This window comes from Ailuropoda melanoleuca, chromosome 14 (genome assembly GCF_002007445.2).
Source record: "Ailuropoda melanoleuca isolate Jingjing chromosome 14, ASM200744v2, whole genome shotgun sequence".
In the NCBI taxonomy this organism is placed as follows: Eukaryota; Metazoa; Chordata; class Mammalia; order Carnivora; family Ursidae; genus Ailuropoda; species Ailuropoda melanoleuca.
Window position 1 is genome coordinate 32,914,215 of NC_048231.1, and position 72,089 is coordinate 32,986,303.

The following is a 72,089-nucleotide window of genomic DNA, read 5'->3' on the forward strand; positions in this document are numbered from 1 at the left end:
ATCACGGATAATTAGGGAAAGGCAAATCGAAACTACGGGATGCCACCTCTTACCCCTGAGCATAGATATGACAGAAAACCAGCAAACTGAAAACAAGTGTCGGTGAGGATGTCGAGAACCTGGAACCCTTCTCCACTGCCGACCAGCACGTCAAATGGTGCAGGATGCTGGAAAGCAGGATGGCGGCTCCCCAAAAAATCAGATACAATTCCCGTCTGACCCAGCAACTCTACTTCTGGGTATGGACGCTGAAGGATTGAAAGCAGGGATTCAAGCAGGTGTGTGCACACCGATGTTCAAAGCAATGCTCTTCGCAACCGCCAGAAGGTGGAAGCACCCCGGCATCCACAGGCAGATGGACGGGCAAACAAAATGCGGTGTATATACACGCTGGAGTACTGCTCAGGCTAGGAAAGGAAGGAAATTCTGACAGCTGCTTCAGTATAGATGGACCCTGAGGCCCTCATGCTGAGTGAAATTAGTCCGATGTCAAAGGACAGATGCTGTCTGATTCTACTTGCATCAGGGAGCTAGAGTAGTGGAATTCACCGAGACCAAAAGCAGGATGGCGGCTGCCAGGAGCTCGGGGAGAGAGGCAAGGGAAGTCAGTGTTTCGCGGACACAAGGTTTCAGTTTGGGATGAAGAAAAAGTTCTGGGGATGGGCGGTGGTGTTGGTTGCACAACAATGTGGACGTGTTTAATGGTACTAAACTGTACGCTGAAAAATGGCCAAAACGTTAAGTTTTATGTATAACTGACCACAAAACCAAGAAAGAGAAAGAAAAAGATCGAAGGGTTCTCCACACATTGCCTTGCAAGCCGCTTAAACAGCAACCTCCTGGCCTGCCCATCCACCGTGAGCGCACGCCCTTGCTCCCAGTGTCTTCGCATGGACCACGAGTCTGCTTGCAGCCCGGCCGGTTGTGAACCCGCATCTACCATCCCATCTAAAGCACGCCTTATGTTATGCTTATGGAGCTGCAAAAAGAAAACAATTTCACTTCCATCTGGATTCTTTCCACACACATCATGATCTACACGCTGCTCTGCTTGGCCCGGATATTCTATCGCTGGCCGGGGAGGGCAGGGGCGCGGTGGCAGGAAGGCACTGGGGCACTGACGCTCGGCCTGCACTATCCGGTGACTTCTGGGCCGTAACACCAGCACGCACAAGCCTGTGGTGCTGGGCCAAATTCCTCAGGATTAAAATGCACAGACTTTTTCTCCTTCAGTTTAGAGAAAATGTTGGAAGGAAGGAAAAGGAAGGGATTAATTTGGACTCATAACAGAAGAAAACTAAAAATTTTTTTCTCCTTCTAAGAGACTTATACTTACCATCTTGTTCCTACAACCAAGTCATTTCTACTAGTCCTTAGTTTACAGAGTTACAAAAAGATTAGGTCAAATCTTGAAAGACAGAATTCTTACTTAACCAACATTAGGAGTATATCCTAAAAACCTGGAAGCTCAACATTCTGTCCATTTGATTTTAGAATAACCAAATTCACTTAAGGAATGTGTCAAATGTATCGTGTATAATCCAGGACCTGGAACACATCAGTCAATGTGGCAGAATTTCAGAAAAACACAATGGTATTATTTAAATCTTGAAAATAAAAAGGAACTGTTACTACACAACTCTACCAGTAAATGTGAAGCAGAACTCGGTCAGCACAACTTTTATCGTATTAAAATAGACATTTTCGTAGGACCATGGAACTCGAACACTTGAAAGGTCATGTCTGCTATAACCATTTCAGCGTTATCACCCGCTTAACGGAACCAAAATGAGAAAAGAAAAAGATAGAAGGACACAAAATGAACAGACCATAACTTTATTGGAGCTTGACTCTGCTACAATTATTACAAAACAAACAACTAAAGGTAATTGGGGCCCGTAAGGTGCGGGCGGCACGTTCCCGCAGCACAATTACTGTATGAATGGTTACAGTACGTTCCTTAGAACAGCTGCAGCATGTGATGGTAAGTAGGTTACTGTCAATCAAATTATGTTAGTTTTTCTTGATTTTAGTCATTTTCCTTCACTCTATTTACAGCAGAAAAGCCAGAAGTTTACTTGCTGCTCACCTTCGCGTTTTTGCTAGGTAACCTGCTGATGCAGTGAATTCTGAGTGCATCTATAAAATTTAAATTGTCTGTGGTTGATGTCCAAATAAAAATGGACCAGGAGAAAAAAAAACCACTTAAAGATTGAAATATATTTACAAGTTAGTTTTGAAAGACCATTTTCACTGCTAGTGGAAAACAACAATGCAAGTCTCAATGCAAGTTGCTGCAAGATCGCTCCTGGCCGCTCCGACAACTGGTAAAATCGCTTTAATATGCTTGGTCTTAAACGTATCTTAAAAGCTTTTCATGTACAATAGAAAATAAAGAAATTTATTTGGAAATAATTAAATTCCTGAAAAAGTAATCAGTGGTTGAAAAAATATACCTAGAGAAATGCAATTCAACTGACCCTATAGGCACCGACCGCCAGGAATGCGAGCAGGGCGAGGGCTCAGACGGAATCCCGGCTGCGGCTTCAGTAAAGATATCCAGGTCTCAGTTTGGTGGCTTAGATCTCGTGTGACACAAGGATTAAACAGCCTAAGAGAGGAAGATGGGGCGTCTGCCACTGGCCAGGCCCTCAGCCTGCACTGTGCTAGGGCTGGGTATCGGGGACTCCCCGCACCCCAGTCTCCGGCGGACTGGGAACGACCTGGAAGGGCGCGGTGCTGGGTGAGGGGCCGTCTTTATGAGCCGCAGAGCAGCGTCGGGCCTCTCGGCAGTTAAGGAAGGCAGTCTGAATCGTTCTGAGGGCAAGCTATTATGAAGAACGTTAAAATATTAGTATTTTAAGAGATCATTACAGGAGTGTTAGAGGTCATTCTAAATTTAATCACTTCACATGACGTAAAAGAAAGAAAAAAGTAACAAAACATATTTAAAAAAAAAACATAATTAAGAGTTCGGTTAACAAATCTTTGTCATACTTTCACAAACAGTAAAAATGCCACAGACAAAAATGACCTATTTAAGTTGTGCAAGTATATGACACATTGCAGGCATTATAATTATCTTTTTCAAATCCGGTAAATCAAAACAGCAGCGAGGCCAAACCACATTTTTTTTTTCTCTCTGTTAAGCATATTTTCCTTGAAATGAGGTAAAGCATGGTACAAGTGCAATGCTTATCTGTGCTACACGAACAGAACAGAGGGGGAACAAAGCTATCACACAACGCAGCGCAGTTAGAACTGCTGAAAGTATATTATCAAAGAAATCAAAACTCTTTATAATGAAGGTTCACGCCAAGTAACCTCCACACAATCATCGTAAGGAACTCTCTAGTTGCTCCTTCAAGACACACTTCCCCAGTCCTTCACACACGTGCCCACGGGCACCACCACACCTCCCACCAGCAGGGCCTCGTATTACATTCGGTCTCACGTTGTAATCACAGGAACAAAAGGATGACACACACAGGGGCGGAAAGGGCGGGCCACACAGAGTGATTTTCTTCCTTAGTTAATGGATGCAAAACATTTCAACAAGCTAAACTGGGGGAACTCTACAGCATTTAAAAATCAGCAGCACGAAGCGTTCATAACCATCTCGTATGTCTCGCTCAGAGTTATTTTTATTTTTTAACTTAGTAACCAGGGGATCACAGAATGTGTCCAAGTGTGAGTCACGAATTAAAATGAGCTATCTTTCTCCAACAACAAAAAAATGAAATAGCTAAAGTTTGCCGTTGATAAAACATTTTGAATGGTAGCAGGAAATTTGAACCCCTGAGAATGTATGACCTAATCATATCCAAGTCTGAACTTTTTCGTATTAACAAAAAATACTCTTCTTAAGGTTACAAAATATATTGAGGCATTTTTCTCCCAACGGGAATTGTAACTGTGAAACAATCTGGTTTTGGTGCCAGGAGGCAAGAGAATCCCTTAACACTGGGATTAGTGCATCAGACACAATGCAAAGCCCTAAGCTCCTGGCATCAGGTAGTTTATAAATTAAGAAGAGATTTGCAACCTATCTTGATCACAAATCACCCTCACAAGTAAAATTCACATCCAGCCTTACTTGTTAATTGTACACGTTTACAGTTAATATAATTCAAGAATCGCTTGGTTTTAACTTGCTAGGAGATCTTACGTTGAGGTTTTTAAAACAAAAAACAAAAAACCCCAATAGAAATCTAAGGTTTCCAATCAGAAATAAATATTTTAAAAATGAGTCTACCCAAATTAATTTGCTCAAAAACTCATTTAATAATTTAGATCGCAATTTAAATGTAAGATTGGAGACAACAAATAACGTTGGAGAAGCTTAACATCCCCTTCACTCAGGTCTCCTTAGAAAGCGGAGCTGACAGTTTTCTCTGTGCACACGTGCAGAGGTGTTTCTCTGGGGGTGGGTGGTGCAGATAAAGCAAGAAGTACAGTATTCAACTGTAACTGAAAACAAAAAATGCAGCATTACATGAAGCATCGAGTTCAGAATGATGTGCTGGAAAACATTAGACACCTCTGCTCGGCTTTCTTAAACTTCAAGCATAATTAATGGGGCAAATTGCAGCAAACCTCTACTGGTATGTTGGTGGGAGTGCAAGACCGACCCACAGCTTTTAAAAAGGTAAATTAAGAGGTATTATAGTTACAGTGCAAAAAAAAAAAAATTAAAATTTCAAGCATAATACATAAACATAGCACCAAACAGGGGGGAAAACGCATGCAAAAGAAAAGAAGAACTGAGGTATTTAAGTGAAGAGTGCCTACAAGTCTAATTAAAGAAACTTCGGCAAATGCCTAAAAAGGTCTTTTTTTTTTTTTTCTTTTTCGAAGACGGAAATCATGAGCTTGTTTTCCTAAATTAAAGACCTAAATCACAGATGTATCAAAATGACGGCAGTTTGTCGTGAACGTTACGCTTCCGCAGCACTAACAGCGCAGCTTTGGTAGGTGAAGAATGCACGCAACACTGTGACAAGTACAGTAAGACATTAAAGTGAGAAGACTAAGGGTAAAGGTGCTCTGTTTTGCTTCTTTAAATAAGTAACCAATCAATTATAAAATCTGCAGCATATTTTAGGTGTGATATGTCTAGAGTTTATCTTGTTAGAGCAACAGTCTACAGGGCGAAACTGTTTGCCACAAACAATTTCTATCAGTGGAACTACCTGGCAGGAGGTTTTTAGTAAAATTGGGTATTTAGCCAAAGATCATTTTTATTACGGTGCTTAAAAAAAATCCATAGACTACATATATAATATTCTGGTTTTCAAAATGCCTCCAGGACACATATGACAGAAACTCTAATATAATCCTGTAATAAGTTAAGTCACAACTACACTAGTGAGTTGCAAATATCACACTGTCTCAATATCTAAATGCATAATAAAAGGAAGGGAATGTAGAACAGTTTGTTCCAAAAAGATCAGAAATTAAAGAACATCTATGAGGGTTTTAATTTTAAGGCAAGAACCTTTTGTATGCAAGACTACGTGGCATGAGAAAACGAAAATTTGATTCACCAACATGCCAGCCTATGTTCATTAAAAACCTGTCCCTTACTACTATATTAAGTGCAATGGCGACCAGGAGACATCCTTTTACGCAACAGGATGTGGAAAGAAAAGACGGCATGGGCACGCTTCTCCTCTCGCAAACCACACCGTTGTCCTGGGTGCCCCGGCCACGGCAGGACCGGTGCCAGCGCCCACGCTGAGGGGGGGAGGGCGCTCCCCAGAATCTAGGGGCTGTCTCAGCTGTAAGCTCCTTGGCCTCCTAACGCTAAGCAAAGCTGATGGAAATGAAACTAAAAAACAAAAACAAAACCCCAAAACAAAACAAAACAAAATAACTCTCAATAATTCTCTTGAACACTTGCTAAATGTCATCATTAAAGCACTCTCGTGATTTAAACAAAGCAGAAGTGAGGAAAGAAGACAAGATTGTGTTTGCGCAAAAAACTAAAACTACAATTAGTTCCAAAATTTTTATACATATGTTAAATGTTTTATTCTGTAATCTATCTTGTTATCAAACAAACTTTAAATTCTGCCTTCGATTCATTCCACTCCCTATGGACTTTAAATCACCTTCTCGTTTTAAATAGTTTTCCCCATAATTCTGCTTTTTGTTTTTTTTTTCGTTGTAAAAAGGGGTTTCAGCTGTTGGGAACCTGAGGTTGATTGGCTTTGAGGCTGCGCAGGGCTCTTCTTGCTGCTGCGGACTTGGCAATCCTGTAGCTCCGGCCGACGCCTTTGAACTTCCCCTTCCCCACCACTTCCACCGTGACTCTGACCTTGCCGTCGTACGTCCTCTCAGCCGGGCTATAAAAAAGCCAAACAGCTTGAATCAGAAGTCAGAACTATTTATTATTATTGTCAATCAGCACGGAGCACGCGCTCTGAGGAGGAGGGGCCGGGTCCGAGCTGAAGGCACACAAAGGAAACGTGCGTGACACAGCGGCGGGGCCGAGGCTCTTCTTAAACTCAGCGTTACTTTATCAAAGCGAAAGGGAAAGTCAATCCGACTACAAACGGAGAGTGCAGAGTGCATGCCCCAGTGTAAATATTTCTCAGAATCATTAGTTTATGGCATCTTTGACAATTCTTGCCCCTCTTGTTTTTAAGGAACTTAATTTTTTCCATGCACGGCTTTGCTTACCTAAATTTGGCAGTTTCTGGTTCCATTTCGAGCAATTCTCGCACAGGGGAACGGGGCACGTTTGCAGAGAACTTTTCTGCAATCAAAATGAAAGGGTAATGTGAATAACACCCTTATCGTTGTTTTTAATTATGACTGTGTTTCTTTCAAAGGGAACGGACAGTACCTATTAGCGGCCGCATCATAGGGTAGTACACCTGCCACACCATCTCCAGGGACATCCCGCTGTCCATGTAAATGGCACCAGCAAGCGACTCAAAAATGTCCCCCATTGCCTTTGGAACTTCGATGTCCTCCTCCTTCTCTTCATCCTCTTCAGACCTCCTAAGCTATTTACACAGAGAAGAGTGATTTGTAAGCAACAAGGCCATCTTTAAAGGCACTCCACAGCAGTGAGTTTCTTTTCTTGGATGGGACTTTCATTATACCCTTTAACGAGGGTAACAAGACCAGCCATTTATGGCAATCACCTACTACGTCGTAATAGGTTCTCCACAAACATCTAAAAAAATTTTTTTTCCAACTTCTCAAGGGATTAAAAAAAAAAAAAATCCCTTCCCCAGTCGGTATTATTCTATACTCAGCAAAGGGGAAAAAAAGAGTACTTCTAAATGAAAAAAACAAAACACAAAATTAGAAATAGTTAATAAATGTTCGAAAAAAATTCCAAATCCACTTGTAATCAAAGAACTGCATCTTAAAACAGTTCCACCCCCTGGCGGTTTGGCAAGGATTAGGCCGAATACCAGTTAATGCGGCTGTGACAGGCGTGTACACGCTGCTTTGGCAAGTGTAACTGCCACGTTCTGCCAGGGAAATTCTACTCGACGACAGATGCCTCCAAGTTCCCTTTTTATTAAACAACTTTATACACATTGACTATAAGAGAGTACCTGACACACAGGAGGTATTCAAACTAATGTAATGAAAAACTTAGATATGTATCAAATGCCTTTTAAAAGTTCCTAATTCTCTGATGCAACAATCCCATCTCTAGGAATTTATCTTAAGGAGATACTGGATATATTTACCATACCCATGCTTATTAAAAGCCCTAAGTAAAAACAATGTAAATATCTAGCCACAAAGGACTGTTAAAACACATTCCATTACAGGTATACATTGACAACGTGCAGCCACTGAAAGTCAAAAGGCCAACTGATACACAGAAAGCTGGCCTCAAAACAGTAGGTGAAAAACACACATTACGGTATATTCTGCATAATAAAATTCCATTTTATGTGTTATGTATGCTCATGTTTCTCTACGTTAGCAATAAAACACCACAGAATGTTCATTTTGGTTATTTCTAAGGTAGCATATTTGCAGAACTTTAATTTTCTTTTTGCTTATTTGTATTTTCTAAAACAAACACAAATTACCTGTGAAAGAGGAAAAAAAAAGAGAAGGGGGCATTTGGATTTTTTTTAAACATTTCTAAATGGATCGTTCAGCCGCACAGAGCTCTATATCAAACACGTGTAGTGTGGCTACTGGGAAAAAGATACTTCTTGTTTGTACATCACAGTTTTAAAGTAGAGAGGAATTTTAAAACTTAATAAATTTAATTCTCTCCTTTCACAGATGAAGAAACTGAGGCCCAGAGAGGTGGAGAGACTTGCTTAAGATTCACCAGTAAGTTAGAAAAGCCAGACCACTGACATTTCCAATCAGTTTTTATAACTTCTGTTTATATAAACAAAGGAAGGAAAAGAATGAACAAAAATTAACAGAACCAGCATGTCCCACTGTTATCAAAAGAGAACTTAAATCTAATTTTAACTAATTCCTCAAATTCTACCAGAAATCCTACGAGGACATAGGAGATGGCTCTAGTTCCTAGTCCCACTGCTAGCTGTGCTCTGACGCCGACCTCCGACATCTCGGAGGAGTGCGCACCGGGGAGCGGATTCTCTTTCGGCACCTGTTCTGTACTGTTTACAGGGTGGGACACTTCGCCTCGCAGCTATGCCTCAAACGTCTCTCACAGAAAGTCAAGGAAATGCACTAGTCCCCAGCCATGGTTTGGTGTAATTTTTAAAAAAGGGAAGGTACAAATTAAACAAAGAGCAATTAAAACGGCCGCGAGATTTAAGAACAAATTCCCTGACTCCTTAGAAGACATCTACACAAGTAAGGGAAACAAGGGAATCCAAACGGGGAGAACGGGACCGAGGGTGCTCTCCGGGGTACACAGGTATGCAGACGGATGGCAGAGAAGGACGAGAGGTCTTGAGTGGAAAGATCTAAGTGAAATTCTCCGCTACAAAACTTCCAAATAGCTCACAAACACATTAAAATTAGCTCCATCACCAAAGAACCTCTGGCTGAACTTATGACAGAAGCCTCTCAAATTCCAATGGTTAAAATTTTAGAAAGTTGGTTTTTAAATGAGATTTTATTTTCAAGTAGAAGGAGAAAATACATTTGTGAGGCTTACCTGAGATCATATCAGCGAACGTTTTCTGAGCCATTTTAACAGAAAGAAAGGCAGAACAAACCGCAGGGAGCCCTCACTAAGGTTCAAGCGCCCCTGGGGGCAGGGGCAGGCAGGACTTCTCTGGCCGCAGATCAGGATCAGGAGTCGTGGGGGAAGAGAAAAGAGCCCACAGCCCCTGGCCCCCACTGGCCCCGGGAAGGGCCGCATGCACCCTCGGGGGGCAGTCAAGTTTTTAAAGGGCCCGACCTGGAGAGCACGACGGTCCCTCCGCCCCCGCCCAGAGGAAAAGCGGCAGGACCTCCGTGCACCGGCCGTGGTCTCCTGCAGCACTCACCTCGGAGTCCATGCCCTGCATCTCGTTCTTCTCCAGCTGGAACTGCACGAAGTCGTCGATGACGTGGAAGAGCTCGGGGGAGACGGCTTTGAAGTACTTGTGGTAGTCGTACTTGACCGCCAGCGACGCGAAGATGGTGTTGTTGACCAGCGCGGACCGCAGGTCGGTCAGGACACCCGGGGAGTGCTGCCGCGGGTCTTCGTAAAGGTGCTTGGTTATGAGGTAGTCCAAAATCGCATCTCCCAGGAACTCCAGGCGCTGGTAACAATCTGCGGGCGGCCCAGAGCGCAGGCGTCAGCTCCCGCAAAACCCGCTCCCCCCACACAGCAGCCCACCGTGGGGTCCGGCCCCAGACCCACTGCCGAGAATGGTGCTGGGCTTCGTTTTCGTGTATATTCTTCAATGACAAACCATGTGACATGTCACACTTACTAAAGCCTCTGCAAATTCAATTTGAATGGCAAATTAAGCCTATTTCTTATGTATAAATTGGGGTCATAAAAGCCTTTGGTGGCTCAAAGGCTACTGCTCCTGCAGACCAGACACTGGCCAGGGGGTCTCATCAGGTCAGACCCTTCCCTCCAGCACAGTGCTGGCCAGGTAGGCGCTGGGCACCGCCGAAGCCACAGCCTCGCTCACATGCCGGCGGTCAGGGGCCAGACGCTGCACACGCACCCCGCCCTCTGCCCCCCAACAGCCCATGCACCCCATGCTCTGGCCCCGCACACCCCATATACCCCATATTCTGGCCTCACGCTCTGCCCCTGGCACACCTTGCCCTCTGCCCCAGTATACCCCTATGCACCCCACGCTCTGGCCCCACGCACCCCATGCACTCCAGGCTCTGGCCCTACACTCTGCCCCCGCCGCAGCCCAGTGCACCCCGCGCTCTGCCCTCACGCACGGCCCCCACGCTCTGCCGCTGCCTCTGCGTGTCGCCTCGCCTCGCCCCTGCTAGGGAGTGTGCGCTGGGGCCACCCTGGGTCACCACTCCTGGGTCACAGCTGCCAACCGCCCAGTAAGTACGAGAAAACTCTCTTCTCCCCCTGAGTGAGAACTGTTGAACTGGATACAAACAAGGGCCTGAGAAAGGAGGTTGTGGCCGTGTGCAAAGACCTGAGCCAGCACCGGTCAGCTGCGCACGGGGGAGAAGGCGCCCGTGCGGGCCAGCACCCCATCTCCTCACAGTGCCGAGCAGGGCCCATTCAGGCCAGGAGGCTGGCTCAGGGACGGCCCAAGTGGTGCGTCCCAGACACCCAGAGCTCCGAGGCAGGGGCCTCACTCGGCAGAGAGCAGGAACCATGCCTCGCGGCTTCTCCGCAAAGACAAACAGCGCTCCGTGCTGCCAGCCCTTCCAGTCCAGAGCCAGATCAGTTTTCACTTTTTGGTTTTACACTCTTCTGATCATCTTAACCTTTCTCGTTTTTCTTATACAAACTTTAAACTCTGCTTTGGTATTCTAGACTCCAGCACTTATTCCTCTGATAGAGAAAAAAGTACACAGGCTTTTCACAAGCTGAAGCTGATTCCAGTTCCAGGCGCCTCACCTCCCTTCTCATCTCACAGACTGGCCGCCGCTCCATAAAGGAGGAGAAGACCTTGGAGCACAAAACCAAGTGGCAGATGGCAGCAGCGTCAGAGCAAGGGCACCGAAAAACCTCCCCCGAGGAAGTTTCTTTAAGCCCATTCAGATTTAAAACGACCTTAAGAGATGGGCCTTTCTGTTCGGGAAGAATGATAAAAGGACGTGGAAATACATCCAGAATATATGAAATCAAGAACCATAAACAGTGCTCAACGGGCATCAGAAAGACACTGGGGGAGGACGAAAATGGGAAAACACAACAAAATAGGAAGGCCCCAATTTCCCCAACTGTGCAGCCCATGAGATGACCTCTCTGCGAGTAGGTAAGGTGGCCACTGCCAGCTCTCAGCGGTGAGGAGCCGTGCATGCTCCCAGAAGGAGGAAAAAAATAAAGCTGCCTTCTTTTTCCTTTTGCTCCCTCCCTCCACCGTGCATATTAACCACCAAGTCTGTACATGCACAGGCCGCTTTTTTTTTTTTTTAACAAGGCAAAAATAGAGCAGTTGACAAACACAAGCTCGCGGTGTCAGAGCAGCGGAGTCCGGGTGGGGCTCCTTACCAGTAATGGTGTTGTAGTGGTAGGACGCATGGGTAAAAGCCTGTAGCAGGTACGCCTTATTCTTGAATCTGTAGTTGATTTTCTTTTCGAAATTCTCAAAACCCGATATAAGGTGATTCAGTGTTTTATCTGCGTCTGGATGATCAAACATACATCTTGGTGGAATCTTCAAACAACCGTACTCCAAGTCCTTCAACACGGAGGAACGCGAGCCGGCCGCAGAGGCAGGAGCACGGCTCCCTGAAAGGTTCTTTTGTTGGCTGCTGAAATTCTCCCTAGCAGGACACACGGCCTTTTCCCGATCAGTCCTTTTGATCACCGGGAGCACCTTGAGCCCTAGTGAGCAGAGGAAAAGCTGCGCAGCCCTCTCGCCGCAGCTGGTTAGATAGCAGCCCAGCAGGGCCTCCACGCAGTCGGCTATGCTCTTGTCCGCGATGCACTGCTCCGTGTGCAAGTCGTAGGAAATGGACTGCTTCCCTGTGTCAACACCACAGTTTTCCTCGGATGGATTCCAGAACCCCACCACAAAGTCATCCTCTTCAACAGCTTTGCTAGGATCCAGATAGCACATTGCATCCCAAGAGCTATAGTCAAAATCCTCAAAATCTGATGAGAATGGCATGCTACCTAAAGGGGATTTTTTGGGCATTTTCCATTCGTATGCAGAATCAGTGGTTGAAAAAGGAGAAAGAGAAATTTTCTTTACAAACGCTCCTGATCCCATTAACATGTTATCTATAAATTTGATATGTTCCTGATCATACTCCAGGAAATCGTCTTCGTAGTCGGCGTCCTCCTTCGGAGCCCTCCACGTCAGCTCCTCCTCCTCCTCGTCGTCCTCCTCAAAGTCCTCGTCCAGCTTGCCATTAGCCAACATGCAGTCTTTTGTCTGAAACGAGGAGGAACGGGGAAGGAGGGGAGACATAGCTGCTGTTCTTAAAAGGGTTTGAAACTCAATAAAAGCAAGGGTTATGGATAATTTCAAATGACAACCACAAATACTAAAAGGCAACTTTAAAATCATGGCCATTTGTTTTCAATTAACATAAAATAAGTTATTTAATCATATAAACAAAGTAAAACATGTTCTTTGAATGCTCATTTTCTAAGTTATAAAATGACCTTTATCCAGTATGAAGCTTTAAGGATTTTGAACATGGATATAAAGTTAAAATTAATGTCCACGAGGCAAAACTTTAGCTAAGAAGTCTTACTCCAGCAGACACACAATGAAAGCACTCACATGCCGGTCACAGAGATCTTCAATTTTGCTGACAAAGTTTTAAAATGTTTCAAAAAGATTTTCAAATTAATAAAATTAAATTCCAGATGCAGAAAAGCATCATCTGTGCAATAAAGAGTATAAATAGGGAAAAAGTTAAATTACCTTAAAGATCTGTACAATATTAAAAAATAGGCAATAGGGTTTCATGCTATAAAGGTTTTGTCCCCATTTCCACTTCAAATCAAAGTACATTTGCTACAATGTAAAACTGGATTGCTCTGCTTGAAAACTAAAAGCGATCACTGAACTAAGCTACGAATCGGGGAAATTATGCTTTCCCCTCCACTATGCTACAGTAATCAGAGGAACAGATTATAGCATAACTGACAAAAATAGAAGAAAATTTAGACTAACATGAAACACAACAATCCAATTTCTGTCAGAAGATCTTTGCTAATTCCAATTTCTTTGGCAAAAGCTTACTTGTGAATGACAACCTTAATAATGGGCTAGGATTCAGTAATGATGTAACTTTTTTGCAATGTTAAAAGATGCCAAATTTCTGTTGTGCAAGAAATTAAAAAAATAAAAAATAAAAAAATAAAAAAGACTTTACTTTGGGGGCGGGTAAAGGCAGGAGGGTGTGCTTCAATTCTGAGAGTGACAACTTTCCAGAGATTTCCTGACAAAAAAGTTTTCAAACTTGGTCAAGTATTTTTTAAATACTGCAATACTTCATGTTAAGCCAGACTCGAAAGTCATAGTGTATTTGTTTGAAAGTAAAGAAGAGCAGTGAACCAGGCCATGTATCTACAACTACGGACCTTTATGGATTTGTGTGGGTTTATGAAAAAAGGTTTATAAAACTTTTCCAAGAACGTGGAAGAACATGAGAAGAGACTATAGTGGCAGATCTCTAGGAACTATTTCCTGTTAAAAACCCTACACCTTCCCAAGGTAACGTGAGATGTTGTGGACTACTGTTTGGTCCTTGACATTAAAAAAGGGAAACTGCAACTTAAAAAATTTTCAGAAAAAATCAGAGTGAATAATTTTTTAATTAAAAAAAATCCTTATACATCTTTAGTAAGATGCTACCATAGTCTAAAATTGGCAGGATACACACACACACTCTCTCTCTCTCACGAGTAGGTTTTATCACAGGTAAGCTATGTGATCTTGGACAAAGTTCTTTAATGCCTCTGGGTTTCAGTTTTTCTGTCTGCAAATAGCAGGATTCTACCTCACTAAATGGTTCCGAGAACACTTCAAGCTCCTTAAAAAAGAAAACCAAAAAAACACTGCCATAAAACTCTTCTCTCCTAACGTTCAAATCAACTTTCTACCTGAGTTATTACCACTTCGGCATTCGTATGCAAAGTTCCTCGGAAACCTCTCTGCTGAGGAGCGAGGCCGGCAGAACAGGAACTTAAGCACACCCCCTTTCCGGTATCATTTAAGGGCCTATTTCAATAAGTATAAACCACTATGTGAAAATATGAATGGTATGTTTAATGTAGTCCCCAAAACCAAAGTGCCACGTCATCTGAAATGTTAAGGAAAACAAGAAATTTCTGTTGTATTTTTAAAAATTCTTTTTTAATCAAAAGGACTTGTCATGTCACTCTTATGCTAATTTTTTTAAAAAGCCAATTATATTATGGAACTAAAAGGCAGAATAATTATTACTGGAATGTTTTTCATAGATATGCAGTATTTTTTCTAAAGTTCTCAAAATCTATACATTTTCCTCTAAGGTTACCTATGTCTAGGTTAATAGCAAATGTAATTCTTCTAACCCAGCCTGCATTAAAATATTCTCTTAATGATTTTCTGGAGAAGTTCAATTTCTGTAAAACATTGAGTACTGCATGAGTTAAAAATTTACTCCAGAAAGGGGTAAAAATCAAAATCGGGGCACAGAATGATGGACCTGGGAAAACTTGAGACGGAGAACCAGCATAGACGTGTCCAGAAGAGGACACGGAAGCCTGCCTATTTTGAAAGCATGACCCGCGAAAAGAAACCATAATCTCACTGTTGGCCTGAGGTAGAAATTAAGTAACACTGATCCAGTCTCTCATTAATGCAAAATAAACGGCTGCGAAATGAAAGTGGCGGAGAGATCGCCTTCAGCTTTGAGAGAGAGAGGCGCTCCTGTTCCCCAGCCGCCCACCTCAGAACAGATGGCTTTTCCAGCTCCGAGGCCCTCCGAGGTGCCCTCTGGTGGCCTTCAAGACAAGACAAAATGAAGCCGCAGCAGCTAGTATCTGGCCTGAAGCCATCGGCAAGATTTAAACTATTTCCAGAAAACTAAAACTTTATGACTTTTTTTTTTTTTAAGGTCACCAGAGAAGACCGAGTCCTAACTGAAAAAACCCTGACCTGCAAAGCAAGGCCTTAGTGAAATTAATTCTTTCATAGACTGGAGATCATAGTTCATTGAAAAGTCACTGAATAGAGAAGGATCGAGGGAGAATGAACTGTTATACATAATAGTAAAATGAAAAGTTATGGAGCTTTGCTTTTTTTTTTTTCCCCTTTTTTGGGTCACATCATATATACTTCTGCCTCTGAAAAAAAGATGACAGAATTGACCCCCATCAAAATTAAGCACCATTTCTAAATTCAATGAAGAGACAGTCTATGTAAAGGAATTATTTCAATATATCAAATACCTACTCTATTATAAATAAACCATGGAAAGGAAACACAAAAATTAATAACACAAAATTCTCCCATTCACCAAAAAACAAATATTTCCAGTTACTAAAAACTTACCATTTCATCTTTTTCCCATTTATCTGTGTTACTTTTGTCTTGGTTTACTACATAACCAGGAGGAAGCCAATTCACAGGGGGATCAAATATTGATACCACCATGCGGCTGGGCAGTCCCTTCTTTTTTCCAAGCCGATACAGATTACAGTTGCTGACCTTTAGCAGAAAAAATTTATAAGATACTCATCTGCAAATGACCACTGCTGGAATTCATACCAGGCAAATAAACATATTTTTAGCTAAATGTTCTCCATATTACTACAACTGGTCATCAATTATTCATGATAGCAAATATTATATTCCCATATAGTCTATATCCTTCAGTGTAGTTCGATGAGAATTTCTGATTTTAAAAGGAGATCAGAAAGAACTGATATGCAAATTCCTTATAAAGTCAGAACAAACAGCTCATACAATTTCAAACTTCTGAAAACAGAACCTGATGATATCAAATGCAAACTGCCAACTGGGACAATCAGAATAGAAAAGAACCCACATAAAAAGTCTAAGATGCCACAATATTCTCAATGAAATAAATGGGGGGAAATGCCACAAACTCTAGCTATAAAGTGGAAATTGGCACTGAACAGAGCTAAAAGAATTTTATACTCCTAGAATCTAAGCCACAAATACAATTTTAATTGTAATGTTTTCTCAAATATCATTCCTCTGTTTTGGATGGCATTTCAAGATATTTTTGTTCAACCATTTTAAAACAGAGCAAAAGGTAATAACTCCATGTTTATTCACATCAATAAAATAGCTTCACTGTTTACCCTCTCGTCTGTTTTTCCTAAGGACTCCATGTCCTCCGGAACTCACTCAAATCATAACATTTCTAACCAGAAATGTCTAGTAAAAACTTGGAAACCAGGATCTAGAAGTGTCAATCTCATTTTCATTTTCTGTAAACTGGGTTCCTTTTTATGGAAGTACTTCATGAGCCCCTTTTCCGGGGAACTCGATACCACTGAACACGTCCCCACCCGAGGAGAGGCGCCTGGCCGGCCATCCCTGAGAGAACACTGTCAGCAAGACTGAGGAGCAGTCCCTGCGGACAACACAGCTGGGAGGGACAGGTGTCTAGTCGCGGCACTGCGTGCAGCATACGCCATCGGAAATGGCACAGCTTAGATCAATGCTAGTATCCCTGTGCCTATGAGGAGATCACAGCATCACCGCAGATGGCATCGAGAGGAGGGAGATGGCAATCACATTCACAGTCGGACGGCACGGTGGGCAGGATGGGATGGGAAGAGCGAGCTCAGGGCTCCTGAGGTGCAATGTGGGACCGGCAGAATTGGACACTCGGAAGCAGGGAAAGCACTGAGAGAGGAACAAAGTGGGTGTACGTGTGCGTGTGCATGGAGCTCGTAGGAAGACCAGTGAGGGGCCAGGCCTGGTCAGCACACAGGACGTGTCCAGGGTGTGGGCACAGAGAAGGCTGTCCTTCAACACCGGGCTGAGGGAACAACGATTCCTACAGGACATACGGAGTCAAAGCTTTCCCGGCAGACAAACAGATGACATTTTTGAAATGTACACGAATTTCTTTCTTACCTGAGTACTATTGCTTCCTACTCATCCTCAGTCTCTGACATTTTCTTCCTACAACCACCTTGTGGCAACCTCATTTGTTCTGAAAGCTTTGATTATCACTCTTATGAAGACTATTCCCCCAAACCAGATCTCAGTCCTAAATTCTCAGTTATCTGAACATTTCACTGAATATTCCACTTCATTTTCCATGAGGTCTGAAAACGCTACACCTGACCCTGATTCCTACCTTTGTGCCTATGTCGCCACGAGCACCACCATCGCCCCAACTTCCCCAGCTTACACATGGCCACCCCAGCATCCCAGGTTTCTCTGCCCCTCATCACACTTGACAGGCAGCAAGAAGGGTGGTGAGTACAGGCTCTCACCTCCAACACCTCCCTGACTCTCTGGTCAGTTAGGTGACCTTACACGTTATCTACCCCTCAAGGGCTCACTGAGAAGCATAAATGAAGGCTGTGCGGTGCTCGGGGTAGTGTCTGGTGTTACAGAGTGACTTCGGAGGTAGGGGAGCTGTGATGGTGAAGAGCAAGGTCTCTAAAGCCAGACTGTCTGGGCTCTGCCACGGAGTGCCATGTGGCCTCGGGCAACTGAGCGTCTCCTGCCCCAGAAACTTCATCTGTCACTAGGGATACTCTAGGTATACGCAATTCTAAATAAAATGACAAAATAAATGAAAGTATACAGAACTAAATGAGGTGGCGGGAGTAGCGTCAGGCTGTGAGCCACAGCTCCTATTCCCTCTGCAATACTATCACCTCAGCCCTTTTTTCACTGCCACAACTCTCCAACTGTACCATTTTCCACTTGCTTGGACTTCCTCGAAGGCCCAACTGATCACTCAGCTTGGTTTGGTTTTGCTTTTCAACTCAGGCTGCGCTCTGCCACCAGAGCCACCGCCTGCAACTACCGGATCGTGAACATGAAGAGACCCTCGGGGGGGGGCGCCCGGGGGCCTCAGCGGGTTGAGTGTCCAACTCTTGATTTCAGCTCAGGTCATGATCTCAGGGTCATTGAGATCGAGCCCCAAGTTGGGCTCGGTGCTAGGCATGGAGCCTGTGGGGATTCTCTCCCTCTGCCCCTCCCCCGCCACGCTCACCCCCTCCAAAAAAAAAAAAAAAAAGAGCTCCTGGTGCAAATTGTGTCTTCAACATTCAAAGTAAGTGCAAACTCCTTTGCCTAGCATTGAAGATCTTCCACAACAGAGCTTTGCCCGCCTGCCTTTTTAATCTTTTCTCAGGTATTTCCACACTTCTGACAGCTGCCCCAATCTATTCACTGGGTGCGGACACGCTCTGCCATTCGTTCACTGCGTTTATCCGCTATGAACGCACCTCTTCCATTAACGCCTTCTGATCACAAGCCATACTCCTTCCTACTGAGTGTTTAGGGCAATTAGCAGATTTCTAAGTTATTTGTCAAGCAGGTACATGTGGCTTGTGATACCTCTTTTAGCGACATTTAAACATTCTAACTTTGTTGCTTTTCCTCCTTAAATCTTAATTCCGCACTGGTTTCAGAACACACCCTCCCTTTGGGCTCTCAAGTGCCGCTTGCTCGGAGCTCCGGCATCACTCCTTTGACACTGCAGAGTCCCTGAGCTAGGGGAGTGCTACCCTTTCCCTTCCTCACGCTCCAAAAGCTTGAAGATGAGCTCCTCCATGCAAGACCTGTGTTTTAGCCACATCTGCATGCCTCGTGTGCTAAGACAGCACTCTCCCAGGTAAATGTTAAACTAGATGAAATTAAAGCACGAGCCGCCTGAATAACTACGCCACATATTTCTTTATATTCCCCTCAGGATTCAGTAAGCATGCAATTCTCACAAATGGTCCTGGGAGAACTGAATTCCTACCAATAAATAAGGCACATACGGATCAGCTAACACCCACCCAAAACCTGAGTGGTGCATCAGTGAAAAATAGATTCGGTCAACCCCGGGGTGGGCTGCACGACAGGCCCTTAAACAATCCCTCATCCTCTAAAACCATCCAACACCTGAGGCCACTCTTAGGCACACTGAATACTCAAACTGTTCCAGATAAAAAGAGTCTCTCTTACCTTTTTGCTTCTCATATATGAAAGGCGGCCCTCGTGAGCATCAGGGTAAGTGCAAAATAGATACGTGGTGATGGCATGCTTTAAAAAGGAGTCACCAAGCATTTCAAGCCGCTCCAGGTTAAATCCATCACTAGCATTGGAAAGGGTCAAAGCCTGCAGAATAAGTCCAGGATTGGGGCCAAGGGTCCTCGAGGAGTACCCAGGACACGGGCTCTGCTCAGAACCTGTCCTGTCCTTGAGCGCTCGAACAGCTTCGGTAGTACCAGGCGTCGTGGCCGTCGTGGGACTCGCATCTGAGGTAGATTTGTTAGCATTTCCATCAAGGTATTTATTACTCAGTAGAGTACATTCATCGCTGGGCTTGGGCTGGTTCTCATAATTGTATAAATTCTGAATGGGATATGAGGTAGTTGGTTGTACAGGTATTTCCTGCTTGTAGTAATTCAGCTGATTTCCTTGGCAAAAGTCTCTGTTAGCTAAATCGTAACTGCCATTGGCAAGATTTTTATTGTAAGAAAGACCATTAATTGCTGTAAGATCGGTTGAAACTTCAATTTGGAGCTTACCAGGTGACTCACTGAATAACGTTCTGCAGTTCACAGACATTTGGTCATGATTTTCTAGAGAGGAGGTTCTATTAGCACCTTGACGTGCAGCATTTTCAGGGACTACAATTGTGCTGTGCTTACAGTAATTATCATTTTCAGCTGAAGAGGAGTTAGCAATTGAGATGAAAGATTTGCTGTCAATAGATTTTTTCCACCCGAAGTCTAGGTTGGGGTATCTGCAAAGACATTTTCATGACTTCATCAGATCCTTCAGAAGGGCAAGGCTCAGAGCAAGGACAATGTGAATAAAATAAATAAATAAAATAAAGATCCCTATAAATCAGCTCCCACTTCAGAAGAGAAACAAGTTCCCAAGGCAGAAATCAACAGTACTGGACTTCTGCAGCGTCGAACAGGGAGTGGGACATGGTTCACTAGGCTGCTTTCATCGGCTGCCCCACGGCAAGCACGGTGTGGTGGTGAGGTTTGGGGTTGGCCCCCGGGGCCTGTGTGGGCTAGAATCCCAGGCCCTCCAGCTAACCAGATGGTCATTCAGGGAACCCCTCTGCGCCCTGGCTTCTCACACTTGGAAGAGGGGCTGACGACTCCTACTTCATAAGGGTGCCCTAAATGATTAATAAAAAAGGCTCCAGCATTTAAACCAGTGTTGGACACTACAGTAAGTACTCAACAAATGCAGTTGTGACTATTACATTATCACATTCCTTAATCCCTAGAACCACTGTGGTCTTGACAACTGGACAACCAAAATTAATCAGAGAGGTTAAGTCAGTCATTTCCTGAGGATGCGGCCACTCTCCTACTGGGAAGAAAATGAAAAAGCCAAGGAACACATTGAGGCAACTGCCATTTAATGTATATTTATAAAAGAGGAAGCAGCCTTAAAAGGTCAGCGTGGTTACAAAGAACTGTTTCCATTTCACTCTGCTGCCCTCTGTGACACAGGGGTCAAAGGATGCGTTTATTGCATGTATTAGACATCCGTGCTTCCTTTTTAACCTCTTAAGAATTATTTTATGTAAAATTAAAACTTGAACTGAATTCAGTTCTTTTGCAAACAGGATTTCACGACCCATGTTCTTTCCGGCTGACAGCATAAGAGTACCTAAAATCCAGGGGAAGCGATCGGACTCCCACGCCAGCATCGCTGGCAGTCTGGGCTCTTAGCTCCTCTGCGGTCAAAAGGCAGTGAAGGCGATAGAGTATACTAGGGAGACAGACTGCTTTTCTCCACAGTGACGCTGGAATCGGATGTATAGCACAGAGCTCTGGAACCAGTATCTTTGAAGGAGGAAAAATGTGGATAAATATAAAGCAAACACACAAAAGAATAAAAAAAATCAAATTTCAGGCCAATTTCACTAATGGATAAAGACAATAATCATAAATACCAGTAAAAATTTAACTTTTAAAAATAATCCTTTAAGGCCAAATGGGATTTATCCTAGGATTTATAAGGATGAATTTTACCAATGGACGAAGTATAAAAGCAAACCTCTCATACTTCCAAAAAGGCATCCGAATACAAGTTAACACAGTGTTACCTAAAACATAACAAAACCTAAGGGTTGGGAAACTTCCAAAAAATTCGTATGTCACTCAGTTCACTCGATAATATAAAAGCCAAACTTATCTTTCAAAATATTATCTAGTAACAATTAACACATTACCTGTTTATTCTGCAGACTTTCCCACTTGGCTTTTCTCTTTTCAGCACTGCTTAGAGGAAGAGCTTTCCCCTTCTGATTCAAATGGCGAGGTGTCAAAAGATTAAGTCTGTAAGAATTTCAAAATAATTTTATCAAACGGAAATTCAAATAGGTACATTCTTCACAGTGGTTCCACACCTTCAGTGTGCAGACTCCTTCCTGGACCCCACCCTGGGCAGTTCTGCATGCAAAGGGTCTCCTGATTTCAGAGGGTCTACAGGTGGGCAGTGGGGACGGTGAACCCGTTGGTGTCTACTGACCCTGCAAAGAATGCCTCGAGCGGAATTTCAGATGTCATTTCTGAACCCCCTCACCTTGAAGATGTGTGGTCCACATCCAGCAGTGGCTGGTTGAGATTGGTCAGGTCAAGGTTGTACTTTGTTTTATAATATTCTGCGAAAGTTTCATACTCAGGGGAGGGAAATTTACTCAGCGGGGTAAGATCAGTGTACACATCAGCTACATAAAATCGATGAGGCTGATCGAAATTACGGTATCTAAAAAAGAAAAACAATACACTTAAAGACAACTATTCTCAACAAATGTTTTCCGTATGAAAATGCAAATTATGATTTTAAAGCAAGTTCAAAGGTTAAAAATAAGTAGCACAAATAATTGAAAATTTCAATTCCAAATATTTCAAGTGGGTGTAAGACGAAAAGTACGTTTATATTAAGTGAAAACGGATTCTCGACTATTAGCCGCATTCTAAGTGTCTGTGCTTTGCTAACACCTCAACGCTCAGTAGCACCTTTGTATATCTCTTCATTTCACCAGTATAAACAGGGTAGAAAGCTTTCAGTGTCCCACCAACTGAGCAAGAGCCCTGCATTACTAATAGGTGTATGTGAAAGGCACCGGCCACATAAATACACTGAGGCACCCACCACTTACGGGATTAATAGTTTGATGAGAGCTAACATTTAAAATACGGCCTCAACAAAGACGAAGAAAGAGAAAGACTGAATTATAGCCAGTACTCTACTTTCATGAAAAGTTCCTATAAATTTATTGCTCAAAAAGTTTATCCCCTGAATGTTTATGAAATAAGGAAAAAAAGCATTCTGATTTACTACTTCACTGCACCTAATACCATTCATTACTCCTACTAAAAGTTTAGGAAGCTATTATTTACAGTCAGATCCTTCAAGAGGGGATTAACAGGATGAAGACTTTAAGAAAGCCTTTCGACATCACTTAGATGATCCGAGCTTCCCAAGGTAAAACCCCTCCACCAACAAGTGTTCCTTCCAAGTGTTGTTTCTTACAAGAGGGAGTCAGGAAGAGACACCCCAACTTCCTACTAGGGACCTCAACGCTAGAGCCCACTGACATTTCCACATGAACCAGTGAATCTCATGAAACAAAATACCACCACCCCTTTGCTTTCCACTTCAATACCCACCTTGGAATGATAACTGCATCCTGGTAATCTTCTAATTTAAAAACAAAGGGTGTTTCTTTTGAATACTTTGTACTGGGAATGCCTATGCGAGCTTCAGACTTCTCAATATCTTCCATGAATTTGAAGTCAATGTCCAAAGTGCTGGAGTCATTCACTTAGGGAAGGAAAAGACTCTTTAGCTGGTTAAAATGTACAACAGAGAAGATTCTCACCTAAGCCATATATTCACGTATGTGTCTAAGATAGAGTTGTCCCCAGTAAGGGAGTTCTCTAGCATCCACGACAAACTAATGGTGAGCAAACGTCCCTTTTCTGAGCTAGTATCAGCGGTCACTTTAAGAGTCTGGGCCCTTCTTACCAACATTAAGAGGTAGAACACAGTATGCTGAATCAGCGTCTGTGGGTTTAAATTCTAGTGCAGGTTTCTCAAGCCGAAGAATATGTGAGAATATATACTGGTGAAGTCTTGTAATCAACTCAAGCATTTGCAGAGACAACGTGAAACCAGACTTCTTCAACTCAATCGATATGGTCACCTCTCCAGAGCGCGTGTACACAGGGAAGTGCGGGATCTTAGCAAAAAGACAGACAAAACATCCCCAAAGTCAACAGGTATTTTATTCCGTTATGAATATTTAACTTCAGAGGAGGAACGACACTTTCAATCCAGGAAACAGAAGGGACGCCTTGATTTTTAAATACTAAACATTCTGAGGTAACAAAAAATAGTTACTCATAAATAGCTGTTCCCTTAAAAACAACAACTGCAACAACAAGGTACTTTTATCAGAGTCATGAGGAGCCGAGTACCTGAGGTATGGGTTTGGCTGTCAGTATTCCAAAGCATCTTGTGGTGTCCTCAGGGGGATAGAGCTTCCGCCTTCTAAAGTTGAGCTCATCGGGTAAGGGTGTCGTCAGAACCATTCCTATCACGTACAGGTAACAGGGCTGATCGGGTTTGGGGTAGCTATCCCTCAAACATTCTGGAATCTAGAATTGGAAAGAAAACCTAAGCATCAAGATCACATGTAACAGCCTCTTTCCCAGATACCGGCAAGAAAACAAATTTCTTCCTAGCTTTACTAAAAGCTGATGAGAAAAAGGTAAGAAATACCCAGGAAGGGAGACTGAATTACTTAACCCCGCTGCAAAGCCAACACTTCTCGGGTCTGGGCTGCAAGGTGGCCCGTGGTCACCTACGTCATGCTGCACTGCTGACTAGAAAACGAGCACCAAAATTATACGAAACAATCAAACCCTGTAGGGTCTCGTCTTGAAACACTATTCATTTGAGTTATTTCTTTTGATTAGAGAACTCTTTTCTTCCTCGATTTTCAGTCTTTTAACACTGTAGAGTATCAGAAAACAAATGCAAAATTTTAGAAGTCCTACATGATTATATAAAGATAACCTTGATTAACTTCTGATATACCGTAGCATCCTCCAGACTTTTTCCTGCGTATAAATGTAGATAAACGTATACATGTATGTGTTTTTTCCATTACGTATGGAATGGTACAACGAAGACTGTTGTCACCTGATTTTTCTCTCCAGTTACTACAATGAGAATATCTTTCTTGTCTGTATCATTTTTAATGGTTATCTAATCATATGGGTAAACCATAATTTAATGAATCTGAGATTGTTTCTAAACTTTCAATATTCATGCAACCCCATGCAGGAGAGTCGTGCAGGTTCTGAGCCACAGGGACATTAATGATTGCATCTGTAGTTAAAAGGCACAGAAATGCCGGCTAGGAGATGGTTACAGTAACAGAATATCAGATAATCCAAAATGTATTTGTTATTTTAAACACTTATTATTAATGATGACTTCTGCCCTACGAAACAAGTCCGGTGGTCTTTGGGGTAAATGTGAGAGTAGGAAGCGTGGGAAACAAGCATTTCAGGGAACGGGTCACAGTCATAATTTTTAAACAAACGACATGATTTTGAATCTTGAAAATGCTCAAGTGAAACTGAGTGAAAACTTTTTTAAAACTAGAAACTCAATGCAACTGCGAAAATGAAACAAAAGAACCGCACTTTTAGGCTAAGATGAAAATACACAGCAAAATTTTTGCTTTTGTTTGAGACTCTTATGGGGGACAAATACGAGCAAATATTTTTAAAATGAGTCCTTCAACCTGGTAGGGCTCTAACTAGAAATCCGACTCAGGGACATCGTAGTGCATGAATCCTGCCAGGATGCCACACACGGAGCCAGACAGCATGCTAACAGGACGGGTTCTGACTGCTGGCGGGCCACGGCCTAGCTCCGGACAAATCCTTGCTGTACCGTCAGCCGGGCCGCCTGCATGTGCAGTGGGCACCCTTTTGCTCGCCTATTTTATCATACAAATCCTCTTTTGTCTTAGCCCCGAACATAAGGAAAGCAAAAATCTTACCACTAAAGTGAATGAAACAAAAAAAAATAGACTCATTCTAGATAGAATCTGACAAGGGTCCGCACTCCTTTTGAGAAGAAAAACGAAAGCAGTGTCCTAAGTGGGAAAGTGCATAGTGCACGTGGGAAGGGGGGCTAGCTGATCTGAGGGAAGCGGTCATGGGAGGAAGTGAGCAGAGAGCCCAAGTGGGCCAGATTACAAGGTCTGGGAAGGCAAGCAGAGGAATGTGCATTTGATGTGGCAGGAAATAAAAAGTCAGAAAGGCTAGATTTGTATTCGGTTCTAACCAATACTAACTGCTTTTGGGTAGCACTGTCTTCGTTTTGTGGAACCTGGCCTTCCTGGAACGCTGGTCTCCTCTTCATCATGTAAATCGAGCTCTTCTTCATACTTAACAGTCTCTTTCCCAACTGGCATCAAATGGTCATCCAGTTCACCTATGGAATGTAGACAGTAACATAAACAATCCAGATGTTGCCTCTCTCATTCCTGAAGAATCCAGAGCACGTCAGAAAGCACGGGAAGGGGAACCCAAGCTAAAGCCTCTATACTTTTCACATCACAAACTGATGGGACGTGATGCGCCAGGCAGTCGACTTTGGCGTCCACATATTCAGTGTGAGCAGGGCCACAAGTTCTGTTCTAAGAAGCAAACGTTGCATCTACACAAGGCACAGCACAGGGACTGCAGCGCAGGGTACCGGGACAGCGCCATATGCTGATGTGGGTGGGGGGGCTGCATGTCTGGTGAGCAGAGTATCACGCAGACTCGTGCAGTCACTGTGCGGGACACCGGAAACCACGGTACACCGTGTGTCAACTCTACTCCAATAAGAAAAGTTTCTTAAATAATACTGAAACAGAAAAGCAGCACATAACCACTGTTTTACAAAGTCTACGGAAAGTAAGACTTCCATTTAAAAAAATGGATGAATCTGTAAACCAATTTGAGAGCCTGACCCAGTGAAACACAAGTGTCCGTGATTCAGCAGTGACAAGAAGACCTCTCTGTATTGATGAGGGGTCAGTAAAGGGAGCAAATACACCGCAGCTGTTTGCAGTGACCTGCGGCGATTGGAGAGCTGGTCCGTGTCACAGGACCTTCGGGTTACATCAGATCTCCAGCCGTCTTCACCACCGCACAGCGAGAGCAACAAGTTCACAATACCACAAAATCCTTGGGGACCTATCAAGTCCTTGATACCCTTTTGTTAGACAATGTTTTCAACTTTATTCTTATCTGCACGTGCTTTTCAAACATTCTTACCAATTTTGTGCAGTTTTTCACAGCAAATGAGAGCTACAACTCTTTCGGCCAATCGGACACAGCTCATTGGTGGACCCTGAAAGTAACAAAAAACATTTCCACTGTACGTGCGCATAGCTATCTATCATTAACACACAACATTTCTATGAAACCAGTATCTTTAAAGCTGAACTTTATGAGAGCAAAGTGGTTTATTTTGCAAAATGCCAGCAAGTTTGCCAAAACCCTAATCTCCACAGTTGAAATAGCCATTTTTAAAAGTCCTGCCCAGTAAAACCTAGGTAAATTATAATGAAGATCTGACAATTTTAATGTATACAAGTTTCAGTAAGATTTTAATGTAGCTTATTTTCACTAATCTACAAATAAGGAAAAAACAAAGATGTGTCAAAACGTGGCTGTAACATACACGTTAACAGCACTCAGAAACTTTCATGTGCAACAGAAATTAGTCATCTTGGAATATCTCAGAATCAGTACTGGGACCAAGGACGGCAGTTACGCAAAGGCAGATTTTCGACTGAACAACAAAACAGCTAGAGAAGCCCAAATATATTTAATAAATAAATTCTGTCCCTGTAAGTGTCTTAAGCCACAGCTGAATGTTGATATCAGTAAGATCCTAGAGGGAACTTCAGATTATCTACTCATACAGTCTACTGAAGGTCTGAACATGTAGTGGACCACAAAGAGATTTATAAACCAATGCTTGAGAACAGGTTTAAAGCTAAATTTCCCTATAACTTGGGCTGGCGTAGAGAAGCTGAAAAACAATCCATTAATGACATACTTTAAAAGCACAATCGTTTCTTTTTCTAAACTTACAACAATGGACGCTCGGAGAGGTGAGTTAATTGGCAGATAAAGAGTTGAATAAAATGTACCATCAGGCAACTCTCGGGTTCTACATTTAGGAGCTAGGTGAGTAAACGGATCACTTGGTAATCTAGCACAGTATCTGTGAAGAAAAAGAAATTCTGATGCTAAATCTACACCTGAGAAATGGAGGAAAACAATCTGTATTGATATTCACAGCCTCAAGTTTAATTTCGCATGTCCCTCTTCCCCTCTACCGGACTGGTTTTTATATGTGAAGTTTGAGCTTCACCACACTGAACTTTCAATAAGATGGAACAGTGCTGTCCCACAGAATCCTCTGCAATGACGTTCTGTGTCTACGCTGCCACTGAACCCTTGAAATGAGGTGAGGGAGCTAGGAAACTAATTTTTAAATTTTATTTACTTTTAATTAAAATTAAAACTTGAATTTAAGTAGATAAATATGTCCTATGCGACCACAGAGTACAGAAAATACTGTTCAGAAACCACTAAGAGAACACGCCGCCACTGTTTGTTCCTTGATAGTGTCTATGCAGCCACAAACTCTCAGGGCCCATTCAAGGAAGGCATCAGAAGAGGCTGGAAGGACAGCCCAGTGCGGACACAACTGAAGGTATCAGAACAAGACCACCCCCCTCCCCCCACCACACCCCCACAGCAGCAGCAGAAGGTGCTAGCAATAGCAGGGCAGGGCAGGAGGCTAGCTTCAAGGGTACTGAGACTGAGCAAGGAGTGTGCTGGAACAGGAAGGTCATCGGTGGGGGCAGGACGCGCATGAGGAGGGCACTGGAATGAGCAGCCACCCTGTAAGGTCAGGAGCTGAGCAGTAAGGGCACCCAAACACAGTGGGAGCCCTGCAGAGAAGGAGACTGGCTACATTCAGGGAGATTGGACATAAAAGTAACGATTCTGAGGACAACGGGAGTCCTATCTCTCACTATTGAAGAAGCCAGAAATAAAGATGAAAGTGAGAAAAGCCAGAATGAACCCTGTGGTGCGACAGTAAAAGTGGAGGGAAGACGACATAGATAGACACAGAAATAAATAAAGCTGTATGTGAATACACGCACGCACACGTGCTCACGCGCGCGCGCGCACACACACACACACACACAAATGTAGCTTCTAGCTCTAAGGAGCCTGGCGGCAGCAATACACCAGAAGCAATGAGCACACCCAGCGCTCAGTGCCCAGATTTTGGTTTCTAAACACCAGTCATTTGCCACTCCAAGAAACCAGAACCATTTGGAGAAATAGCCAAGGCTGGGGCAGGGAAAATAGAAGTTGAGGCTAGTAATCTTAGTATGCCATAAAATAGGGAAGTGATCAAGAATAATGGTGACCTAAAAAGACAAGCTTGAAGGGGCTCCCACTGGCCAAATCTGACATAATTTTAACATCAAAATAATAAATGACAGTAGCCAGATTATAACCCATTGAATAAAACAGAACTCCATCAGTTCATACTATATACAAAAATAAAGAGAATAAGTTAAGTGGAGAAAAGAGAAAAAAGCTCTTCGTTCCAGCAGAATGCCAACAAACAGAAAGAATAATGGAATTAGAAGATCACCTTTTTGCAGACACCACAGTAATAATCAATTCACACAAGATATACCAATGGATACTCGAAGTAATGGGTGACACTGGGAAGAGGGATAAATGTTATACTGTCTCAAACTACCGCCCCATGAAATAACGCACTCATTATAAATGGAGAAAAAGCAACTTGACAGCAGAGAAAGCTGGCAGACCTTTCGTGAGTGATCAGAGCCGCCACCACGAGTAAGAGCACAAACCAACATCAAGCGCACCCAGGAGGGTGGGATGAGAAGAAGTCGGCATCACTTCTGTGATTCGTAGCCCCCAGTGCATAACCTGCAGCTCAATTACCAGCAAATATCAGATAAAGCCAAACTGAGAGACAGACTATAAAATGATCGGCCTATAAATCTTCAAAAGTTGCAAGGTTATTCAGGTCAGGGAACGACAAGAATGGTTCCAGGTTGAAGGAGACTAGAGAGAGAGAAAAACTCATACAACCCTTGATCCTGGCTTGGAATTCTTTCACTACAAAAAAACATTCTCGTGAAACCTGAATGGGTCTCTGCAGGTGAGGGGTAAATGGGAGTTCTCTGCAGTATTCCTGCCACATTTTAAAGTTTGAAATTGTTTCAAAATAAAAAGTTAAAAAGAAAATCTTATATCAGTTGCTCCTTTATCTTGCCTCTGCACAAAATTTATCCTGACACACAATCTAGGTATGTATCTGCTTTTCTTCGTTCTCGGAAATGTTATTACCAATTCAGGGCAAAGTAAATTAGAACATAATTTAAAGAGCGAGTTAATTTATCATAATCTTTTATCATAGCTAATGGAAAATTCAACATCCTTCAACATTCATGGCAAAAAACAACAGATTTCAGAATAAAAAAAATTAGTGAGCACTACAAAATTATGTAAAATATAATTAAAATAAGCATGCCTTAAGTCAGCCTTGCCAACAAAAACTAAACATTTATCGCTGCACAATACTGTTTTTGCCTTCTGATCAAAAAGAAGAACGAATGGAAAAAAGCAACTTCTTTTCTTTCTCCCATCAAAATAGTACAAGCCATAAACAGAAAGACTGGTGAATATTTGCAAAAGGTAAACACTACAATACTCACAGGTTTAGACTTAAATTTTGCAGTACTCCTAGGTTTTTCCATGCAAGTGATTTCATATCATACCTATTGATGTGTCCAATAGCCGTGTTGATTGTGACTCGTGGACCACCATCATCGGGCCTCAACACGTATGGTGGGAACACATCGTCATCATCCACAACAGGTTCAATGTCAGGCTCTCCAGTGTCAACTGACTTGGAACACTTGTTTCTCAAGATCTGAACGTTGTAGAAACAGATTTTATGATGAGAGCAAATATTTTCTTTGCCACATGTCAGGAATCTGCCTCTGTACCTACAGAAAAAGCTCTCCCTACACAAAACCGCCCTCTCTCCTAAACACACTTTAATACTCCAAGTCACCTGATGCAGAAACTCCCTCCCAAAGCAGTCCCCCAGCTCCAATCATGTGGAGACACTCGCTATATGCGCACAAGGTTTGCACGGTACCGTACCTACACGCGCGCGCACACACACACAAACACACACGTACGTGAGCATACATGCACACAGACAGGGACTAAGTCATCACCCTCCAATTACTCCACAACTCGGTCACTCAACTGTGACTACACTGTCCGCACTAACAGGACATTTTCCACGCTTCTCCCCCTATAACCCACATGACCATTTTCACTGTGAGCTTTCAAACACTTTGTAAAATACTGCTGGCTCTGTAATTACTTGACTTTCTTACAATGTACACACTGCGCACCCCTGCTGAGACTATTCTCCGTAAATAAAAAGCTGTTTTTATTCCTCTGCACATAAAATGTAACTTAGAAATATCATACTGACTTTTGGACCTTACCTTTTCAATAGCTTTGTATGTTTTAAGGTCTTCTTCAAAACTTTTTATTTTGTCTGTATCTGCTAACATTATATAATTAGAGATCGGTGCCCTTGCTCTTCCCTTAGATTGAACATAGGATCGATACTCTGTGGGCAAATCAAATCGAACCACCAAGTTGCATTTTGGTATATCAACACCCTCTTCCACAATACTTGTTGCAATGAGGAGGTTGGTCTCATGTGCTCGAAATTTCCTAAGGACCTAAAAAAAGTCCACCACGAAAAGCAATTCTAAGAAATTTCCAAAGGAACAACATAGTACAAGTAAGTGACAACTGTCATTTCTTTTTTTTTTTTTTTTTAAGATTTTATTTATTTATTTGTCAGAGAGAGAGAAAGCACAATCAGGGAGAGCTGCAGGCAGAGGCAGAAGCAGGCTCCCTGCTGAGCAAGGAGCCTGATGCAGAACTCGATCACAAAACCCTGGGATCATGACCTGAGCGGAAGGCAGATGCTTTATCGACTGAGCCACCCAGAGTCCCACGACTGTCATTTCTGACACATACTCTGGGTACACTAAATCTTTCAGCGCAGGCTAAAGAAAATGACAACGCCATACAAAATTCAAGATGTGTGAACACATGGGCAAAGAGACTCTGATTTAATGACAGTTTTCAACTGAATAGGACTTAAAAAACCAAAGTGACTTTTTACCATACATAAGTATGTACAAATCACAGAAAGCCTTCGGATTGAAGAGGCTGGCTTCCTCAATGGCCACAAAAGAACCTAACCAACAAAGCGACCAAATGAATCCACTTCTGGAATCCTGCTGATACTCTGACCCTCCATGGTAGTGTCTTATGTCTGTGAGACTGTGCCAACATCCCTCCAAAGACATCAAAACTCTTTCACTAAAAACCCTAAAATGCTTGTAACTTAAAAATTACAAGTAAGGCATTACTTATTTTCTGGCATCTTGGGACATTTGCAACTTAAGGAATCAGAACTACTGATTAAAAAATTAAGTGAAAATTTTTTCATATTAAATTTAAAATAACATCATTTCTCAATCCAGGGTAAGTAAAGTAAGTTGGCTTTTAAACAGATCTATCACACTGGCTGGCTACTGGACTCCCCAGACTTGGAACAGTATCAAAAAGGTATAACATAGAAAACGAACTTCAACGTGACTTATTCTACCTTTAAGTTAAATAACAAACTTCAAATAAAAAGTTTTTGTTTGCCAGCCAGAACACTATATTAGGTTTCACATCTTTACAATGCTGACTCCTGTATTAAATCTTAAAATGCATGAAAAAAAAATAAGCCAGAATCTTTAACGTATTCAACCAAGGCAGGACTTTAAATGGAAAACAAAACACTTTCTAGGAAAAAAAATTCATTTTGTTGCTCAGTCATATGGAGTCAACAGGAGTTATGGTTATACATGCTTTGTTTTTCTATGAAATGCCATCAGTCCAATAAAGGAAAATGAAAAGGTTGATGGCAATTAAGAGAAAATTGATTTACCAGACAGCTCTTGTAATTCTGAACATATGAATCACTATATAGCTACTTCATAGGAGACAGCTAGTCTATCTACGAGCAAATATTCTATATTACAAAAAAAAATGCCGAGCAACTATGCAGAAAGGAGTTCTATGAGCAGAGTTTATATATATTCTGAAAACTGTTATTGTACAATTATTTCAACTTAACTTACCTCTTCCTGTTTTCTGAATTCTGCTTCCATCTGTTTGTTCCGAGGCTGATTCTTTCCAATGCCATGTCCAGTTATAAAATTGCTGCTGATGTAAGCCAGCTCTGGATCTTGTTTGCCAGCTTCCTTTATCAATCTAAGAAAATTATATACATTTGGAAGTTAAGCATTGCTGAGCAAAAAAAATTTAAACTTTTGTCTGTAAGGTCTCCCTGAAAATGGAAATACACGTATGTTTTGCCAATATACCTAACAAAATGGTCTTGGTGCTTTTCTTCAACTGGCTTAAACAGAAATCACTGCCACTCTTCCCTGTGTACATCTGTGGACCAAACACTTACAACACCAGATACAAGGCTGATCTATACTGATGAACAAAATGGTCCTGGTACTTCAAACTTTCTAATTTGGCTGTGATGATTTACTAGAAACGTGGCCCTGTAGGGGACAGAGCTAGGCAGAGAAAAACACGGAATCCTCATAAGCCTTGGCTTCAGGCCAGGACCTATGATGAAAAAGCCACGCACACTTCTCTGAAAGCTCAGTGCACTTCCCCGCACCCGCACACAACTTGCGGTGGCCGTCCCGCCCTTGTCTCCGCGGCTGGGCTTAGACAGAGTGAGTACCAACACCGGATGCCAAGGGGCGAGTCTATAGCAAGGGAACTTCCTTCTCCTGCTACACAGACGAAGAGAGCTCCTGCTGTGTGTGGAAAATGGCATGGTTATTTCTTTTAGTCTTACCCCAATACCCTTTTTATCATGGAAGCAGAGCTCTGGGGCAAGAAATGCCCGTCTGCTGAGGAGCACCTCCATTCCCAACACTTCCCTGCCCCCAGGCCGCCGACCAGAGTTCTGCACCGCCTGGCAGCGCCAGAGTCCGCATCCCACCCTGTCAAGAAAGAGAGAGGCTTCCCAGCTCGTCCCTCTTCCTGCCTGTTCCTCTGTATTAATCCAGAACGCTAGTAACCTAAAGCTGGCCCTTCTAGCGAAGCAGTGGAAAAGAGCTACAAGGATGGGATCACATTACACGGGGACAGAAGGTTAACAGTTACTGTTGCCGTTACAGCTATTTTGGAAATATCCACATTCAAAAACTCAGCACACAGGATAAATGGTTCCACACCTGACATAAGTGATTCCAGATGGTTCTTCTGAAGTCATACACATAGTATAAATTCCTAATAGAAAATTGCGTTTTTAAGTCAAACCATTTTTTTAAATACATGAAACAGACTAATATCAAAGAGCTGGAAGAAACCTTGAGTGGCCATCTAGAGTATCTTCCTGCCTCCAAATCAGCCAAACACTTGCGTGTCTAGGTTAGTTTAAGAGTCTCTTCTACATTCAAATACTTAAAATGTTCAGAATCAGGAACTTCCTTAATATGTTCCAAGCTTTGTTTAGTTATTAGAATAAACTTATGATGTCAGTAGCAGAAAGCAATGTTACATGCAAACAAATCGCATGCCCCAAAGTCTAAATTATGGAATTAATTATCTTTGAAATATGTACTTCCAAATGTTAGTTCACGTAAATAAGCATTGATGTGAATGTAATAGAGGCTAAAAAAAAAAAATGCATTTCATGGCAGGCATTAGGCAAATTAATTAATTAGGCAAAGAATGTATTTTACTTTGCCAAAATGATCAGTCCAGCACATTTCAGTTAACTAAGAAGCAGAAACACTAAGAGTAAATGCATTTCTCCTTAACGAAACACATACCAATACTGCAGAGAGCAGAAGAGAAAATACACACATTAACAAACCAAATCTCTTATAAGCAGTAACTAAATGCTATATATCCATGCTGATGATGTTTAGAGAGAAAAATGTCTTTTTCCGATAAATTAAGGGTTGTCTAACCACATTCCTCAGACAAAACTATAGGCTTCCAGAGAAACAACAAGGTCTATAGTGGTCAGGGAGATTACAAGTGAGTAACACAAACTGCCTATAGATTTCACGGTACCATGAACTGATAAGACAAAGTCTTACTTGTTTCTTTTCATTTTTACACTGAGTTTATGTGAGCTGCTCTGCAAGCAAGCGATCCGACAAACCCAGCTGATCTCTTGTGCACAGAGCTTCTGAAACTGTCAGCAGCTAAGAAGCAGTTTTTTTTCCTAATTTCAAATCCATCAGAGACCAGCATTTTTATAAAATTCCATGAAAATTTACAAAGAAAATAAACTTTAAGACATTCAAATTCAAGAGCCAATTGTATTATATTCAGTGGACGTAACTTGCTGTCAAAACTACGAGCAAATACGGACGCTGAACTAGTAGATGTATCAGAGGGAACCGGGATTTGACTAAATGTGCTCATTTACACAGACAACCATAAGGGGAAAAGATTCAAAGACACAAACACATCATTTGCAATGTCTGCCAAGTACTAAAGCATGTTATCAACAATAGCTTTTAATAGTATCCTTACTTCTTTTATTTCGTTATCAATGTGAGAAAATCAAATGTAATTCCTCTGTGATCTTAACAACAACAACAACAAAAAAAACTATGATAGTTACAGTACACAGATCCTATATGTCCAAATGTGTACATAAAGCCCATAAGAAAATAGCACCTACCGTATCAGGTGATAAATTTTTATATACGTTAAAGAGACAGACTACTACTATTTTTCAAATGAAGAGCCTGACAGAGAAAAATTTCTCTTTATTTAAAGCTTTAAAAAGTTAAAAAACTTTCACAAAATATACATCTAAAAAAGTAGGTAGAAATGAACCAGGGCTCCTTTGAGAAATGGTTGATTCTACAGCTGGGGCAGCAAAAATACAAGAGCCTGGATTATTTTGCAGGCCAGAAAGTCAGGAAGTGCTTAAAAAACAAACAAACAAACAAACAAACAAACAAACAAAAACCTAAAACCCCAGGCTGAGGGCCTGTCCAAGGAACATAGGGCTAAACTCAAAGAGCACCCCCACCCTCCCCGTGGCCCACAGTGGAACAATCTAAACAATAAAATAAATCACCTACTATCAGATTATAACCCGGAAGTGTAAAATAAACAAACATGACTCCACAGTGATAAAAGAACATAAGTCAATACTATTAATAAACAGGATCAAAGAGGTGGTTGTCCTTACAGAAGAATTCCAATAATAAACATAAATACACCCCTCTCCAGGAATGGGGTTCAAGCCCTCCCTCCCAGGATGAGCTAGACTTGGTGACTTGCTTCCAGAGAAGAAAGTGAAGAATAAAACAGTAATAGTGTCACAGTGGAGAAGCCTGGTAAACACTATCATAACCATGTGATGAAGTTTCCCATCACCAGTGATGTCTCATGTCCATACCACGAGTCCCCCCTCACCCCCGCCCCGATACAATGTGATGGGAAGGGCACTTCAACTCTGCGGTGTTCTTCCAAATCCTAAAACTCTATTTTAATCCTGAGAAAAACATCAGACAAATTCAAATTGAGAGCCATTCTACAAAATACCTGACCAGTACTCCTCAAGACTGTCAAGGTCATCAAAACCAAGGAAAAACAGAAAATATAGGAGACCAGAGGAGATCAGGGACACGCAACAACTAGACCCAATATGGTACTTTGGATTAATGGGAAAAGTGGTAAATGAAAATACAGTCTCAAATCTGGTTAATAGTAACGCACTAAAGTTAGTCTCCTGCTTGTGAGAAGGTAAGTAGCAACATACAATGTTAACAGGTGGGGGAAAGGGGAGCTCTGTATGCTCTTTGTAACTTTTCTGTAAACAAAGTTAGGAGGGCAAATAAATAAACAAAATCTTAAAAAAAAAAAGTTAGGAGGGAAATGGAGGGGGAGTGGTAGACAGAGGCCGTGAACCCAGGCTTGTCAGACGGACGCCAGCGTCACACAAGACTAGTAAATCCCACAGTGAAAAGAGCACCAGACTTGGGAGACCGGAAGCCCTTTTCTGCCTCTTGATATCTGTGTGATTTGGGGAGGGTCACAAACTGAGTCTTGGCTTCCTCATCTATAATATAGTAAAAACATTTATACCTTCCTCCCTCGTAGAGTTGTAAAACTTAAAAAGATACCTAAAGATAAGTTATAAACCATAAAGCCCTACACACATAAGGCAAAAAGGAAATCTATAAACATAAGACTGTATGCGTAGATTATCTACAGAAGTAGCTATGATTTATTTTTTTAATTAGGAGAGGACAAAACTGCCCATGTATCACAATAGCTTAGACTCCCATGAAACTGTTCACTGAGGGTTTTCCTCCTATTAAACTGATGGAAGGAAAGAATCTGGATTTCAGGAAGTTTTTCTAAGCTTATTAAAAAGCTTACTGGAACAAGACCTCTATTGTATATTTAATTAGCTGCCCATAAAGTCAAGCCTCAAACTGCTCTTGATTCATCATCCAACCGTAAATTCCAGCCCCATTTTATGAAAGTTGATCACAATTAATCTGATCCTCAAAGTCAATATGAAATAACTGATTTTTGATAAACCTTTTCAGGCTAATATTCCTGCCATGAAAACTGGCACATCTCTACATTTAAGAATTCATGCAGAGAAGAGGGAAAAGAAGAAAATATGCCATTTCTTCTTTCCAAGTGCCATAAAATGTATTTAACTCTTAAACCATCCTGTACGGGGCAGGGAGCATGTCTATAACAAGGTTTGGAACTGTGCTGATATTAAGCTTTTCTGACCCCTGAAATGCCTTTTTCCCCCATTCTAAGAAATAATCCTGATGGTCAGGCTCTCCCTGGTCTGTCTCCTGGCCGTCTTCCGCATGGATTTTCAGTGTTCTCTGACGCCCAGGGGCATTATGACTGCAGAAGGAACTGGAAACTAGGAGGTAGGATATCGGGATTCTAGAATTGTCTCTGCCACTGCCTAGCAATTTAACTCAGAGCAAATCACTTTTCCTCCTGAGGCCCTTTCTTTTTTTTTTTTTTTTATAAAAATAAGTAGGCTGGATTAGATAGTCGATGAGTCCCTTTCCAACCTTAAACTTCTGATTCCAACGTAATTCACTACCTAAAGTTATTTTACTTTGTATTCATCATAGAGATCAGGCCCAATGACTATGAAAATTACCAGACTAAAAACTGCCAGATGACTACCCCAGAGTCCAATTTCTCATTACTCCAGTAAGTTTTCAAAGCCCCAAAACAGTCAGAAGCAGTTTAGGAAAAGAAAAAAAGAATCCCAAATTACCACAGGAACCAAAGCTCAATTTCCCCTCAGAGATGACTACTTGCACAACTGGCTCTTAGAGATCAACTCTGGCCAATTAATGGATCTCATAGAGCAAGAGATCACGGTCTGAAGTACAAACTAAGGCCCTTTCTGGCCCCTATATACTGCTGCATCTGTACACACACCAAAAGAACCATACATTCCGTGACCACTTGGATTTGGAGGACAGCTCCTTGGCCGAGTCGCCGTTCAAGAAAAATCAACCTCTACTAAAGAAGTGGATGGACATGGGAAGCCACAGCCTAACTGGGATGCACCGTCATCTTTTGCCAATAACCTCTGAATTTTTCCCTAACATTCTTATATTCCTCTGGTTCTGAAAATTTAAATATATATTCTATGAACCAGTCCAAATTGCAAATCCAACTGTTCTGAACTTTTTCCACTTTGAACTTGCAAACTTGAATCAATACTGGTTAAGATAAAAAAGCTAAGAACAACAACAAGGTAGCCACAGTAACTCCTAGGTACAACTGAGCCTCAGATTACCTGAAGGAGAAAGCCTGGTGTGAGATGCTCAAGACAGGGCCTAATACACAGTCGCAGATGAACCATATCTGAGTTGAATCTAACAACGAAATGCAAAACAAAACAAAAAATGCTTTACCTTAACGTAACTTCATCTTTCTACACTATTCTAAATGGATTAGAACAGATTAGCAACCTCCCAAGAAAAGAAATATCCCAGGTCCTGTCAAATCCAGCCTTTCGGGAAAGCTACAGTCGCACCAACGTCCTCCTTGTCGCTCCCAGCGCAGCATTATGCATGAATTACGATGGCACCACACGGAGGACGCTCACCGAAGCCTTCTGCCAGCCTCGGAGCTGTAATTACAGCACCGTACTTGACGAAACCAAAAGCTGCCCGTTGCGCTATGGGAAAGGATGTTCCGTAATTTTAGAGATTTACCTGTTTAAGACAACGGCTGTGTATCTTCTTTCCACGAAAATGATTCCACATAAAATATTGGTAAACGGAGAAGGAAAATTTGTCTCCGGCTTTTCTTTTTCTTCAATTTCTTCATCCTCATCGTCATCCTCAGAATCACTCCAAGACACATAATTATCCTGATTCCTATTATTATACCACTCAACACTTTCAAACTGCTGTCGCTCATACGGTTTGTATTTGCGTAAGATTTCAAGCAGTTTTATTACTTTAGGAGTCACAAATTTCAGGTCAAGTGAGGCAGGAGAGAAGTGCTCTTCACACAGTGCATGTATTTTCCTTAGGAAGGTGTCTGTAAACAATAGAAATTTCCTGTGCAGCTCCTCTTGCTCGTGTTTGATGTATTTCTGCAGTTCTCTTACCATCATCCCGGCTACTTTATCCGCACACCAGGGGCCCAGGACCACCAATACCGCACGACAGTCTGAGAGGATCTACACAAAAATGGAAAGAACCAAATGCTGAACAGTAACCAGGTAGCATTTTCATATGAGGTTTAACTGGGATTTAAGTTGTCTTCAATGCGCAACTTCAAAACAAATTTTCCCCACTAATATAAACACCGAGGTCAATTCCTCAAGTTTGGCGGGGGAGGGGAAATGGCCAGGGGTCTTTTCAATCTTTTTCCTATATAAATATGCCCAGAAGCATCCTTTCTTTTCCCCCCAGAAAAAATAACAGAAAATAAAAGATGCAACTGTATAAGGTTAATAAAATTTAATTTCGGGTCTGTCATTAGTTACAAGTAGAACGGAGTCATTTACTTCCAGGTAAACATGCAAGGAATTACATAGTAATTTTATTTGAGGCATGTAAGAAGAGCAAGACGATTTTCCTTGCACCTTAAACACGGAGTGCCACATCTTACAACTCCAGCTCCGAGCAGAATGTATATCCACAACGAGGCTGTAACCGAGGAACTGGGAGCTCCGCAGGCAAATAAAAGACAAATTGGGTGGAACACAGACTTAATGAGAAATGAAGGACTGAGAAGAGTCTAGGCATTGCTGCTCCAAAGCAAATCAGCAGGAGAGAAACGGAGACTCAGATTCGACAGGATTATTCACAAATGGCTGCAAAATCCTAGGACGACAGGTCTCAAATTTTAAGGAGTCGGGATAACTGGAGAACTTGTCAAATCTCGAACAGCTGGACCCCTCCACCAGGGCTTTAGCAGGTGAAGGACGGGACGCCTGATCTGCTTTTCCAACAAGTTGCAACTCGGACACTGCTGAACTGGAGTCCACACTTTGAGGACCACTGATCTAAGGGATCTCCTCCCAAAGCTGTACCACTCAGATCGACAGGCTCATATCCAGTTAATCACACGGTAACAGCAGAAGAATTCACTCAGTCCGAGGGTTCGAGCAGGGACTCACGCCATGAAGCCCAACCCATCTCCTTAAATCAGGGATCTCTACATTTAATTATCTGTTGGGTAACCATAACCTCAACCCAACACGATGTGTTTAATGAAAAATGTCCAAGGAGATAAGAAGATAAGGCCTTAAACTAAAACATACAATAGCCTCATCAGAAACATGTTTTTGTTTCAATATTAAAAACAAACAGAAGCCTTTTATTACGCTTTCTCTACTTACGCGTACACGCTTACCTGTTTAGAAATTAAAGTAGAATCCCTCTCTTTCGAATGCACAGGTATGTTACAGTCGTTGATAAAGTTAAGTGCTTCCTCTAGCTCCAACAGCAGTCTGCCATAGAGGCCACTTCTGTCTGTGAATGGCCCACAGTCTACCACAATCTCACACGGTTGAGAAGTGTATCTTTAACAGGGGAGACAGAAGTAGTCACTGCCACCAGAAACTCACTACAGCACGACGATCCATTATGACGTGTCTATACCTTGGGATCACAGGCAGGCTCACAGTGGTCTTCCTAACAGGGTACTCACTGTTATCTGTGCCTGTTCTTGCTTGGAAGGGCTCAAGGAACGACTGCCTAAGGCCGACATGCAGAGAATGTTGTGACTCTTGCCATTACCTTATTATGTCAGGATTTTTGTTTGGGTTTTTAAGTTTAGACTTTCAACTTTTGCCTCCTTGGGCATCAAGATACTAAAACAACTCAATAATGATTACTTCTCAGGACCAGAAACGGATGGGGGGCAGATCCTAGAGGGAAAGTATTATTTAATCTATCCACTTCCGTACTATTTGACATTTTTAGCATTTGCAAATATCAGTTTTATTTTAATGTGTTTTTAACGTATCCTTGTAGGGAAAGCTCACCTAACTTTCAACCAATTATGGTATCACCCTTGGCTCTCTTAAGCCTTTCATAAAATATGACAACCAGAACAGCACGAGTATTCTAAAAGTACTAACAATGATTAAGGAAAAGAAATATACTAAAGACAGTTCTCATTATTCTCAATCAGAACTTAACCAGAAAGCGAAGCTTAGAGAACTAGAAATTATCAGATTCAACACATCACTTATCATTTTTACTTAAATGCTCTAATACCGCTACTTCCGAAAACTTCAAGTGTACGAGCCTACCAAGCTAATTCGGGGCAGAGAAAAGCAGAAGTAAAGCCTTTTACTTCCACCTCAGATCGTTTAGGCTCAAGAGTCAGAACAACATGTCCATAAGGTCCTGAGATTTGTACTTCGTATGGCATTTGAATCCTTAAGTTCCATGAATCTGAAGCATCACGTTTTCATCTCATTCTACAAAGAGAACTTTCCCCAAGTTCCTATTAAACGGCAGGCGCGCTGCAAGATGTTTTCCACGTATCGACGTGATGATGATCACCGAGGAATCCCCTAAAACCACCATCAAGGCCATTTTACAGGATCCGGGAGAGCACGTGACTCACCTGAAGTTACACAGCTTCTAGTTAGTGGAGCCAACATTTCAAAACCCGCCTGGTTTAGCTCCACACCCTGAGAAATCAGTTTCTCTAGTTATTATAACTGTTCCAAGAACCACCACTTGATAATCTCTAGCCCTGCTAAAGACTATATCTAATAAGGATATAAAGATACTTTAATATGAACTGAATTGTATTTACTTAAAAGCCTAATTTATTTAAGCTCCCTTCCACCAACTCAAATCAAAAAGTGTGTATGTGTGCACGTTTCACTGAAACACAAAACAGCCACCTTCTCAAAAAGAGACAAACCTGGAAAGCATACATGACTTTCTCAGACACTCACACCCGTTTCCAAAACTACAAGGCGTTTCCAATCATTTTAAAACATACTGTAAAATATTGAATTCTGTCAATAAATGAGTGCTCTTTCAAAGCGTCCCATGGGACACTTAGGTCGGAACAACCAAGCACACACGGACAGAAAAGAACACAAATTTCCTGTCCGAGTTCCTAGTCCTCGTCAATATCCGCGACCAGGCGGGCCGCGCTTCTGCAATCTGCTCTCGGAATGAAGAAACCCCTCCATCTGCTGCTGTCTGTGGAAACAAGGTTAGATCCTTGCCCTCGTGGGCAACTGTCCTGACAGAATTCCCCGCCTCACTCATTCCTTGCGGCAGCCGTGCATTCACTTGAACGGGCGCCCGCCGGGAGAGCCCACGGAAGGTACTGAAGGCCGAACCTCGGGGGAGCTGGCCGCGCAAGAGCCGCCAGGCCCCAGCACCTACCTGTCCAACACCACCAGGTCAGTTGCGGTCTCAGCATTACTCTTCAGAATCTTCTCCAGTTTCTGAATCTTTTCTTCCAATTCCTCAGGATCGCATTTCCCATTTAAAATGGAAGCAGTTAGTCCCAAAATACGAGGACACGATGGACAATTCTCACAGAGCTAACACAATAAAAGATACTGACAGTAAGGACTTCATTCTGCCAGGCCGGAACAAAAGAGACACTGCCAAGCTAACACAGGTCAAGAAGACAGACGGATACTAAAAATATGACTGATGGAATTACTGTAGCTTGTTTAAAAGACCTGCTTATCAAAAAGGCACATTGAAATATGCTATGAGAGATCATCATCGATTTATCACAGACTATGTACTGTTTATTTGTATCGCTTTTAAAATTTTATTCTAGGTTTAGATTTACTGTAGGTTACTTATGACAGTTACCACAGATTTAAGTGAAAATTAATTTAATATTCATTCATTCATACATGGAACCAAGTTCCCAAAATCAGTAACTAATATCACTGCTTTTGATATATAAAAACACCACTCACTCTCAGTAATTTGACTTGAATTAAGACTGATAAAATCTAGGGGCGCCTGGGTGGCACAGCGGTTAAGCGTCTGCCTTCAGCTCAGGGCGTGATCCCGGCGTTATGGGATCGAGCCCCACATCAGGCTCCTCTGCTATGAGCCTGCTTCTTTCTCTCCCACTCCCCCTGCTTGTGTTCCCTCTCTCACTGGCTGTCTCTATCTCTGTCAAATAAATAAATAAAATCTTTAAAAAAANACTCACTCTCAGTAATTTGACTTGAATTAAGACTGATAAAATCTAGAAATTTACCTTCATAATTTCTCGGTAGGGGTGGTCTAGGATTGCAAGATGACACTCATCAAACACCAAAAGGTTAATGTCTGACAGTGATAAGTAACCATTTTTCAAAACATTCAAGGCGACATAACAAGTCATAACGAGAACCTAAAAGAAAACTGGCATCAGTATACAAATGTGCCTTTCACCTGCCTGGATACACACTAAATCAGATTATGGAAACATTATATTATGGGTGAGAATTAAGAAATTCATTAGTCAAAATTAAAACAAAAATTTTAAATGTATGGAAGCTTAGACTTTGGAACCAAGAAGCAGAATTAGGAAAATACGGAAAGAGATTATGAGAAAAAAAATCCTTGATAATAGAGACCATGTTTTTATGATAAATTTACTAAATCCACTTCAGGTTTTCAGGCTCCTATAGCCATATTTTGACTGATGAGACCTATCAGTTTAATCAACTCACAAAACAATTCACACTGTTTTCCTCTTTTTCCCCATTAAACTGACAAGATTTTTGGAGGAAGGCACAGACTCAGTATTCTTTTATAGTGTCATCACTCATCACTGTGTGGACACTGAAGTGCTTCATGAGGACTCAACCCCACAAGAGAGACACACTCGTCACTGCGGACTGCTCCAGCTTTATGAGGAAGCACCTCCTAACCACTTCACCCACCGCCACCCTCAGCACGAGCCGCCTCCACAGAAACGGGTCAGTTAGAGGATGTCTCTCAAAGACCCAAAGATCTCAACCAAGAAATGTCTCCAGTTTCAAGACCTTCAACATAAATTTTCTAAGAAGCAGGTTATCTACAGTTGGAAACAGGTCATCAGAATTTGTGTTTTTCAAGCAAGGAAATCAGAGTATAGAGCCGATTCTCTTCTATGCAGTAAGACAGCCATATACGTGACTCTTTATTTGGTTTTGGTGTGAGCCCTCCAGTGAGAAAGAGGACATAGGGCTAGTTTCTAGGAGGATAAAGTACAGGGAGTAGAGTTTTCAAGGCTACAGGTGATCTCATGAACGAAGCCAAGGACGCGTAGGGATTTAAAAAGTGAAATTTCTCTAAAAAGTGAAAGTCTTACCTGGTGCTTCATAAACTCCTGGCTCCATTTCTCTTTTGTCCAAGATGCGTTTACTTCGAGGTCTGAGTATTCCCCAACCTTGAGATCTGAATGAGTTCTGACAGCGGACACTTGCTGAGCAACCTGGTTTGCTAATTACAAATGGAATACTCCATGTAAATATAACAAAGCTTACCTAGTTGGCTCTCCGGGCGACCAGTGATTAAGACAGCTACAGAAATCTTGATTATTATGGATCATACCTAACCCCCAATTTTTCAGATAGCCAATTTAAAATCCTATTTCCAAGGTTATCCCCCTGAATGCATTTACTAGACTCAAGGTCCTACCCTCTGTCATTCCCTTCAGAAAACCTTATACCACCTTCCTTCTTTATAGCTGATTTTCCCCAACCTAAGAATATAACTTCTAGGCTAGAATGGGAACTACTCCAGATCCACCCCTCCTGTTTTCTTCAATAAAATCAGATTGTATAAGACCGTTTCATATANTTCACCAAGAAATAAGACCGTTTCATATATATTTAAAGTACATGAGAACATCACGAGCTGAAACAATCTTAAAAAAAAAAGAACGAGCGAGCAGTGGCAAGGTTATACCAGGGCCCTAGCAGCTTCGGTTCACAGAATCAGAATTCAATGCAATTACAATTAAGGAAAGAGCTGAAGTTTAACCCCTGTGGAATAAAATGGCTGACACTTAAAAGAGGCATACTATAAAGTTAAGAAATAGGTCAAAATGATTTTTCTGCTACCAGAATTTCAAAAAATACATTATTTCTCAAACTCTCTATCCTTTCAATAATCTAACTTAATGCCCACAGAGAAAATGTGCTTCATCATAAAATCTCATCCAATTTCCTCCATGCAATTTCATAAAATATTTTTTGTATTACCAGAGTTGACCAAGAACACCGTCCTTTTTCCACTTCTGCTGAAGTCTCCCCTGATCTGATAGGACAGCTCTTTAGTGAGTAGTACTGCAATAAACGTCTTCCCTGAGCCAGTGTTTAAACAGACTATGGTATTATGATCCAGAGCTGCTTCAAGCAGTTCCACCTGGAAATACAGTGGGGAGAACAGATTATACACTTCTCATCTAGGGACAAAGCTGGGAAAATTGGATTTTGTTTTAATCCAGGAAATTTCACTGTTTTCTACAATCTCCCTCTGATAAACCTGCCAAAAAATAGACTTTCTAGATCTTTCCATAAGAATCATCATCACAGGCATTAAAATGCCTGTTATTGTATGGCTGTGTTGTGTAAATATGCCTGGAATGGCATTTACGATTTCTTTAAGAATTATTTTTATAGAGGGGCGCCTGGGTGGCTCAGACGTTTAGTATCTGCCTTCGGCTCAGGACGTGATCCCAGCAGTCTGGGATCGAGCCCCACATCAGGCTCCTCTGCTGGGAGCCTGCTTCTTCCTCTCCCGCTCCCCCTGCTTGTGTTCCCTCTCTTGCTGGCTGTCTCTATCTCTGTCAAATAAATAAATAAAATCTTTAAAAAAAAAAAAAAAGAATTATTTTTGTAGGGGACACAAAGCTTCTCAAGAAGAATCTGGATGACCTAGTTGACAATAACCGGGGTCCTGCCAGTTCATGGTAGTTCAAACCAATCTCAATTCCTACCCTGCTCATGAGGACAGACACACCCAAGTGGGTATTAAGGAGCAGTGGAGGTTTTCAGAGGGGGAAAAAAAAATGAGGAACTTCACAAATAAAACTATCAAATCAATTACCCGGCAGATGTTAGAAAAGAAAAGGACTATTAAGAACAAAAGTATTTGGAATGAGAAAATTAATCAGAAGAGGAGAGCTTGAAAAGGTAAATGGGTTTTATATAAGTCGTGTCAACTATATGCTAATTTATTCCATTTTAGTGAAAATGCTTCAGTATTAGTGTTCTCATTAGTACCTGATATTTTCTTGGCGTATAAATGTTATCATGAATTGCTTCTTGTTGCCATGGCAGTCCAAAGAAAGGACCCATTGGTGAGGAGGCAGGGGTCATGAGCTGCAGGCCTGCCATGCTGAGGGGCTGCGAAGCAGGGCTTGTCATTCATCCAGTGCTTCTTTCATTGCATTCTGCTCTAGCACAGCTTTACTACAAAAGGGAAAAAGAATACCATTACACCAGCATGCGGGGTTAAGAACAAAAGAGAGCACAGAAACAAGAGAAACATCAGGATATCATTCCTATGGACCCTTTCAAACTTTTCCTATAATTGTTAGCTTTTTCTTGATCTAAGAGGATCATTTTAAAAAGTCCAGCGTTCGACACTCTCCAACCCAGCAATTCTACACCTCGAAACTTACCTAAAAGAACTAGGCGACTACACGAAGATATAGGTACTGCTGCATTATTACTTGAAAGCAAGAAACACCTTTCGAATGTATTAATAAAAACATGAGCTACATAAATTATGGTATAGTTATACAATGGAATACTCTGAACCCATGAAGAAAATCCATATCCATATTTAGTGATACAGAACTATGCCTTTTCTCATATACCTTTAAAATACAAACATGATGCCTTTTTAAATATCTATGTATACACGAAACACGTCGACATGTGCATATATTTCAAACATTCTTTGTCAATTCTTTGATGCCATTATTGATAAACTTATGCGATAATGGAAGGAAGGCACTTAGCATTGTGCCTGCACATAAGAAAGATTCAGGGGCGCCTGGGGGGCACAGCGGTTAAGTGTCTGCCTTCGGCTCAGGGCGTGATCCTGGCATTATGGGATCGAGTCCCACAACAGGCTCCTCCGCTATGAGCCTGCTTCTTCCTCTCCCACTCCCCCTGCTTGTGTTCCCTCTCTCGCTGGCTCTCTCTATCTCTGTCAAATAAATAAATAAAATCTTAAAAAAAAAAAAAAAGAAAGAAAGATTCAAATGCCTGCCAACATTTTGTCATTTTATCAACAGACCATAAACACACAAGGTCTTTTTCTCAATTGACTACCTATCACAATGGCACAGCTGACCAAATATTTAAATATGTATCTTTAAAATTACACACATCCTAGATAAATAAGATAGTGCACCATTCTGTGAGATTTTCATGGTACATAAGCACTTTTCTGTGTTTCATGTTTGCTTTCCCGAAAATAAATTTGGTTCTATAAAATGACAGACTGAACCTGAGTCTTTTTAAAAAAACACCTAACCTGCAGACAGAGGGTTAGGGTCTCAAACCTCACCATGAAAGTCCACCGGCTTTCTGACTGCCAGCAGAACTGACTTGGTCCCCAAGGAAGTTTTCACCCTCGGACTGCTTCAGTGCTCACTGTTATCACTCTATGAAACTGGAAAGAGAGAAGCCCACTCTTTGTTCCTTGACAAGAACCTTCGAATCTCCCGACACGTGAAATGTACCACCATGATACAGCACAGTGACTTAAGTTGTCCCACCTAATCCAACAAGGAGTCTCAAGTGTAGCCTCTTTCAGGCACAGGCACAACAGCAGTCCTGATTTCAGAGATTAGCTCCGCTGACAACCACTCAACATCCAGCTAACAGCAGTACGATCTCAAGTCAGCGGCAGGGGGCACAGGGCTGTAGCAGCCCAGGACCTCAGCAGGGCAGCTGCCACCGGACCAGACCGCATAACCATTCTCATCATCCTTCTCAGAGGAAGACGGCAAGCCAAGGATTCCAGAGTCCACTCTGACAACTACCAACGCCATTCATGCAACACAATGTGTTCTTTCTCTACTCAACCAAAGCCCCGACAGCCATCTTTTCACCCCACACTTGGCATTCACTTTGCTCAACTCCTTAGGCCCACTGGTCGCACACCCTCAGGTTCACCACTCAAGCTTTTTAACTCCATTCGGCAGCCCAGAACCCAAAGTTAAACCCACCTGACCTACCCTCTGGAGATCCACGGCTGACAGCGCAGGCACTTGCCACCTGACTACCGTCTTTGTGATACCTCTTGACATCTTCATTACTACAGGCTGCCTACTGTCTGGAATTACTTATGCCCAAGCCTGACCCGCTCACTTTTCATCCAAGCCAAATGCTAATCCAAGACCAATCCAAAACATGGCGAAAGGTGTCAGGAAGTAAGCCTAAATCCTGGTAGCTGAAGAGAGTAAAACAGGAAGAAGGCAGCAATGTAAATCCCCAAATACCTCTTGCTACCTCCAAACACCATGTACAGCTAGGAACCTGCAGCACGCCTCCTCCTGCCACTGTCACTGCTGTCACCACTTCTTCTCATAAGGATAATAATATCAATAACTCCAGAAAGACAGTCTAAAAGAATGAGAAGAACGTTCTGTTTCTTAAAACGGAATCTACAGTCTTCAAAAACACATAAAATACAAAGAAAAACTACAGGAATGTTCCAGATTAAAGAAGACTACATAGAGACACAACAGCTAAATGCAGTGAGTCGTCTCAGACTGAGTCCTGTACTGCAGGACAATGCCATAAAGGGCGTCACGGAGCCCCTGATAAAACTGTGCAAGTCACTGAAGCTGACAACTGCACTATGGCTGTTTAAGACCCTTATTCCTAAGAAATATACCCCAAAGCATCTAGGGGTAAAGTGCCACGACATGTACGCAGCTTATTCTCAAATGAGTCAGAAAAAGAAACCACATACATGTAGAGAAGTGTGCAACCAGTAAAGCAGACGGGGCAAAGCAAGTATTCTTTGTCCTATGCTTGCTCTTGTCACTTTGCCACATGTTTGAAATCGTTTCCAAATAAAGACTTTTTAAAAGGAAATAAATAAAAATGACTGGTTGGACTGGGATTTCCCTGCATACAGGAGCTGTAGGTCTCACACACCTGGGTCACCGGCTGTACTAAACCACACCCAGAACATGACAAACAAGCAGTGCAGCTTTGTAGAACGAAAACGGTCATAAAAACCTTCCAACAGGGGGGTGCCCAGGTGGCTCAGTCGGCTAAGTGTCTGCCTTTGGCTCAGGTCATGATCTCGGGGTCCTGGAATGAGCCCCACACTGGGCTCCTGCACAGCGGGGAGCCTGCTTCCCCCTCTCCCTCTGCCCCCCCTGCTCGTTCTCTCTCGCTCTTTCAAATAAACAAAATCTTAAAAAAAAAAAAAGGCTTCCAACAACTTCTGCCTGCCTTTCAAATTTACATCATCTTGCACATATGTGCACAGAGACACACTCGTACACACCGTATTGTTCACCAGCACACATGCTCCCTAAGAGCAAATGCAGGTCTCACTTTCTGCAGCTCTTCAATTTCCTGCTACAACATTTACATAAGTATCTGATAAACCCAACAAGAGATTCATGACTGTCACACAACAACGTACAGAACAGAATCGTCGCAGTTCAAAAGCTATTTCTCTACGTTTTGGAAATCCACGTCCTCTCTGTTTCTACTCGCGATGAGGATGGGGGGTGGGGGGCGATGGGCAGCAGAGGACCTGCAAGGAAACGGAGGACGGCGATTCAACCCTCTCAAAGAACTTCTCCGTAATGTCATAACTGCTCAATTAATCCTCCTTCATTTCATATACAGTGGCTGGCAACAGAGATACACTTTCTATTTAGGGAACACAAAGCCAAGATGAAAAATTCAAAACGTAATCGATAATGTGAAAACAGAAAAATCTATAATTTTGCCAATTTTCATTTTCTTTGACATGTTTAAATAGATTTTTTTCCCTTAACTTGGTCTTAATGAAAAGTTCGAATCCCTGCTGGTCAGAAGTCCCGTCGTCTCACAGATGAACTGACTAATTGGTTAGATGCTTTCGCAGAGCCAACAGACAACTCCCCGTGACTGTTTTTCAATCACAGATTTTCAATGTCTGGCCAATTTACATTCATGAAATCAGTGAGGCTGTTTCACAACTTCCATATATTATTCATTCAGAAATACTGGAGTAAAACACACGAATAAACTCTCTTTCTCTTTCCACATATGATAAATCACAGATTTACCGTTTTAATGTTTGAGATCTCTGTGTTGCTGTTGTCTGAACTGCATTTTGACATTGTGATAGCAGTTTATTGGAAAATCACAGCATGCCCACGCTTCTGCTCTAAAAATAAATGCAAAAATAGCCAAATATAAGATTCCTGCACTTAAACAGAATATAAACACATCTACAAGAAAGCCCTATTGATATGAAGAGTTAAATAAAAGACCATTATGTTGTACTAAATTTTAAACAAAAGACATTTGGGTTATTTTAGGATACGAAGTCTTAACTCTCTAGAACAAAGGACAAGAGAATGAGCTGTAACAATAGCATGCCTAATTGCCAGAGATCTGGCGGAAAGAAAAAGTTAGAGGCAAGTCCAAGGAAAGATTTCAAAATGAATACAAGAAAATCTAAAGACGGTGAAAAAAAAGAAGACAACAAGTATGTGTTATTTCCTAAATTCACGTACACAAAAGAAACAAAGATCACCGTTAAGAGGCACTTCGCTGAGAAATCCAAATCACCTTGATACATGTATGCAACAGGTCAGCAATTTCAATTTCTCAAATGGAATTAAAAACACCACAGTTAAATCCACACTACAAACTCTTTTACAGAATTCATTCATGAATGAAAGAACTCAGAACACAGTTCAACAACACTGTTATAAAGAAATATAAATTTAGTGTGGTTCTCCTCAAAGATTATAAATCAAAAATGAGGGAGGCATGTCAAGTATTGAGACGGAAAGCTTAATTTAATCACCACATGTTGACCTGGTTCGATTTGACCCCGACTCTCTGCTTGTGCTCAGGATGCTTGGTAGCAGTGCCTTCACTACCAGCAGCTCGGGGACAGCAATCGTCACGCACGTCTGTCTCGTCTAGTCGGCGCAAGGGCATGCAAGCACAGGTCACACTTTCTCATTTCAGAGACAAGTTTGGTTTGCTAAAAGGTTAACAAAGCAGAATGGGGAAACCTTAGCACTATTTTAGTATGTACATATTTACCTCAAAACGCTGATTCTAAGTTCTTTCAGTTTCCAAGTCTGTATTAATTCATACCCAAGGTAACCTAAAAGCAATCAGAGAGAGTATTTTAGAACATCAAAGTCATTTTAAAAAAATCAACTTCAAGAAAATTCCTATTTGACAAAATGTTCACACTTAACAGAATAAGATTCCCGATAACTTATTTTTCTACTGAAAGTCAAGAAAACAGTACATGCCTCAAAGAGCTGCCTTTAAAATTAGTATTTATTATGTTCTAATACAACTGAAAATATTTGAAAGTTGTTAGTACAATCCAATGAGATATAAGGGAGAACTGTTGAAAGTAAGTTACATTTTCCCCCAGTAAGTCAGTACACCATGCTCATGAGAGCCGATCTTCCCTCTCCCAGTGTCAGTCCGTGTTTCTAAAGCTACCTCACACTATGACACTTAATTCCATTCTATACCGCCACCTAGTCAGATGCAAACTCAAGACACCAACATGGCCTGATGCGTCATGCCCTAGACTGTTGGAATTCATGTTCACGTCTTTTCTAGAAACACCATAACTAAAATAAGAACACTGATAATCCTTTAAACTTCAATGGAATTCCACTATTACAAAACTGCTGAGTTATCCAAATTATTTCCCTAGACTATTCTGTATAGAGATACGTCAGAGAGTTAACATGCCAAGTACAATGACAACTTGTTTTATGTTCATGAACACAGAACCAATAGGTCAAGTTTTCTCATTTTAACTGATGATCGTAACTTAGATTACAAACATGCACACTCCTGTTTGATAAGCCCCTTTAAGATAACTGAAAAAGATATGCCACATCCCAGACACTCAGCCAAGTTTTAGTACAAACCAACAAACTCCACTCACATTAGCATCTAAATCCAGTATTCCGCTGTAGCCTTTCAGACAAAGGCTTAAAACAACAGACCCCTTAACCCTGCTCATCTGAAGTCTAAAAGCACCTAGAGCAGCTTCGTACACATTTCCAAAACTGGCAAAAAAAACTCCCAACTCCGTCATTTTATTATAACGTGTCACAGATGCTGATACTATTAACTTTACATGTATCACTGTCCAGATTTCCTTCCTACTCTCATGAAGCCCAAGAGGACTACCATGAAGTCCCCATAGTGAACAAAAGACAAAACACACACACAAAGACACACAAAAGTAACAAAGACACACAAAAGTAACACTGTGATGTCAAAACTACTTCTGTAAGCTAACAAACTAAGAAATGTTTCAAAAGCCTTCAGTTCCTAGTAACAAATACGCTATGGAGATCTAGGGCATTATTTAAACCAACCAAGCCTAAAATCACTAAGGGAGTTTTTGGCTATAGATGCAAACAGGTTTATATGATTATTGGCATTAAGGCAAATTAAAATTAAGAGGCTTAATTCTCCCAGTTGATAATAAAGGGAAAAGCCTCCTTCCCCCTCCCTTTTGTTCACAATTTCTCAATCCTCTCCAAATGTAAGTGAATCTTTTAAAAGCTAAATAGCCTCTAGCCAGTCTCACATCTCAGGAATGTCTCCCTAAGGACCTGAAAGTCATCCCTGAAACATAATCATCAAGAAAGACAATGCCCAATCTCCTAGTTTCCTAGGAAGAGCAGGGCCTCATTTGTCACTTGACTCCAAACCACAAAACCTACCTCCAGTCTTATGAAGATGCGAGGAAATGAGCGATTCTACTTTGAACAATGTGGATGTTGAGGGTCTAACCAATTAGCTATAAAAAGAGTAGGGTTTCTTTCTGTCTTCGGAGTCTCTTCTGTGGACAGCCTGTGATATGCATCACACTCTGGTTTAATGCTTACCCGGTAACTAAGCTGTTTTCTTTCCTCTACCTTTGTGGATCAGTTTTCTGGGTGGGGAGGAGATTTTGTTTTTAATTATATTTCCTCAAGACTGGCTTAAAAAAAAAAAAACATAAAATACATCCTCAGATAATATTCACGCCAAATAACAAATCTCCATTTCTTGGAATTTAAACACTGGAGAAATCTTAAAATACGCTGCCCAACTACATTAGGGAGACGAGCTTTTAAAACGGAGACGGAGCTTAGTATGCACTTAACTATGTTAAAAAGGAATCTGCACACAGAAAGGATCCAAGTTGTTTCCAAACTACTCCCACCAGCCTTCCTTTTCTAAATTAAAGTTAGAGCGGGAGGAGTCTCAGCTGCTTTACCTTCAGAAGCCAAGGTGATGCCCTCAGCCCTTAATACTTTCTCACACACAGTCACCCCTCACAGAGGCCCACCACGTAGGAGGGGCAGAGGGGAAGGCCACCCAGGATGGAAAGCAAACTTTTTTTGTTGTTGTTAAGTATCTTTGATTTAAAAATCATCTGAAAACCAGCAAGGGGTCCAGTGTCAAGACCATGGCTTAACAGGCTACCTCTAAGGTGGCTTCCTTGCCTGTAAAATAACCCCGGGCTACTATGAGAATTCGGTAAGGCCACGTATGTTAAGCTTGGTAGACAAAAAGTTCTCACAACACAGAAAATGCTCAATATATGGTAGTATTTACAAAACCACACCTCCTATCTCTATATAAAACCTTTGTTTTCAAACAATTCGTAAGACTTCAAGAAACTTCTTTAAGAAAATCTAAAACACTCTATTAATCCTAAGATTTGGCATAGAAAACTAATTATCATATACATTTAAAGTATACAAGATTTTATATAGTATTTATATCCAGGTGAACCTGAAAACCACAAACCACTTACTACCTAGCCATCATGAATTTACAGTAGAATGAAAATCAAACATATAAATCACAAAATATGGTATACAATGTGAAATAAAATTAAATAGCTTTGTGTCTACTAGTTCTCTTTAAAAGCAAAAACCAAAAACATACTATACACTACTTCTGTTTGGCTCCACAAACATCACTGAAAACATTACTTCACTTAACTATTTCTTAGGCAACAAAATGGTACACGATAGGCAAGAAGTCATCATCATCAAATGGATAAAAAGTCTGAGAATATAAAAATACCCAAAAAGATATGAAATAACCAAAATATCTATAGTACATAAAATAAGTATTTCAAGGACTTCTCAACTACCATTTGGTGAACATAGATTATGAAAAGACTAAGGTGGAACAAAAGCTTGAAAGACCAAAGAGAAAAGAAAAGGGATAATAATTTCAAGAATTTAAACACTGGTATCTTCAGAAAATGAAATACACAGCACAAGAGAAACATTTCCATTTTTACTTTTAATTGTTAGGTAGGGGCCAAGGACAGGCCACCCCAAGATGGGCCACTTTGGCATGGAGATTCTTTTGAGCTAAAGACAACCGAGGCCCTGTGTGGACTCAAAAGAAACTTCTGCCCTTCCAATTAAGCACATAAAAAAATCTAAACCAAGGGTCTTTCCTGGAATAAGGGTTATTAGCAGGGATCAATTTTATTTAAGTGACCCATCTATATGGCAGGACAAACATCTAATTACTAAACATCTGCTCTTCTCCTTAGGGCCCTGTGAAGTGCTTTCCTTTCCTCTGCAGTCCGGGACCCCTCGCCTCTCCCCTTAGTTCTGGATGACCTATAACCTTTCACTATGCCTTCCTGTCTTTGGAATGTCCATGTCTGCGTGGATCCCCCGTATGTACACACTATTACATTTGATCTTCTCCCGTTAATCTCTTTCAGTCAGTTTGAATCTCAGCCCAGCTAGAAGGACCTTAGAGAGGACAGGAATTCTTACTCCCTGACAGTTACATCTGTCATTATTAATTTAAAATCCTTGCATATTAATCTATCCTAAAATATTAATACACACACAAAAAAAACTCATACAGAAACGCTCCTTTCATCATTACCATTTATAAATAGCAAAAATGCTCCATGTCTAACACTGAATGAGGGAATGGTGTGGTCAACTGTGGTTCATTTTACATGATACAATTCAACTGAGCCATTAAAAATGATGACAGCTAATAATGAACAAAAATCCTTATGGTATGGCATACAATGAAAAAAAAGCAGAGCATTATTATTTACAGGAAGACCATGACTAAGTTAAGTTAAAAACTAAGCAAAAGAAGAAAAGGAGGAATGGGGAGAGAGAAAATTCACCCTAAAATTGAGGATGGGATTGGATTATTGCCATGAGCAATTTTTTTCCTTAAAACTTTTCTACATTCTAAAATTTCCTACAATTTGAACAATTTACTACATTTAGAATTGGAAAACAAACTTTCAGACTGAGGATGACTTGTAGAAAGACAATAGTTTTAGCGAGAAATGATTCTGGGGGCACCTGGACAGCTCAGTCGGTGGAACATACGACTCTTGATCTCAGGGTCATGACTTTGAGCCCTACGTTGGGTGTAGAAATAAATAAATAAATCTAGAGAGAAATGATTCTGTTTTAGGTTAAAAACAAACCAACAAAAACAAAACAAAAAAAAATTTTTTTTTAAACTTCTCCCTTAAGCCATTAAATGTGGTTAAAGCTTACCCCAGTTTCTAGGAGTTAAACCACAAATTCACTAGCCTTCTTTTCTTGCACTACTCTATGAACCAAATAAATTTCTGGGTTTCTGTAAATCTATAACAAACATATTATGTTTATATTTCAATGTCATTATGCCTAAAATTAGATTTATCCAAAATTGAAACTGAATACAGGTCAAACAGCATTTTAAGAAGTATCATCCATCAAAATCTCCATATAAAAAGTATCTTTAGGCTGCCAGCCAATGGGCCACGTACTTGGAATACTTCTTAAAAAGACAACATTCCAACACGTCAAAATGGCACCCAGAACCATCCCTCCCCTTCAAGTTACCTACAGTGGCATTTACCCTCCGTTTTGTTTCAAGAGAGGCAAACACTCAATACACCACTAACTTTCAAGACGAGTTTTAAGGTTAATGTTTGATTCCAAGTTTCTGCACTTTACTCAATAAAAACATTGTACAACAAATGCCAGAATGTACTCAATTCACGACCACCTTCTTGCCTATCTTTTATATACCCTGTAAGAACACCCATGAAGAAAAAAAGGCCACAATTTTCTGTATTAAGCTGTTTTAATACAATATAATGCATGTATCTTTTAATACTAAAGAGAGGTTAGTCTTGAGACAAAATGAGTCTGAGAGACTGCTGAATATGATGAGCCTGGAAAGCAAATATATTAAAAGTTCCAGGCAAAGGATAAAGTGCCACATTGTAGCTATGTGCAAGATACCCAGCCACTCAAGTTATCTGCTTTCCCTAGAGTACTGTGACAAGTATATCCCAACCTTCACATGAGCCTCTGCTTCTGGGCTCCCACCTGCCACTTACCCCTTCCCCCAAGGAACCTAAAAACCTCTATTATTTCACTCCCCTTTCATGCAACACACAGGGGCCATCTGTACCACCCAAATCAGGGCTTATCTGTACCTTCTGTCCCATATTAGATATTATTGCTACTGCTATTTTCCCCCCAAACTGTAAGATTTTTCAAAGGAAAGATAAGCTTATATTTGACTTAACACGGAACTGAAGAAAAGCTGGAAATACCCACAAATATAGATATTTATTCTATGTTTAGTATAAACCTTATTGATTTACCCTTAAATTACTATGTATCTTTTTTGTAGGTCAAATAAAAAATTCAATTTAGATACTTCTTACTTTTCAAAGATCTGAAACAACCCAGATTATTTTAACAAGTTTAAGACCCCTATCATTGCCCCCTTCTCCAACAAACAAAAGTTCAGTGTTGATCTGAAAACAGCAAAGCTAGAGAGGCATCCATTGCACGATGATAATTCTGACAGCATCCCAGCTATACCCATCCCTCCAGCCTCATCCTCCCAGAACTCCCAACCTCTGCAAAATCGTCTTCCACATTAATGCAATCTGATCCGATACAAACCTTAAGAATGTTTCAGCAACATGTACAGTTCTAAAGTTACAATATAACTGGGAAAACCCAAGGACTTATTTTAGAAACAGTCAACCAATAAACATAGGAGGAATGACAGAAAAATCACCATTTTTAACCATCACATTAGTAATTAAGGCAAGAGTCATTCATTAATGGATGCTAAAACTATTGGTTTACAAAAGAATATTTACATCAGCTCAAAGTATCTCTGCAGATTCCCTACAAATCCTCACAAAAACTGATACATTCACACTGGGGAAACCTGACAAACACCACCCTCCACCAAAGTGACCTCACCAATACCAGGACAAACTGACATGTATCTCCCAAACGTGACAGACTGAGAAGGAAGTACCAGTTACGTAGCTGTCCTGCCAACAGTGAGAACCCTGAATCCAATCACGAGTTAGCATAAAAACCAAATCTGAGATGCATTTCACAAAACAACTGGCTCATGCTCCTCAAAAATGTCGGGTATCACAGAAGCTAAAAGCTGAGAAGCGATTCCAGATTACAAGAGTAAACAAACATGACAACTAAACACAATGACCCTCCTGGACTGAATCCTGTCTCAGAGAAGGCACACCACTATGAAGGACAAGACCGGCATGAAGGGATCAGAATAGGCCACCTGAAAATAGGCTGCCTTGGCATAAGGATTATTCTGAGCTGAAGGCAACAGAGAAATAGCAGATACAGGAGGAATTCTTTGCCCTTTCCCTCCCTGCCTAAAAGCAGGACATAAATGTCGCTTTGTAAGTGTCCCTCCGCCCCACTCCAGTACCAGCAAGAGGAGATGATAATTATCACTAAAGATGGCACTGACTTGCATCCGCACAAGCAAACCTTGCTAAAATAATCCCTATTGTTTTCCGTCATCTATTCCCACAATTTACCACCCCTAGAAGCCCAAACTCCCCTGTTCCTTTGTCTTGTCACTTGTCCACAATATATGGCCCTTTATTAAAAAGGGTATTTAAACTCTCGAGTGTAACTACTTCCTTGGGTCCGGACGAATCTCCAGCGTGCACGCAAAATAAATCTTTTCTCTTGTGCATCTGTTGTTGATTTAATTCATAGGCTCTACTCACTAAGAGCACAGAGGAAAACCTTTCTTCCTCCCCCGACAGGGACACTAGTGAAATTTAACTATCATCATCGAGGAACGCTAAATTCTCTGAATTCAATAACTATATTGTGATCATGTAAGAGAATGCTCTCATTCTTGGGAATTATTCAGTAGTGAAGAGCATAATGCCTGCTACTTACTCTAAAAAGGTTCAGAAAAATAACGACATGCAGAGAGAGAGAGAAAGAGAAAGAACACACAAATGTGGCAAAATGTTAACTACTGGTAAATATAGGTATCGATATGGGAATTCTTTATACTATTCCTACAACTCAGAAGTTTAAAAATATTTTAAAACAAAGTCAAAAGTAAAACCCTACTAAAAACTGATACATACATTTGACTACCAGTACCCAGAAAAATGGAAATTGTCCAATTGTATTTTGTGGTAGTCTAAAAAGTAATATTTAAGGTGATTTTTCCCTCTTAAAAGACTTAACTCCTGCCCCTTAAATGATTTATTCATTCAACAAGTATTTATTGAGCAAAACATACGTACTGCAAACCTGTATTCTGGAGAAGATGAGAACTGGGTGGAGGTCAGTTCGGCAAATGAGCAGTAACAGCCCCCGGTCAGGAAGGGGACAGGGACAGGGCATCATAGGGGTGAGGAGTCAGCATGTGGAGAAGCACTATAGAGAAACCATGCAAATCAAGTTGCAGAAATTATAAGCAGTGTGCCAACGCTTGTCCCACACGAGAGTGGCGAAATAGTGCAACAGGTTAAGATAAGCCAGAGCTCCATCCTAAAGGACCTTAACATACAGCTCCACAGGGATCCGAAGATCTGGGCCTCTGCTTTTCTATTCTCAGCATACACCAAGGGCTCTCCCCTAGTTCACCTCAGCCAAGAACAAATATCTACACAACGCCCAGAGACAGGAACAGTGCAACACGATACACGAGACTTCTGAAGTTTCCTCTCTCCACTAAAGAACACATTCCTCTTCCTGGTTATAATCATTGGATTATACCGGAACTTCCCCTGTTTGCACATTGAAAGTCCCCTGTCCCAGGCACTATCCACTCACTTACCCCAACCCTAGAGGAACCAGGATGGCTGGTTACCCTATCTCCAGCTACGATTCTCTATCCTTGGCCACCGATCGCACATTTCCACTTGGAGATAGATCCACACTTAGCTATCAAGGGAACTTCGGGCTATTCCAAAAACCGGACAAATCTAATAAAAAAGATGAAGATTCATTACTGCTAAGTATAATTTCAAAAAATATATCCATGACAGGAATTAGAAAGATGTTTCAAAAAAGAGAAGCAGCATCAGAATAAATGCGGCCTAAGGTAACCACCCTTGTTTTGCTCAATTATGCCACAATTAAACCCAGTACACACACATTACAGAAAGAATCCAGGAGAGAGAGGAAAAGAAGGGGGCTCCAAAGTCAGAGTGCTGATGGAATCCTTTTGTGAGTTACAAGATCTTGGGCAAATGACCTTGTCTGCCTTTCCGCCTCAGCCTCACCTCTACCATAGAACCTGCGAAGATGGTGAACTCTGGCTCTCCTTCCTCCCCTACACAATCCCACAACATACACATTGAACTCATTAGCTAAGTCAAATATGCAAATCACTAAAAAGACAGGTCTGACATTGGGTGTGAAAAAGGGAACTTCGTGTACTGGAGGGAGGGGGTGAGATGCTGCCAGAGCCCTGCTAAAGAACACTCGGGGTCAAGGACAATTAAAAGCACGGGACATTACTACCATATTCTGGGACTACAAAGAATGGGAAAGGAGCAGGAATCAAAACTACAACCAGAGGCTCATATCTTCCAGAGTATTCATAACCCTCTTAAAAAAAAAAAAAAAAGAAATGAAAAAACACAGAAAAGAATCCACACGAGATCAAAGGCCCAAACTGGCAGCTACCATATCCTGCAAAGCTGGCGTGCTGTTAACATCCTACACTGCCTGAACACGAGCAAAGCCACTGGGACACCCAGTATGTTTCAGAATTTTCCACATCTGCTTACAGCTTATCGCATGGATCACGTCTGGCACCTGCAAGGGACCTACACGGTAAGTAAACCATCTGAATGACAATGGAAAATGTGATACACACAATAGGAACGCTAAAAGCATAAGTAAATATTTGTCATGTTCCAGACCCAAGCTCTTGCCTCCAGGACTACCAACAAGCACCAGTCCCAGAAAAAAAAAAGAAAGTGATTAAAAACAAAAGAAGAGTACTAACGGAGCTCAAGGCAGTGTGTAATTAGGTATGGGGAACATGAATCAAACCGGTATAGCAAGACGGCTCAAAACCTTCAATGGATTCCCCTGGCACTCAGGCTAAAATGCAAAATCCTTACCATGTATGGCCCTGCATCTCTCTCTAACTGGGGCTTGTGTGACTCTGTCACCTCCCCGCAGCCATAAGGAACTCTCAGCACCTCCACCAACTCTTTCTTACCCCAGAGCCTTTGCACATACCACCCCCAGCTAACTACCCCCCCAACCTGTAGGTCTCATCATCAGTGCCACTTTTTCAGAAAGTCAACAGTTTCAGTGAAAAGACAGTAAATCTGTACTTCCAGAACCAACTGGGGTGCCAGGCACAAGCAGGATGCTTCTGAATAAATGAATAAATGCTGACAATTCTCATTACTAATAAGCAATACTTAGGTAGAGATTAATTGAATACTGACTGCCCCACTCCCAAAGAGTTAAGATACTATGATTTCATACCTTAACCACTTATTTTTATTTTCACTATCCCTTAGAAACAATCCTGCAAAGAACCAAGAACATGTTAAATTATAATTCACTAGTCAAATTAATCCAAAAAGAATCCAAGTCTTTAGAAAACAATGAATCTAAAATTAATCCAAAATTAATCCAAAACGGAGCAAAGTTAAAAACTTAGCTCCAACGGGCACCTGGGTGGCTCAGTTGGTTAAGCGTCCAACTCTTGGTTTCAGCTCAGGTCATGACCTCAGGGTTGTGAGATTGAGCCCCGTGTGGGACTCTGTGCTGGGTATAAAGCCTGCTTAAGATTCTCTCTCTCCCTCTCTCTCTGCCCCTCCATCCCCTAATTTAAAAAAAATTAGTTCCAAATCTAATTACAGATTTCACATAGCAATAGCCTTTGAATATAATTTGTTTTCAGGGAACTAACTTTGTCCATATAAATCACACTAGTATAAAAAACCTAATTCGAGTAGCATTAACCACTGTTTATTCTCCCACAAACCACAACAAAGAGTATTCTTTATATTAAATCACTTAACAATCTCTAAAAAAGTTGTAGTTTTCCGAATGGAGCAAAGTTTTATCTGGTTATTTCTATTTTTAGTATCAATGACTTCTTAGTAGCCACTCAAGAAAGTATTTTAGAAGTGGGCAAATTCCTTGAAAAACATAACCCACCAAAATTAACATCCAAAGAAACAGAACATTTGAAGAGGCCTACAGCTTTTAAAGAAAACAGATTACTACACCCCCCCAAGCCCAGACGGCTTCACTAGAGTGAATTCTTCTACACATCTAAAGAAAGAACCACAATCTTAAAAACAAACCCTTCAGGAGGACTGAAATGAGGGGAATACTTTCCACCTCTTTCCATGAGGCCAGCATAAACGTGACACCAAAACCCGACGAGGACACCACAGTAAAGGAAAATTAGAGACCTACCTCTCAAACTCAGAATGTAAAAATACTAACCAAAATATAAGCAAACTGAATCCAGGAATATATAAAAAGGGTAATGCATCACGACCAGTTGTGGTTTAGCACAGCAATTCAAGGATGGCTTAACGTGCAGAAGTCAACTGATTTATTACTGTTTAGTATAAAGCATCACTACTTAAGACAGGGTGGGTAATGACACAAGAAAAGACAATGCAACAGAACAGACTATGGAAACAGACCCACCCATGTAAGGCTATTTAATTAGTGACAAAAACAATACTGCACTGTAGTACAGAAAAGGATGGTTTTTTCAAGTAACAACTGGGTTAACTGTTTATCCAGATGGAAAAAGTGAGTCTTGACTCCTTCCTCAAGTCGTACACAAAAATCAATGCCAGTTGGATTGTAGGTCTATATGTGCAAAGTAAAACTTCAAAGTCTTTCGAAAACAACGTAAGAGGGGCGCCTGGGTGGCTCAGTCAGTTAAGCATCTGCCTTCGGCTCAGCTCATGATCCCAGAATCCCAGCATTGAGTCCCACATCCCCACATCGGGCTCCCTGCTCAGCCGGAGTCTGCTTCTCCCACTGCCACTCCCCCTGCTCATGCTCTCTCTTTCTCTCTCTCTCTCAAATAAATAAAATCTTGAAAAAAATTTAAAAAAAAAAAGGAAACAACATAAGAGAATACCTCCATGTCCTTGGAGTGAGCAAAAACTTCTTAGACAAGACGTTAAAAGCACTAATCGTTAAGGGAAAAAACTGACAAACTGGACTAGATTAAAATTTAAAATATCTGTTTATTGCATGATCTGATTACGAGAGTGAAAAGGCGAGCCAGGGTAGGAGATACATAAACAATCTCTACAAATCGATAAGGAACAGGCAGACAAGTAAATGAATAGTGGGCAAAGGACTTCACCGCAAAGGATGTCAAATGGTCAATAATCTTCATAAGCAATTAGAAGGATGCACATTAAACCACAATGAACCACTACCACACCCATCAAAATGGCCAACATGAAGGGGACACACAAAACCAAGTGTGAGAAAGGATGTGGAGCTGTGAGAACTTTCATACACGGCCAGCAGAACTGCCAACTGGGAGTATCTGCTCTGAATATACACAGACTCTAAAACCCAAATAATCCCTTCTACGTGTATACCCGACTGAAATAAACACATATATTCATCAAAAAACATGCACAAGAACGGCACTATCCCTAACAGCCCAAGCCAAAACCGAGCCAAATGTCCATCAGCAATGTAACAGACAAGTAAATACTGACATAGTCATGTAACAGAATAATACGCATCACCAGAGGGTGCAATGGAATGAACGTCACCCACTTAAGATGTGCAGTGAAGAACCCCAACACAAAAATCATACCATATAGCTTCCACTACATAGACTTCAAAATCAGGAAAAGTCAGTATGGTGTTTTTTGCCGGGGGGTGGAGGGTGTAATTGCCTGGATACACTCTGTATATCCTTGTGATTTATGCACTTTCCTGTTGATCAACTGAACCTGATGCCACTGAAACTTTATTTTGAAAGAGAAGTACACAATCCTTAATACAATATGTAAAACTTCTTCAGTGGCCATGTGCATACGTGAGATGGGAGGGAGAGAGAAGATTTACCTTTACTGAGCACTCAAATTCTATTATCTAATTTCATCCTCAAAACAACCCTGAAACACGGATCATCGCCATTTTACAGGGATTTGAAATAACTTTCCCAAGGCCATTTGCCCAATAAATGGGAGAGGTGAAATTCTACTTAAATTCCGACTCCAAACTTATTTCCATAATCTACAATTACACTACGGTCTCGGAGGAGGTGTCTATTCACACTGATTTGCCAGTAAAAATAAGCTGCTTCTGGATGTTCCTTTTGATCTCCCCAGGGGGGTGAAAAAGAGTAAATGCAATTTAAAATTAACAGAAGCAAACTAATATTTTAATTTTAGCGGAATCTGCACACACATATAAATACTGCCTTAATTTTAAAACCTGTGGCAACCAAAATCAGCCCTGTCCACTGACATTTCCCTTGCCCCTTCTAGCCTAGGAACGTAGGTGCTCAATAAACACACAATAACTGACTATATATTTCACCATTTTTCCTAGTCTCTCTATTCCATTCAGCTGATGACTAAACGTGATGTCCTACCTCCTACAAATACTACCTAATGACTTCTTTTGTGAAACGAGAAGTACTACCTTAAAAGAGATTACTATCATAAAGGGAGTTCAGACATGGTGAAATAAACTAGATAAATTAATATTTCAGAAACTACAATGTACTGTGTAATTTCGTCTCCGCTCAATACAGACAAGTAAGCAGTTTACCCGAGTATCTGCCGCAGATACACAAATAATACAGACTTCACACATGTATATATGTGCATATACACACAAGTGTATATGCGCATGTATGTGTGTTCATGTATGTGCACACAGGCTAAAAAGGCTTCAACAAAATTACTTATTTCCCTATTCTTGGCCAAAGTACAGAGCCAACTCACAAGTAAAAAAAAAAAAAAAAAATTCCCAGAATTCTCCCAATGTTTAGCAACACAAAAGCTAGGTGTTCACAAAGACTGAGTGTAAAAACGATATTCGCGGGGCACCCCACATCAGGCTCTTCCACTATGAGCCTGCTTCTTCCTCTCCCACTCCCCCTGCTTGTGTTCCCTCTCTCGCTGGCTGTCTCTATCTCTATAAATAAATAAATAAAATCTAAAAAAAAAAATGATATTCGCCTTCAGAACTGCATCATGTCAGTGGAGATCTTTTACAGACATATCCCAAAAGAAAAGCACTGTTTGGCAATACCTGTTTTCACACATTTTATTGAAGAAGGGCTGAAAACTAAAGGCCATATATTTGATAAGCAAAAAAGAATGATCCCTTTGAAGATACTAATTGCATTTAGACAAGAAATTATACCTTGTCTTAACTCCCGTTCAATTTACAAACTGATTTCAAATGCCTAATTTAGGTTGTTTTATCATTTGTTCACATATTTTTTTAATCAACAAAAGCCTGTCTTTTCCTTAAAACACCCAAAATTATGTTTGGTCTAAGACTAACAGGGGCACCTGGGTGGTTCAGTCCTTAAGCGTCTGCCTTTGGCTCAGGGCGTGATCCCAGGGTCCTGGGATCGAGTCCCACATCGGGCTCCTCCGCTGGAAGCCTGCTTCTTCCTCTCCCACTCCCCCTGCTTGTGTTCCCTCTCTCACAGTCTGTATCTCTCTCTGTCAAATAAATAAATAAAATCTTAAAAAAAACAAAAGGCTGATAAACAGTTTATTGTATGTAGCAGGCACGTACAAAGATTTATAAGTCAGGGATCTCTCCTCTTTAATACTTAGCTATACAAGACAGAAAAGTTAGGTAATCTCAGCAGTGTTATGCACAAAATAAAAGCTTTTAAATTAAAAAAGCAGGGTGTCTACTAGACACTTGTCCCCTCATTCACAGTACCAGAGGCCTCTCAATGGGTTACCTGCTTTTCACCATACTGATCAGAGAGAAGGCTTTTAAACAGTTTGTTAGATTTTCCCTCATTGACAAGCATTTAATAAGCTGTACTAGGAGCAGAGACAGAACATGAAAAGACTCCACTGTCTCTGCTGTGCCATCCGTTCAACGTAAAATCTGGCTCTCTCTACTTTTCAAGATGATTTCCCAGGGGTTTTCATCTTACGTTCCTCGCTCAGAACAGCTCACAAGGCCATCGTCTCCTTTCTCACGGTCACCGTGCACAAATCTTATTACGCAAAAAAATGCAGCCTCTCTTTTCCATGCCTCATATTTAGTTAAGATTCTCAGCTTGAAACGGAGAGGTTCCAGAATTATATGGCTGCTTCAAAGATTACTGACTCTAAGATATTTAGAGACTTGTAAATGTTCTCAATTTTACTAGTGAGAAAATTAAAGCTAAGTCTAGAAAGGCCAACGTGACCTGTCCTTAACATGCAGCTAATTATTTAGAAGTAAAGATAAACTAGAACAGAGGTTTCTTAACCACACATTACCTTGCACTATTCATTCCATTCCATCAATCATGTGGAACCTGTGCCTCGATCATCCAGAATTGTGTCACTTTCTTAACCTATTACTTGTCTTTACAGGCGTAGACATAGCCTAATCGAGCATCCACAGATAGGATTCAGGAGGGGTCCCTGCACCTCCTATAATTTTATGTAAAATTATGAGCACGTACATCTTTCTGGGAATAAGATTCACATCTTTCATCAAATCAGTAGCCTCCAAAGACCAGAAACCACTGGCTACACCAAGGGTATGTGATAGATATATAAAAAGTTCATGTCGGTTTGAAATACAGATACAAGGACGGTGTATGTATTCATGCCTAATAGGAGAATAATGGCTATTTAGGGAGAGCTAACAATATTAAGGCACTATTACACTTGATATCACTATTATAGAGAACCAAGACAGCTGAACCATTTGATACAATGTAGACAATTTTTAGTGTAGAACTTTGCCTTTGAAATATGCTCTCAAGCCCTCCTCTCTTTCATCTTCTATTAGGAATGTATTGGACATACATCTCTATAGTAATAATTTTGGGGGGAAATCACAATATAATCACATTAGGAACATAAGCAAGATTTTCTCTAATGCAGATAAAGGAAAAATAGTATCAGCTAAATGTTATCAAATAGTAGTCATGTGCCAGAAGTGGGCTGAGAGTTTAAGACCAGTTTACCGACAAGGAAGCTGACACTCAGAAAGGTTGCCCTATGCCCTGGGCTCCTCAGCTACAAACCGGAGGAATCAGCATTTGAACCCTGGTCTCTCTGACATCAAACACTTGCTCTTCAGCAGCCCTATAATGCTCTGATATATTAATATTTAATTTTGCAAGGTGGAAAAAGCTTAAAACACCACCGATCAGAGCTCCTCATGAGCGACAGTTGTGCAGTAGGGTGTGTAACAGAAGGCAAGGCCATTCAAACCTCTGGGTTCATCACGTTAATTCTGCCTTCCTGGGCTGTTCCCAACAAAAAGACAAAAATCCTGAAATCTCAAAGTATTAGACAAGTCAGTAGACTTTCTTTGCCCCTTAAAAAACAGGTACTGATCTAACTCCTTAGTCAAAGAATCTTTCTAACATTTCCAAGATCAATTTTTAAATTGAGATCCTTCTCTCATTATTTGAGTTAAGTACATTATTTTTAAAATTCTGAACTGGTTTGCTGACATTTTCTCATTCCCAGAAGACTCTCCAAATGTCTTTTTTATATCGCTATTTTATTGTATACATTGAGTCGTTAGCTAAAGCAGAGCGGCCACAACTACCAGAGTGAGGCTGCTTCACCACTGAGAAAGCTTCCAATACCAGCAAAACTCCCAATTCTTATAGCACTTTTCCTTCTTTCTTTCTTTTTTCTTTTTCTTTCTTTCTTTCTTTGTCTTTCTTTCTTTCTTTCTTTCTTTTCTTTCTTTCTTTCTCTCTCTCTCTCTTTCTTTTTTGATTTTATTTATTTTAGAGAAAGAGTGAAGGAGCACAGGTAGGGGGCGGGACAGAGGAAGATGGGGAGGGAGCACACTCCCCACTGAGCAAGGAGCCCGATGCAGCACTCTGATCCCAGGGCCCTGGGATCATGAGCTGAGCCGAAGGCAGACGCTTAACTGACTGAGCCACCCAGGTGCCCCAGCACATTTTTTCTATGATATTTAACACTTCTCTCGGTCTACAATGTTTCTACGCACCTAGTCATATGGACATCACAAATAGAGGAGAACCAAGAATCAGACAGCATGCCTGGTCCAAAATCAGAAGAGTAATGATCTTTTTAAAAGCCTTACTATACAAGTAATATTATTCTCCATAAATCTAAGTTAGCTTCTAAGTACTTTTAGAAATTAAATATAAACTAATCTATTCATTCAACAAATCTGAGCACCTTCTACCATGCCCGGCACTCTTCCATCCTTACTCTCATAAACCTTTACACAGCCAAGACACTTAATATCACCATGAGCCTCAAAAATGAAAACACTATGGCCAAAATGTAATTACTTTAGGTCTTCTTTCTAATAACAGTCTTACTGACATCCTCAGACAGTTTTCTTGTGGCACCTCTTAGTCACTTATTTTAAATGTAAAGCAACTTTGTATTTTAAAAGAGTACCAACAATTCATTGACAATTTCAGATAAACAGGAAAGCCACTTTGTACTGAGGATTTACTTTAACAAAGGCCTTTTTACATGACTGAAAATTTAAATTTCATCAGCTTGGCCTCAAAAATACTGCTTTTCTCTTTGTAGTCATTCACGGAGTATACACCACCACATAAGAAAGGCGACCAACACACATTCCTAAAGACGGGCAGAAAAAACCCTGACTGCCTATACTGTCCAGAAAAAAGCTTATTTGCGAATGGACTGTTATTCAGCATCTGTCAAAGGCCTGAATGAGACAATTGATATTTCAGGGACATCAGCTTAAAGATAAATTAACTAAACTCTAACGAATCACAGTACCAGAACGATGCACACCTATATTACTAAAGCTTTTCTATTATGTCTGAGGCTTTTATCCACTTTCTCTAAAATGGCATGTGAAAAATGTTTCCCTATCATTTGTAAAATGTAAAACATTTTCTCCATATATAGTTAATGTCATTTTATCCAAGAATCCAAATGATTATTCTCCGTACAAGAGAAAAGTCGGCTTCTCTTGGTACACGTCTTCTCATTAATCAATGCCAACTATAATTAGTTTTGTTTCCTCTTTTGCTTTGACTAATACAAATTAAAACAAAACCTCTTTAGTTACACACAGATCCTGAGCCATCCTTGCCCTAAGCCATCTCTTCTAATTCCCCCTAGCAACTTCCATACTCTACCCCTGAAGCTTTGCCATTATTTTCAGTCTTCTCAAACTTATTATTGTAGACAATCTCAAATCCTTTCTCAAGTAGGTAAGTAATAAACAGTTGTCTCTACATCGCTGTACTAATACTAGAATTGCTTTAGTAGAAATTAGTTATAACTAAAAATCAGCCTGGATCATGCAAAAGATTTGGTAAACATCAAAGAATCAGAAAATAAGGACTGAAAGACCCACCTCCCAGGCTAAGGAGGTAGACTCCCAAAGAGAGAATGCTGCCTCCGGAGACTCTTGTCTACTTTGGCAAGTCGTAAATGCATAACGACAGAAAAAATATTGCAAAGAAACCTGTGAATAAGAGCTAGTACAATACATATCCATCCATTGGGGTTTCTGAAGTAAGCTCTTGAACGTCCTAAAAGCAGAGCACAAGGTAAACAAGATAAATCACTTGGCTTCAATTTCATATTTACACAAGTTAAACACGGGCCTTCCCAGGCTCTTCCTCTAGCACCCACCAGAGCACTACAAAGCCCCAGGACGAAGCAACTGAAGGACCTCAGCTACCTGAACACCCACCTGCCAGTGGTAGGAAGCAAGATCATAAAAATGAGCAAATCCTGGGCCTCAAGGAGATTAAAGTCTTTTATTAACACAGTGGAAATTTTTATAGGATAGTGTAACTGCCTGGAACAACCCTCAGAAAACTCATATTACAATAAATTCTGAATCTAGTGCTTTGATGACCGAGAAACAGTCGGCCCACTTCTGAGTACATACCCAAAAGAAGGGACGCAGGGACTCAAACGGATACCTGTACATCTAGGTTCAGAGCAGCATTACTCACAAAGCCAAAAGGCAGAAGCAACCCACGTGTCCATCCACAGAAAAACAGATACACAAAATGTGTGTGCGTATGTACTGAATACTATTCCGGCCTTAAAAAAGAAGGAAATGCTGACACACGCCACAGCGTGAATGGACGCTGAAGACCATGCTAGGTGAAATAAGCCAGTCACAAAAGGACAAATACTGCAGGACTCCAACGACAGGAGGTTCCTAGAGCAGTCCGATCCACAGAGACAGAAGAATGGTGGGTGCCAGGTCTGAGAGGTGGATGGAATGGGGAGTTAGTGTTTAGTGCAGGCAGAATTTCAGCTGAAGATGATGAAAAAGTTTTGAAGATAGATGGTGGTGATGGTTACAAAACATGCACATACTTAATGTCACCAAACTGCACACTTACTAATGGTTAAAATGGTAAATTTTGTGATGCATATTTTACTACAAAAAAGGGGGAAAATCTGAATTATTCAGATAATCAGAAGCCACCAGAGTATTTAAGGCTAGGAAGAGTTTCATTCATTCAACAGATATTAACTAAGGACTTACCTGCATGTTATGCAGGTTTTTCTCCTAAAATCCACTTGACACAACGATGCAGTGCAATGCAGTGCAAAAGGGCCTACACACAGGCCCCTGAAATCAAACCATGACTGTACCAACTGCCACTTCTAGATTCATAACCCAGGTCAATAATCTGAGTCTTTGTTTCCTTGCATGTAAAATAAAGACAATATTGAGTTTGCCTCAGGGTTGCAGTGAGGATTAAATGAGAATGTATATAAAGGCAACTGAAACATCTTGGCACAGAATAAGGAGGCACTTTTTATTAATAAATGTGTCCCTTCTTTCCCTTGCCACAAGTAATGACCACAGGATGTTAAGGTCATGAGTGAGAGATCCTCTATGAAATATCTACTTTCTCAAATGAAACCGGCAGCTCACTTGTCAGACAGTGGCAGGGAATAAATCATCTCAATGCCATAAAAGTCATCCTTCCTAGAAGGCAGCGCAACACCAAAAGAACTACAACTATGAAACACCACAAAATCACTATCAAATATGAATCAAGAGCCACATCAAAATGAAATGTCTTCTAAAACCAAGACAAGAAAACTTAGCAATGGCCAAACCTCACTATACAACTCATACAAGAGCCACAGGCAAAATACAGTAGATGATCTTAACCTTTAATGATGAGATGACAGCATAAGCCTAAAATAATGGCAGCAAAAGAAGACCTATTCTCCCCAAATTAAACTAACACATCTTTTCTTAAAAGAGCATGTTGATGCCATGAATAAATCCATTAACCCATGTTACCATTCAAATGTCCACAGTGACCATATTAAAGACAATCTTTATAGTACTGCTAACCTATAAATAGAGTAAGTTTGATAGGGCCTAAAATGAAGTTCTAAAACAATTGCAAGCACGTACGTGTGTGTGTGTGTGTGTGTGTCATATGCTCTATAGAATACACGTGTCACAGGTAGTAGTTGGCTCTAAAGACAACACTATGCAAAATAAACTGATTATTCCAGAGCCTAGATAGTAATAATATTCCCCCCAAATATTAATAGTGCTAAAATCACTATCCCTAGCAGTCTCATTCAGAATCCTGTACCATCATCTACCCTCTAATAAATTACTGGAACTCTTGGTTAAGATGCATACTCATATTTAGGAAACTTAATGTTTGCAGCAACACAATTTCAATTTAGTGAACCTTTTATTACAGCACATTTTAAAATACATATTTTAACTTAACTCCTCATTCCTGCCCCTTTTCCATTCACTGAGTGTGTTGCAACTTGACAAACAAGCAACTGAAAATCGGGATTGCAAAGATTCGGAAAACTCAAAACCAGAAGCACCTCCAGGCAGCACAGACTTGAACGTAATTACTCTTTAATAAGATGAATGCTTTTTAAGTGTGATAGTCCTCAGAGTGCTTAGACTTTTCATATGGATCAGGAACGGGTCGCCAAAGAATGACTTCCTTCACAAAAGCACTGACTGAACACTACAGAGCAAAGGGCTCCTCACTCATCCCTGTTTTTACAAATCTCTATGCTATTAGAGATACATTACGTGGTTTGTTCAGCTCTGCTGCGGGCAGAGCCTTCGGGGCAGCTCAGCTTTTCGAGACAATCCACATAAATCTGATGTGCTAACCTAAAACATACACTGGCTTCCCGAAGATTAAAAACCCTCACGAAAGGCTCCTTTGCAGGGTTCCGGCGTTCTGGCAACAAAAACAGCGGAGGGGAGGGGCGAAAAGATGGCCTCGGCCACCCGCCCCGGGGGACCCAGAGCTGGTCACCTGCCAGTAAACGCGAACAATCCTCCCCGGGCGGGACCCGAAGGCTAGCGCTTCCCTGCCAGCCCCGACAGCCGGCCTTCC

General features: G+C 41.2%; 1 protein-coding gene across 2 annotated transcripts; it reads right to left on the bottom strand.

Annotated features, from left to right (window-relative positions):
• Positions 1–1,820: 1,820 nt before the first annotated feature.
• DICER1 (dicer 1, ribonuclease III) lies at positions 1,821–51,336 on the bottom strand. Of its 2 annotated transcripts, XM_034643037.1 has the most exons (29): positions 51,273–51,336; positions 50,279–50,379; positions 49,645–49,758; positions 46,248–46,436; positions 45,225–45,387; positions 44,330–44,460; positions 43,250–43,384; positions 42,406–42,566; positions 40,400–40,568; positions 38,746–39,218; positions 32,611–32,743; positions 30,904–31,146; positions 30,157–30,311; positions 27,410–27,542; positions 26,585–26,660; positions 25,615–25,754; positions 23,720–23,899; positions 23,268–23,481; positions 22,910–23,063; positions 21,819–22,001; positions 21,466–21,571; positions 20,901–21,076; positions 19,227–20,010; positions 15,609–15,764; positions 11,603–12,491; positions 9,459–9,727; positions 6,851–7,013; positions 6,685–6,760; positions 1,821–6,347 (listed from the first exon to the last, which is right to left on the bottom strand). In XM_034643037.1, exons 4-29 carry the CDS (start codon positions 46,389–46,391, stop codon positions 6,182–6,184), a joined length of 5,772 nt encoding a protein of 1,923 aa, XP_034498928.1. In that variant the 5' UTR covers positions 46,392–46,436; positions 49,645–49,758; positions 50,279–50,379; positions 51,273–51,336; the 3' UTR covers positions 1,821–6,181. The 2 variants fall into 2 exon arrangements, with proteins under 2 accessions (XP_034498928.1, XP_002920522.2); XM_002920476.4 differs by lacking the exon at positions 49,645–49,758.
• Positions 51,337–72,089: the final 20,753 nt, after the last annotated feature.

Bases quoted from the DNA above. Each gene is read 5' to 3' on its own strand.
- DICER1 (XM_002920476.4), bottom strand. From the start codon at position 46,391: ATGACAAGCCCTGCTTCGCAGCCCCTCAGCATGGCAGGCCTGCAGCTC. The intron at 27,543-30,156 runs GTATGATATGAA...TTTTCTTCACAG, and splicing joins GCTATTGGACACATCAATAG to ATACTGTGCTAGATTACCAA. The intron at 15,765-19,226 runs GTAAGAGAGACT...TTTCTGCTAAAG, and splicing joins CATATATGAGAAGCAAAAAG to GTCAGCAACTGTAATCTGTA.